General features: G+C 38.0%; 1 protein-coding gene and 1 pseudogene across 2 annotated transcripts; both read left to right on the forward strand.

Annotated features, from left to right (window-relative positions):
• The first annotated feature begins 1702 nt into the window (after window positions 1–1702).
• AKR1D1 (aldo-keto reductase family 1 member D1) lies at window positions 1703–46149 on the forward strand. Of its 2 annotated transcripts, XM_036905513.2 has the most exons (9): window positions 1703–1873; window positions 9826–9993; window positions 13017–13133; window positions 17847–17924; window positions 23079–23201; window positions 38094–38203; window positions 38918–39083; window positions 42828–42910; window positions 44810–46149. In XM_036905513.2, the coding sequence occupies exons 1-9, from the start codon at window positions 1781–1783 to the stop codon at window positions 44850–44852; spliced, it is 981 nt and encodes a 326-aa protein (XP_036761408.2). In that variant the 5' UTR covers window positions 1703–1780; the 3' UTR covers window positions 44853–46149. The 2 variants fall into 2 exon arrangements, with proteins under 2 accessions (XP_036761408.2, XP_036761410.2); XM_036905515.2 differs by lacking the exon at window positions 42828–42910.
• LOC118922599 (matrin-3-like) lies at window positions 18059–23072 on the forward strand (annotated as a pseudogene).
• Window positions 46150–72089: the final 25940 nt, after the last annotated feature.

The following is a 72089-nucleotide window of genomic DNA, read 5'->3' on the forward strand; positions in this document are numbered from 1 at the left end:
AGGCACCATGACAAACCTATCAGAATGACTAAAATAAAAATAATGAACAAGCCAACTGCTGTCAAGGACATGGGACAACTGCAGCTCACATGCATCACTAGTGGGGATTATGTTATGACCATTCTGAAAATCAGTTTGGCTGCTTCTTACAAAGTTAAACACACTAGCCACTTGACCCAGCAATCCATTACTAGAGAAATGAAAACTAATGTCCATACAAAAACCCATATACATATGTTAACAATTCTATTCACAATTACCAAAAACTGGAAGCAACCCAAATGTTCTTCAAATAGGGAAACACTACAGTACATATATACATACATATATATATCGGAATTCCAATATATATATTGGAATACTACTCAGCAGTAAAAATGAATAAGCTATTGGTACAAGCAGCAAGGTAAATGAATCTCAAAGGCATTATGCTGAGTGAAGGAAGCCAATATCAAAAACTACATACTATATGATTCAATTCATAAGATATTCTCAAAAGATAAAACTTGAGCAATGGACAACAGATAGTGATATCCAGGGGTTAGGACGTAGAGGAATGATTGTAAAGAAATAACATGAAGGAGTTCTCTGGGTTATAGAACTTTCCAGTATCCCAATTGTGATGGTATTTATACAAGTGTGTATATGTGCTAAATTTACTGGATCAATTGTCAAATGATGTTGAAGACCACTACCGCCCATGTTCCACACTGCTCCAACCTGCTTGAAATTACTGTGTCCCCTGGCTAATCATATGTATGTAAGCAAGAAAGACTGCCCTAGAAAGAGGGCGAGTGAATTATAGACACACTTAGGAACATTTTCTCCCTCGTGACACAGTTACTTTTGGGGGTCACCAGGTCCAAATCTCTCATTTTATACACAGCACAAGCCTTAAAAGAAAACGTATAATATTTGTTAATTGTTTCTCTAACTGCTACCTTTTTCCATTTTTCTTAATCTTCAGAATCTTCCCAAGCGAGATTAATCCCAACTCCTATTTTAACCATCTTAAGGCAATCAATCTTATACTTCCTTGACCACCATGATTGACTTTGTGGAGGATCCATGAACAAAGAAAGGCACTCAAGGCAAAAAAACTCCATTTCTCATTACCATAGAATCTCTGTTTTGCTGGTTTTGCATCTAGAACCATGTCACTCCATGACTGGTTCCCACTGTCCAACGATAAGGGGAGAGTCGGTTGACAGGGCGAGAGGCAGAGAGATGACCTGCAGAGTGAGAAGTTGGTTCCTGGCCATATCATTTGTTTCTCTAGCCGGTGTTTCCCAACCTAACTAGGTGATAAAAATCCCAGGCCCCTTCCCAGTCCTGCCACATTAGAATCTCCAGAAAAGTCCTAGAAAACTGCTCTAGTCTCACCTGAAGCTAGCCCTGATACTAAAGTTTTCAGGAATATGAACTATAAGTTTCCTTATAGGTTAAGAGAATTTGAGATCAGCCTATTACCTGTCAACAAAAACTAACTGATAGAAGTCAGCTAGATTTGTTCCCTTTTGTTTTCCCATCTTTTCTTTGCAGAAAAGTAAGCGTAAGCTCTCAACGGGTTGTTATTTACATGCCTCTGATGAAGTCCAAAGGACAATCTCAGGACAACCTGAAAAAACAGGTTGGGAAATAGATTTGTTAATCTCTCTTCCCTCCTACAGCTCCTACCACTGGCCCTCTTCTCTCTCTCTCATTAAGTAGACTTTTTCAAAAAGATTCCTGCAGTATTCTGAGGCACTCCCAGAAGGTGAAACCCCAGACGCTTCCCAAGATGTACCTCAGTGCTGCAAATCACCGCTTACCTCTGCATGATGGAAATAGCATTCCTATCATTGGACTTGGAACTTACTCAGAACCTAAACTGGTAAGCTTATCCCTCTGTTCTGTGTGTGGGGGGGTGGGGGGGGATGTTTTGGAAACTTCCCTAAATCACGAGGTGTAATTCATTTTGAATGGATCTCATGGTCTGCTTTTTGTGTAATAAAATAACCCCTAAGAACTATTCTTTGGCTGAATGACTATTGAGCCAAAGATTAAACTAAATCAGTTTATGATTTTAAATTATCCCAGATTGCCAAATGGGACCTTTCTGCCTCCCTTACTAAAATGTAACTGAATGCTAATTACTAGATTGAACTGAGGTACATGAAATTTCTGAGTTTATGGCTTATGAATTTTTTCAAGTCTATACTTGAGAACTTTGAGTTCAGTCTAACAAAAATTTAGTGCAAGTCTACCATATTTGAAGCACTGGGCTATAGAAGCTTCAAGTAAGAGGAGTGCACTGTCTCTGCTGCCATGGAATTAAAGAATCTCTTAGACGTGGCAGACTCTTTAATAACTGATTGTAGAGTGATGAAGGTAAGAATAAACGTTATCCTAGAACTTTAAGCAGTATCTCTCCAAAAACAAAGGAAAAGGAACTAATTTGACCACGAAGATTGAGTGGGTTTTCATTAAAACATGGTAAAATCTCTGCTTATAAGATAAACATTTTTCTGCTTTCCTCATTGCAAGTCCACATTTAATGCTGATTACCAGAAAAAAACAGTGCTATGTGTAGAAATACTACTGAAATTTGAGTGATTATATGTGGATGAACTCTGTAAAGCGAAGTATGAGTTAGGCGGAGAAGCAGAGCTGAGGCAGCACATTTTAGGCAGAAGGAGAAGTAGAGAGGCACGTGGATACACCTGTCCAGGAAAGGCCAACCTCACAGAGCCTGGCACATGGAATTAGTGGTGGAGGGAATAGCAGCTGGATCTGGAGGGAGAAGATGAGAATGGATTATACAGGACCTTAAATACCAGGGTAAGGAGTTGGAACTTTATTCTATAGAAAAGGAGGAATTATCTAAAGTTTAGGAACAGATGAATAGCATCACTGGATCAGTGTTGAAAGAAAACTTGGGGACAGCATGGAGAATGGACAGCAGAGGAGAAATGAACTACGGATACCAAGAGTACTTCACATTTGTATCCCACCCACATCCCACTTCAGCTGCCCAATTCCCTTATTTTAGGTCATGCAAAGGAAAATGACTGTTGGAACAGTTATAAGGGTCCAGGTCTTTGGCTTTATCTTCTTACTTTGCCCACTGTCTCTATATGGCCTCAATCATAATCTTGACTTCAACTACATCAGAGACTCCCAAATCTGTACTTCCTGTTTGGTTGTTTATATCTCCATATACAACTGGACTGCCTACATCAGAACCACCTGGGGCAATTTGTAAAAATACAGATCCTTAGGCCTCACATCTGGCCTACTGAATCTGGCTCTCTAGGGGTGGAGCCTCAGAATATGCATTTAACAAGCTCTTTGGACAATTAAGTATGTCCTCCATCTTCCACAGGCGCTGCGAACTCAACATGATGAAACTACAATAACCATCTCCCTTTCCCCACCAAGGAACACTAGCAAAAGCACTCCTCTTAACAAGTAACACTACCACTCCCAGCCACTCAAGCCAGAAATATGAGTATGTTCCTTCATTCTGCCCTCTTCTTCCTTTTATTCCTTTTCTGCATAATATCCAAATGATTACTAAATCACTGTTGAATTTATCTCAGAAAAATTTCCCCAGTTCACACCTTCCTTTTTGTCTGCACTGTTGCTGTCTTAACTCACCTTTAGAATATTCTTCTAATTAATGATCCAAACTGAGGCTATCAGGATCTTCCTCAGACCTGAAGATGATTTGTCTTATCTATGCATAATTACTCCAGTGGCTACCTGTCAGTTATAGGGTAGACTCCCCACTCCTTACCTTGAACATTGGGCCTTTATGGTTCAGTCAAGCCCTGTCCATCCAGCAGTATCTTCCACCCATCTCTATGTGTAAAACAGATCTACCTAAATTCCTTGAAAAACTCTCCCATCCCCATGCCTTTGAACATCCAGCCCTCTACCTGTAATTCCCTGCATTCTGCTTTGTTCAATTGGCTAACTTCTAAACCTTCAAGACTCAGCCTGAGGATACCTCTCCCTAGAACCCCATCTTGCAGCTGTCACAATTGCTCCTCCTGTGTGTTCACATAGCCCCGTGTGCTCAACTCCACTGTAGCACTTATCACACTATGTTGTAATCATTGTTCCTCTGCAATCTTCCCCATGAGACTGTAAAACCTATAAGGAAGGAGACCATGTCCATTTCAGTTCTATATTCCCTGTATAGTGTCTGGCATGTAATGGGTGTTCAGCTGATGCTTGTCAAATGAATGAATGAGTTTGTGAAAGTGGATATATATATATATGTGCATGGGAGCATCAGAGGATATGGAGATGTAAATAGATACAGTAACAACAGAGAAAATATTCTGGACACTTAACCATGTGCCAGGAACTCTTTTAAGTGCCTCACATTATGTACATTTTCTAATTCAATCCTCACAACAAAAGAGATACCATATAACCTCCCTTTACAGATGAGATAGCTGAAGCATAGGGAGTTAAAATAAATTGCCCTAAACTTATAATGCTGAAGAACAGAGCTGGGATTTGAACCAATGGAGACTGGGTCCTGTGCTCTAATCTCTCTACTGTATCACCTGTTCTGAATATATCTGATGTTAATGAAGCTGCACATTTCTAACTATGACCGTCTATGTGTATTTTTGTATATGAAAGTATCTAGGAATATATATCCTGAAATCTAGGTGATAGATATATATCTCGATCGTGAAACTCACTGGGCACAAAGTGCTGTGTCGACCCATAAGTATTATTAAGTACCTACTGTGTGTCTAATACTATTAAATACTCGGGTTAGAGACAGTCACAAGCAGTCACATCTCTTTTCCCAAAAAAGAGTTGTAACTCACCTCAGAAATAAGACATACGCCAATTAGAGAACATGACATAAGAATTCTATTTGAAATGAAGATCATGCATATGCACCAACCACATTTGTAATCAGAACTATTACCAGCTGTAAAGTAATATATGGAGTTAATGATATGTCTCACAAAATCAAAGCCTCTGATGTGGAGAAAAATATACTACATGCATCTGGCAGATATGGGATAGAGGAAGGAGTGGAGTTGGGGTTCGGTGGGGAGATGGGAACAGGGAGAATTGAGTGTCCCTGGTAGAGCACTCATGGATTTCTGTGCCAAGCCCCACAGCTGACAAGTCCTTAATCACCTACCCAGAGCTGATGAGGCAGAAGCTGGGGTTACCTATGTCCCAGTCAGTCACCCTGAAATAAAAGCACTAATTTAGACTTAACCTCAGCATCAGTCTTAGTCCTAGAGGTGGAGTCTGATGCCAAAAATTTCTCTTCTCCATTTGGCACGCCCAAGATTCTTTTCAAAACTTTCATTCCACAACGAGAGATAGAAGGTGAATGCAGGCTGAGATAACTCTCTAACTATAATTCATGTTTCATCAGGTCAGTCAGGATTTGTCCTAGGATTCTGTTCAGTTTTGATACAGAAGTTAGCAAGCAGCAGGGCTCCAGAGGGAAGATTAGGCATGTCTCCAAGGGGAAATGGGAGCAGAGATGTCTAAAGACTAACACCGTCTCCAACTCCTGCCCTGTTTAGATTCCACTAGACCCTGTGGAGATGGGAATGGTGGGAAAGGAGCCTGGAAGAACAGTGATTGTGGAGCTGTGTGAGGCTGACCAGCCAGATTCTCCTGACTCTCTAAATAGGCCCAACTTTCTCATAGTTTTATGCCCGTGGATTCAGGGAATTAATTGAAGGTGGACTTTGGAGCAAACATTTAGTGTCACCAAGCACCTGGCACATTACCTCACTTGGTGAAATACACAAATATCCCTGTTACTTTCTCTGTGAAACCTTCCCAGAATGCTTTCACCAAGGGCTGAGATAGTCCATTATAATAACCGACTAGCAGATCTCCCTTCCTTCTGTCCCTCCCTATAGCTCCAACTGAGAAAGTCCACAAGACTTTTGAGTCTTCTGCCTTTTTACTGCTTTGATAGAAATTTATTCAGTTTTTGTGAATATCATGTCATAAAATTAGTAGCCAATATTTATTTAATATTTATCAAATTTCAAGTAAAACTCAAGAATGTCAGGTGTTCAAATGACTCAAATACAGGACCATTGTAAATATTTTGGAAAATGGGCAATAGTTCAGTTCAATAAATATTGTTTGCCTACCATATGTGAGGCTTTGTTCTAGGTAACATGGGATGGAAACAATGGGCTGGAAACAAGGGATTTAAAATCTGCAAGCAGTGTATCTGAAGGCAGAAAAAATAAATACAAATATAACCAAAACATAAGGAAAAGCTAAAGTGCTTTGAGAAAGAGAACACTTGTTCAAAGACGAAAATGACAATGAATAAATCTAGTTATGGGGTAAATCAAGAAATGGCAAATTATAGGAAAGGAGTGGCCTAGGAAGGTAGGCTGGGGACATGACTGACCTAATATTCCTACCTGGGTGGCCTCGGTTGAGATTTCTGTAGCTGCAAGCAGTTGACATAACGTAGAGAATCAGCCAAAGGTTTTGCGAATAGGGCAAAGGAGAAGTGAAGTCCAAGCCCTTGATAAGCACCAAGAAAGACCCTGAAACCTCAAGTCCGTTCTGTCCCTGAGCTGGAGGGAATAGGGGGCATGGGCTCAGGATCTCTTCTCAGGAGAGCCATCCTTTAAACATGCCTGGATTTCTCTTCCATGTCCATCTAATGCTCCTCCTCTTCTCAATCCAGGCAACCTTGTTTCACCTTGAAAGGCAAATCCTTGTTCTTATACCAGGTTGATTTTTTTTTTATACTAAGGACAAGATGTTAAAGGGAAATAATTATTTGATGACACGTATTAAAACATGGTAAGGAAGATTTTATTCAGGGAGTGAGAACTGTCGGGATAGGTAGGGAGACCACTGTGATGGAATTTTGCAATGGGGTTACCTATGTCCCAGTCAGTCACCCTGAAATAAAAGCACTAATTTAGACTTAACCTCAGCATCAGTCTTAGTCCTAGAGGTGGAGTCTGATGCCAAAAATTTCTCTTCTCCATTTGGCACGCCCAAGATTCTTTTCAAAACTTTCATTCCACAACAAGAGATAGAAGGTGAATGCAGGCCGAGATAACTCTCTAACTATAATTCTAGTTATGGGGTAAATCAAGATTAGGCTCAACTCTGAACACAATGTCAGTAAGTGGAAATGTATAGCCAAGGAGCGGGGTCTGAGTAGGTGGACAGAAAATTACTAAGAGGAAACACCAGGGATATGGGAGGATTCTGGCTAAAATGGCCTATCAGGATTCGTGCTGAAGATAAGACTAGGCAATTAGGCATCACCTGGGCAACAGTGGAGGGTGAAGAGCCTGATTAAATACCAAGGGTGATGAGATATGGAGAGTGGGGTATTGTTGCTAAACTGGATTAGCAGGATTCTTCTTGCTAATATTGGACAACGCAGAGATGAACATGACAGTCAATGTTGGAGAAGAGTTCAAGCAAGCCTGATTAGAGTTTGGACAATGAAAGAATCTTTCAAGGGTGAGGGTTGTCTGACAACCTCCACCTAAAGGGACCAGGGACTAGGCAGGAAACATATATAAGTGATCCTGGGGAGCTTAATCTATTTCTCAGTTTTGCTTTACTTTCCCATTTTGGTAGTAGACATGAGTGCAAGAAATGTCTTTTCTTCTTTGCTATAAGCGAAAGAAAACACATGCAACTAACACTCAGGAGACTATTGTCAGTCAAAGATGTAATAAGTAGAGTACTGAAAATTCCACTCACCATTGTAAAAGAGGGTGGTGATTTCCCCACTATGGCCAATTTTCATGCATAAACAAGGGTCCAGTGTGCCTGATCTTCCAACATTTTTCAGAGTATTCTAAAGTAATTTTTAATTTTTAAGTAATAGCAACTCCTTTATATTTCTGTAAAATGCAAAACTAATATTTAAGAGTTAGGAACAAAGAAAAATCTAGTTGGTGTTTGTTTGTACTTTAAGTGTAGCATGTATCCTACCACAGAAGTCATTCCAGGAAACAGAATTCTTTATTTTACTGATGTTGTCCTCAATTGGTGAATCAAGTTTTTTGCATTTTAGATTCTCCTATCATTGACTTGAGTCTCCAAATATAGTATTCTATTTGATCTTTCTGATTTTTCCCTAAAATAGATTTTCCTAAGGAATCTGCCAGACTTACACAGAACTCTCTTCTGTTACACTTAAGAATTACAAAGAAGTATTTTTCTCACATCCACATTTCCAACTAGTTCCTCCCTAGTGATGAGAATTAAGTCCAAATTAGTAAATCACCTCATTGCTGCTTCTGCCATGTAAGGGAGAATATTTTTAGCAAGAAAAGAGTGTCCTAGATATTCAACTTTTAGAAAAGGCTCTTTAATGATAGCTGAATAATTCAAGACTTTCACTACCATTACTTGCTTCTGTGCCATAACCTTTATTCAATAAAGCATCATCCATATATGACTTCAAGCTAACAGTCAAGACCACACTCTGACCTTAGCCCCTCTCCTTCTCCTTTTCTTTACCCTAAATGCTCTCCTGGTGCTCTTTTCTTGGGTCCATCTTTGACGTTACAAGCAGCTACTCCCAAATATATTGCTTTGGGTTCTTCCGAAAATTAAACCTATTTTATATTAAATCTACTTTCCTCTGTGTTAAATGCATCAGTTCCAGCGCACAGAATGTCAGTACTGTTGCTCAGATTACATTTACCATCTCATATTAAGCTTTACTCTTTTCATTAATACTATGTACACATCTGCGAATGAAGTCATATTTTTATTTTTTCTCTTAAATTCCTGGATCCTACCCCATGCTTCCTCTTCCCACTGCATTTCCGTTGTCTAATTTATGTCATTCATAACATCTCCTTTTACAGGGTTTCCCCCCCATAATTTGTATTTAAGCCCTAGTCATCATGTTGTCAGTTAGCTGAGGAGTTATTTCTGACATTCCTAGAATGTGGGTCTCTTTTCCCAGCTAGCTGGTATTTGTAACTATGAATTCCATTTTCTATTACCATCTGTGTAGCCAATTTGTTCATTTTTCATAACCCCTTATCTTCTCAGAAGTGAAGGCTTTCAACAGGGAAAGAAAACACAATTTATGTTCCCAAGGCTTTGTATTTCCAGCTCAGGACTATTAAGTCGCTAGAAATACAAGGGATTTCTTGTCTCACTCATTCTACAATAAATCAATAGCTGTGGACCAGAATTCACAGGTCTAATATGATTTGTCAAGCATTTGGTGAAAACACAGAAAACACAGAAGCAAGCACAAGTAGTTCTCAACATTTGTGAACAAGATCAGAATGATTGCCATCTGAATATGACGTCAATTAAAACCTATAAATAGGATTAGACTGTTTACAAATAAAAAGATTTGAAATTTTTGTCTGATGATATTAGGTGTTGGTCTTGATGGAAATATCCATCAACGTTTCCGTTTTTTATTATGAAAAAATGTAGATGGACTCTTGTATATTTAAAACGTCATGTAACTAAAGAACAGTGATTTATGTGCAATCTAAAAAGTGGGTAACATACATCATGGTTAAAAATTTTTGCAGTTTTGGGTCCTGTCAACGCTCAGGGGTGAGGATTTTCTCATTCTTATGCTTCATGCTGGCTAATAAAATGAACAAAGCTTTGGCTACCAAATTTGATAAAAACATATCTTGAAAAATCTAACATGCCCCCCACAACAATTATTTTTCCCCAGCTTTACTGAGGTATAATGGACATAGAACAAACTGTACTGGTGACATATAACACCTATGAAGCCACTGAGATGTTGAACATCCTATCACCACCAGAAGTTTCCCTAACCCAACACCCTTGTCATTTCAGACCCCTAAGGGGACCTGTAAGAAGTCAGTGAAGGCTGCCATCGACATAGGGTACCGGCACATTGACGGGGCCTACCTTTACCAAAACGAGCATGAAGTTGGCGAGGCCATCAGGGAGAAGATTGCGGAAGGAAAGTTGCAGAGAAAGGATATTTTCTACTGTGGAAAGGTGAGATCTTCCTTCACCCTCCACCTCCTTATATTAACGATGGATCTGGTGTCACTTTTCTCTGCTGAAGAATGTTAGACCCTTACCAGAAGTACTGAGTTCTCCAATACCAAATTCTTCACTCTTGCCAAGAATTCAGGATTTAATTAGCTCCTTGAAGTTTAGGGCAAACCTCCTTCTTCATCCATGGGCATTGATTTAATATGAAAAGAGTCAATCTACAAAGCAGGAAAATTAAGGATTGGAGGGAAGCAGGAGGTGATTCATACTATATAAGGTTTTGACAAAACTCTTTAAAGGGGCTGCCTTCTTTTTCTTTTGGGTACACCTATTTGTCCTCACATCACTCATTTTTCTATTGAGCTGTAATTCACATGCCATAAAGTTCATCGTTTTAAATCCATGGTTTTAGTGTATTCACAGAGTTGTACATTACCACTACCTAATTCCAGAATACTTTTATCACTCCAAAAAGAAACCCCATACCTACTAGCAGTCCCTTCCCATTCATCTTCTACCTCCATCACTGGCAACCACTGATCCACCATCTCTCTAATTTTCTTATTCTGGACATTTCATATAAATGGAATCATAAAATTTGTGGCCCTTTGTGCCGAGCTTCTTTCACTTAGTATGATACTTTCTAGTTTCATCCATGTTGTAGCATATATGAGAATTTCATCTCTTTTCACAATATTCTATTGTATGAATATATGACACTTTGTTTAGATCACTACCTTTTGAGCAACTGAAATCTCCAGTATTAGAAGTCACCGTCCATTGAAAAGCCATCAGAAAGGTAAAACATCATGATTAAAATTAAAGCCAGTGGAAATAGATGTTATATATTTACAGGCAGCTTTGTAGGGATAAAGCTGTACAACTTTAGAGAATTTGTAACACAGTTCTCCTGAGTATTCTAAGGAGAACAAGCTGCTGCTTCTAACTTCACCCCCCTCCCCAGACCTTCCTTCCTCCCACACCCCACTTGGTCTCCTTCCCAAGCTCTCTGGGGAGTTTGCTGTACTCCAAGTCACCAACCCCTTGTGGGTGATGATTCCAAGAGGCCACATAGAGCCACTGTCCCAAAATATTAAGCTGAAGCTCTTCCTTTATTATAGCTTTTCAACTTTGACTCCTAAAGATTTTACTATTACATAGTCTCTCATTAGGATGAAAGACCAAACCTTAAACCCGTGCTCCCAAAACGTTTCCAGGGAAGAGTAAGTTGAATTCATATGCTGAGGATCTACGACCTAGCAGCCTACTCAAAGCCAGAAAGATTTTTGATGACTTCTGCCTTATCCTAATTTTTTTCAAACTTTTGCATTTCCCCCCATATATTCTTCTTTGTTTCCTTTTGTTTCAATGTAAAAATGAGGCTTAAGCGACCACCAAGAAAAATAAAAAAACCTTCTCATCTCATATCCTTGGTAAACAGTTAAAGCTGCTGCACTATTTATCACGTTGGAAAAATTGAACCAAATTAAATCAACTCTTTCATAAATTTGCTCTGAGTTAACATTTACAAAGCACTTAAACAGTATCTGGTACAAAACTAGGACTATATGTGTATTTTGAACAAAAATAAATTAAAATATTTAAAACAGAATTTTAGGCTACACAGGTGACAGCAATAACATCAAAGAAACAACAAACACATTTGCCACTACTCTTTCCACATTGTTTTCTCTTCTCCAGGCTTTCAAGGCAAGAGATAAAAATTATTGTCCAATGTATGGAAAAACAATCAAATTTTACCAATTTTGCTTGTTCTTGTGACCAAAGAGGTACAGGAATTCAAAACTTTTTTTCCCCAAAAAAATCTTTGAGAAAATTTGATGCTCTGAGAAGATACACTCATTGATCCTGAGGCTTGGAGGACTTCTTAGCATCCCGTGTTTGACAGACCCCAAGGGTACACACACACCAGTTCGACAACCCAAGCCTTAGTCTTTCATTACCTAACATTTTAGAGACTAATTTCTTTTGTTGTTGTTCTTAAGCTGAATTTCTTGTACTTACTTTGTTTTTTCCCAGCTTTACTGAGATATAATTGACCTGTAACATGGTGTAAGTTAAAGGTGTACAACACATTGATGATAGACGTCTATGTTGTTAAATCGATTACCACCATAGCGTTAACTAACACCTCCAGCACATAATTACCATTTCTTTTTATGGTGAGAACATTGAAGATCTACCCTCTTAGCAACTTTTAAGCATATAATACGGTATTATTAATTATAATCACCATGTTTTACATTAGATCCCCAGAACTCAGTTATTTTATAACTGGAAGTTTGAACACTTTGACCAGTATTTCCCCACTTTCATTAGTGGACAGCTGTCTGATTATCAGTCTTTGTTGGGAGACAAAGCTGGAGTCTCTTTTGCTGACACTTTGGTGGCATCACTGGTTCAGCCGGAGACCGACTGATTTCTTAGCAGGAGTTGGCAGAATTTCCCTGGGTCTGAGTCGGACCAAATGAAAACAAAGGGGCAGTAAAAGGGAATCTAAACCTGTGCAGTATTTTAAAAGTTCGCCAGCTTCTGCACCTCCCATCACAATGAGAAGGACCCAGGAAGTGACACACACAACCATGTTTCTTGCTCAGGTGAAGCACAACTTCTACCAGAGTAACACGAAAATAAAGTGCCAGGCCAGGTCAGAATAGCTTGTCAGATACCTATTTCTAGTTACACAATGAGGAAAAGCGAAAGCATTGAGGGCTGATTAGGAAATAAGGTAAGGGCCAGGGAAGACTTTTCACTGACTTAGAAATCTGTGGTTCAGGTGGATCTTGAAATCTCTGGTACTATATTCAAATAAATTTATGCTTTGGGTGTCAAGAGTTGTGTCTGTTTATCCAATACTCAGATGACACTGCAGCATAAACATATTTCTTGTGATATGAAATGAGTGAATAAAATGTATAATAATGCTTTGTAAAGAATAAAGGGCTAAATTCGTGTAAAAAAAATAGCGTGGATTTTAGTAACTATCTCCTTTTTTCTTTCAGCTGTGGGCTACAAATCATGACCCAGAGATGGTCCGCCCAACCCTGGAAAGGACACTCAAGGTCCTCCAGCTAGATTATATAGATCTTTACATCATTGAAATACCCATGGCTTTTAAGGTGAGTTGAGATGTCTAAAGGTTAGGCCTCTGCTCTTTTGCAACCATGACCCAGCAGCTATGTGCACGAAGCTGGTTCATAACTTAGCAACACAGAATGTTATCTTATTACCATAGATCAGATAGTACTGACCTAGTCCAACAAATGCCCACAAAGATTACATGCAACAGGCTGAGACCTGGATCCCAAGTTTCTTGACTCATAATCCAGTGCACCTTCTATTACACCATGTCTTTACAACTGTAGCTTAAACTGTCAGACCAACAGGTAGTACTCTGTCTGATAGCTTTTTGTCTAGTTCAAATATGCTCCTTCCTTGAACCTTCTGAATCTATGGCCTCATTGTTAACTCAATCACCAGCAACACACCCAAGACACTGCTGAAGAGCAATTAACTGCTTTAAAATTTCATCAAGGGAAGGAGCCATTGAAAAACAAAATAGGCCACTTGTCCACGAGATAAGTCAGATACTGCTGGTCAGGAAGAACAAGGACCCTCTGCCACTGCAGTGGCAAAAAGTCCTTTATGCAGCCAACCTGGCTGCTTCTGTTCTCTGGAAGCACTTTCCTTGTTGACTCTCCTCTAGAGTCACACCCAAAGAGGACCTTGAAGAAGATTCCCCTTTTGCATCTTACTTTGCATAGATATGGGTTTGGAGGCTTCACAGTGATCTTGGTAATCACAGGCTTTTGTTAGGTTGGAATTTCATGAAAAAGGCAACATCCCCTAAAAGCTTGATAAGTTTTCAGTAAATTCACATTCAGTCAGCTACATGAATGACTAATTAAAAATAGAAACTTAATAGGATTATATTTCTTGTATCTAATCCTTGGTCTGTGGTTTCTGCCTCTTGGTAAAGAACTCCTTGTTCTGCTCATTTGCTCAGTCCTCAGCTCAGTGGTCTCCATCTGGCTTAAAATAATGTAAGTAAGACAGGGAGGCACAGATAACATGTTCCTTGCACCCAGCCTGCATCTCATTGGATGGTATACCTTTGTCAGGTAGGGCATCTTTGTACTAAGGTCTTGCTTTCAGAGGGACACTGAGAACGAGAATGTTCCCAAAGTACAATTTTTTTTCTCTTTTGAAGTCTTACCTTCCTTCCTTGCTGGCACTGGCTTTTCTCTCTCTGGAAGGCTCACATTTGAACCTCTGCCATCTTGGATACCTGTTTTAGCAAAATATCATCTTACATCTCATCTTATAACCCCGGTAGCAACAGACACATTTAACTTTCTTCAGGACCTAACTGAAGACTGAAAAAATGGTCAACCTACTCTAATGCCCAGTGTTTTTCTATTAAGTCCATAAAGCTCCAGTCTTAGTAGGCCCATTTGTCTGAGTCTCAAGAGACGACACGGCAATAATTTAAACTGATGCTGTGTGATTGCATAGTAAGAATTGCCAGTTCTCAGCTGGAGGTAGGAGAATCCTCACTGTTCGCAGTCGCATACTGACCTAGCCAATTGCACACTTTTAGTCTGCTATGTTCCCTGCACCTTGGTATTAGTCAGGACTCTGATTGTAAATGGCAGAAATCCAACTCAAGTCGGTGTTAGCAGAAAAAGGGGAACTAAAGATTCCAAAAGATATCTAATACAGGCACAGCTAGATCCAAAAGTTCAAACTATATAGCTGTACGCCCTTTCTTTATCTCTGTATTCTGGTTGACTTCATTCTCAAAAATCTCTCTCTCTGCATGATGGTAAAATGGCTATTGATAGGCAAAGCCTTCATCAACAACTTGAGAAATCAGAGAAAGAGAAACACATTAACCCTCGTGGAGAAATAATGTTTAACCTTACTTGGATTATTACCTATTACTGACTAACCTTTGATCTAAGGGCCCAAGTGGATAACTGACTGACATCTATGGCCAAGAGTGGGTGCTGGGTCAGGCCACCTATGTTACATGGAATGAGCCCCTCCAGAGAAGATAGACACAGTGGTGGTAGAAAGCAAAATAACAGATTTGCACTGTACTCATTAATTAGAGATCACTCAGCATGGTGGTACAGAGCTGGACTCCAGGGCCAGCATACCTGTTTTGAATCCCAGTTCTGTCACATATAAGCCAGATGATTTGGTCAATTCATTATGTGATCTCTTTCCATAGCACCTAAACAGGGTGCACTGAAAAGAGTATGCATGGGCTTTGGAGTCACATGAAAGAGGGACTAACTTTCAGCTTTATTATTTACTAGCATAGTCACTTTAATCTTTATGAACTTCAATTCCATTATCAGTAAAATGGAGACAGTAATAACTAACTTGACAAGTGTTGTGAGGCATCATTAAAATGATACATGTGAAGTCACTGGCATTTTATAGATAATAAATGAAAAAATGTTCAAGTGGAAAGGAACCTTAGCAATTATATATCCCAAAGCCTCATTTCACAGAAGAGAAAGTTGAGGCCCCAGGCAATAAAATAGCTAACTCAGGTTTAAAGTCCATCAGAATTGGGACCAGATCTACATGGGCCCCCTGATGCCAACCCCTACTTGTTCCCTTACACTGCACTGCCCTCTCTGCCTTATCCTCACAAGCCTAATAATTCCAATACCTTGTGGTCTACAGGGCTTTTTTAAAATTCAGGCTCTCGGGAGTTATGACCTTGGCACTCCTCCTCATTCAGCTAACTTCAGCTCTTTTTTAAGGGCAGATTCCTACGCTGAGTCTTAAAGATCTGGAAAGAACCTGTTTCTAAATGTGAGAAAATGAAATTTACTTCTCTGTGGCTAACTAATAACTTGTAAAATCTTTTTAGGGAATGATTAATAAAGATTTTCTATTTGTATTCTTAGATGGTATCAAGGCTCAAGGATACAGAGAAGGTAAAAAACTTAACAACGAGAAATTATCCAATATGACAGTAACTCCCAACCGAACATGTAATTCCTGCAATTGAGAAATCAATCCTTGATGCCAAAATAGTGCACACTTTTTGAATCTTATTATTTCTTAAACAAAAAAACCTTTCTTGATAGAATATTAGCACTATATTATTTTTTAGATGTCAAGTAGTACATGCGGCAGACAAAATTGCAGAAGAGCAAAATACAAAATACAAGAAATCATGATAGATATTTTTAAAAGATGAAGTTACTGCTGAATAGGAATGAGAGTCAAATGGGAGACAAATACTTCCATGCTGTCAGACAAATCCAATAGACATATTTTGTCCTCATGTTACTTGCTCTCTTTCATCACAATTAACTATTAACCCCTTCTTTAAACATTTTCATCTCATGGCTTCTGTGATATCACTCTCTCATGAGGCTTTGTTGGCTCTTTCTCTACCAACCTCCAAATATTGCTATGGCCAGTATTCTATCTTCAATAATCTTATCTTTCTGAGTCACATTCCCTGTGGGTGATCTCATCCAGTCTCACAGATTGAATACTATTTTATATGCTGAGGGCTCCCAAATTTTGTCTGCAGCCGTGATTTCTCTCTGAGCCTCTCTCTGCCACTCCTCTGTTCAATTGCTTTCTCAAATATCCACTTGAATGTCTAATGATTATTTTTAATTCAAAATATCCAAAACTAAGCTCTCAATTCCTAGCCCAGACTCAGGAAGCGATCACTAGCATCCATCCAAGAAGCCTAGAAATTATCTTTCATTTCCAAGCTCATAACAGATGCGCCCAATTTTTGGATATAGCAACAGAGGGGAAATCTGGAAAACAGTATTCCACACCATAGTCAGTCTTAGTTGGAAGGGATCGGCCAAACACTAGAGGAGCAGGTTTGATACTCAGATAATGTGTGAGGTAGAAAAAAAGATGCTGAACTCATGGGGGGAAGAAAAGAATGACTGGGCAAGTTTGCCAGAACTGAGAAGTAACACACTGTGTTCACTTTTTAGAATACATTCCATTCTCTTAGTTGAAGAATTTCTGTAGTTGAAGAGTTTCTTAGTTGAAGAAATCACTGGAAGAATTTCTTCTCAGCCTTAGTGATGATCTTTGATTTCTTATGAGAATAAGAAATTGTTGTCCTCAACTTTGGCAAGGACAGTCAAAACACTGAGTTCAAAAGTCCTAATTCTCAACTTCAGTTTTTTTAATGAGTAAGTTTCTAATTAAGAGAGAACTTTGTAACTTAAGAACAACAACAATCCGTTAATTAATAAAGAAAAAGTGAATGGTAGGATGAGATAATGAGACTAATGGGTCACATATGTTGGACAAATGAAAGAATTTCTGGATAGGTCCGCAAAGGGAAGAATATACACTTATATAATAACTATTATATAATCATATAAATAATTAAACTTGAATTGTTTTGCCAAGGCCAGGGTATATTGGTATATTTGTTATGGAAAATACTGGAAAACCTGGATTGAATCGCTGACGGAAGAACCAAGCGGCACTCGGAGGTCTTGGAGTGTTGAGGTTTTATTTTACACCGGCGGGCTCAGAGGGGAGTCATCTCCCAAGGTCTGAGCCCTGAGTATAAGCAAGGAGAGCAATTTATATTATTTTGATATATGGCATTTCTGCATGTGCAGAGCAAAAGAGGAGCTTGGAGGAGGGGAGGAGGGAGCTGGGGGTGCTTTGCCAACTGGAGGGAAAAAGCAGTTTGCTGACCTTGACGGCTGTGTTGAATATTTTCCTTATCATGTTGACAACTCAAGTTCCATAATTTTAATACCCAGATATAAATAAAATGAATTACACTTGCTCTTTTTTTTTTTTTTTTGCAGCCTGGAGATGAACCATATCCTAAAGATGAGAATGGCAAATGGATATATCACAAGTCAAATCTATGTGCCACTTGGGAGGTAAGTTCAAGTGGGCCTCTTATCTTTAAAGACTACATTTTTTTACTGTGACCTGAATAGTCCTGTGTGATTTATGGAGAGATGTGGCCTTTACACCCAAAGGGAAGTCACAGTCTAAACAGGTGTTTCTAACCATGAGTAAAGATGTATGAAATCTCCACTTTTGGATGCTAAAAATTTCCTGATCTGGTTTTGATGGAAAAGAACACCAAAGATAAAGAAGAGAGAAGGGTGGGAGGAAAAAGAAAGTAAAGGTATAAGCTCTAATGTAACAATAAAATGTTACATTTTTTTTGTTGTAAAATGTTCAGGCAAAGTTGTGAAAATGAGATAAACACAAATTTTAAATTTCTCAAATTGAATTTTTAAAAATCAGTAACGTGAGAGTGGGGTTGTTCTTGGGCTGCAGCCGCTGCTCCCACCTCGTACCAGCGCCGGCGCGGGGGATTGTGGGAGCCTCCGCGTCCCACTCTCTGGGGGAGAGGTGCCTCTCCTTTTCCCTCTCCTTTTCTTTACGGAGTGGAGTCAACACATCAGTGGGGCAAGTCACAGTCATCGGAGCCAGCTTCTTCTTGAAATCTACCCAGAATGGAATCCTGACAATGATATAGGACACACAAGGGGTGATCCATGCATGTTGCAACGGTCTACAAACCCAGCACCGGGAATTCTGGGACCTTCACCTCCCTCATTTCATCGTGGGGGACCAGCAGTTGGACCAAGAGGAAATTTGGGTGCTGGAAATGGAAACCTGCAAGGACCAAGACACATGCAGAAAGGCAGAGTGGAAACTAGTCGAGTTGTTCACATCATGGCTTTTCAGCGAGGGAAAAACTTGAGATATCAACTGTTACAGCTGGTGGAACCATTTGGGGTCATTTCAAATCATCTGATTGTAAATAAAGTTAATGAAGCATTTATTGAAATGGCAACCACAGAAGATACTCAGGCTGCAGTGGATTAGTGTACAACCACACCAGCCTTAGTGTTCGGCAAGCCACTGAGAGTTCATTTATCCCAGAAGTATAAAAGAAGAAAGAAACCTGAAGGGAAGCCAGACCAGAAGTTTGAGCAAATGCAAGAGCTTGGACGTGTGATACATCTCAGCAATTTACCTCATTCTGGCTATTCTGACAGTGCTGTCCTCAAGCTTGCTGAGCCTTGTGGGAAAATAAAGAATTATATACTGATGAGGATGAAAAGTCAGGCCTTTACTGAGATGGAGACCAGAGAAGATGCCATGGCAATGGTTGACCTCTGTTTGAAAAAGGCCCTTTGGTTTCAGGGGAGATGTGTGAAAGTTGACCTCTCTGAAAAATATAAAAAATTGGTACTGAGGATCCCCAACAGAGGCATTGACTTACTGAAGAAAGATAAATCCCGAAAAGACCTCATTCTCCAGATGACAAAGAATCTCCAAGTGATAAGAAATCCAAAATTGATGGTCTCCAGAAAACTGAAAATACAACTGAAGGTAAAGAACAAGAAGAGATTCAGGTGAAGGTGGTGAAAAAGATACAGAGACTGACCAGGTGGAGCAAGAACCTAACATGCTTCTTGAATCTGAAGATGAGCTACTTGTAGATGAAGAGGAAGCAGCAGCACTGCTAGAAAGTGGCAGTTCAGTGGGAGATGAGACAGATCTTGCCAATTTAGGTGATGTGGCTTCTGATGGGAAGAAGGAACCTTCAGGCAAAGCTGTGAAAAAGGATGCGAATGCCAGTGCTTCAGCAGCTGCAAAGGAGAGGCTTAAAAAGGTGGACAAGATCAAGGAACTTGGTCAAGAAAACGAAGCTGTGCTGTAAAATGGAATTAAAAATGATGAAAATACAGAACCAGATGCTGAATCTGCTGAGAATGCTGATGATCCCAACAAAGATACAAGTGAAAATGCAGATGGCCAAAGTGATGAAAAGAAGGACTATGCAATCCTGGATGAGTATAGAATTGGACCATATCAGCCCAGTGTTCCTTTTGGTGTAGACGATGTGATTCCTAAAACAGGATTTTCCTGTAAGCTGTGTTCACTCTTTTATACAAATGAAGAAGTTGCAAAGAATACTCATTGCAGCAGGCTTCCTCATTATCGGAAATTAAAGAAATTTCTGAATAAATTGGCAGAACACAGGCAGAAGAAAGAAGCTTGAGATGTGCAAGTAGCTTAATGATTTCAAAGAAAACAATGGTTGTTTTTAATATTAACCTTTTTTAAATACAATACTGACAGAAGAAAACTATTGAATTCTTGTTTCAGTGAAAAACTAATGTCTGTTCATGTGTTAAGCGTTGTAACAAAAATACACCTACGGTTAAGTTAATAAAGAATTGTTCTTGTTTTATCAGAATGGTAACAGACAGGAAGTACTTTGTAGAGACCGACTTTGTAACCTACTGAAGACAACTTGCACCACTAAGAAATGTAGAATCATTCAGAGAAATGAAATTTAGTAGTTCCGAGCTTCAAAGAAATGTCAAAACTTTTTATTCCATTCAATAAAGAACAAGACCAATTGTATTTTTATTACTTTCATCTGAAACATTCCACATTTTAATCTGAGCTTTGCAGACATTTTGTTTGGCGTTTGAAGCTTTTTTTGGCTGAGTTTCATTTTTGGAGAACTTCATTAATGTGAGATTGGTGATTAAAATGCAGATGCAGTTTTCTTTTAATGTCATGCTGTTGTTTAGGTGATAAGAAATACTAAGTAACTGGCTTTAGATTTTGTAACTTCGTTTTCTAGTAGTCAAATGTATTTTCAGTGAAATGTAAAAATATTCCCATTCTCTTTGACCAGTATTAATTTCTTGAGATTTTACTGCTTGTCACTTGAATTCTGTAGTTGTCATACATCTGGTATAAGCAACTGTTGATTTTTGAAGTGTGTGGACCATCTCTTCCTATTTTCAAGATGTAATTTTACATTTCTGCATTTTAAAAAGTTTGGCCATAATCTAGACTCACACTTCTAATTCATATACCTGCACACATGACCTTTGTGAACACAAATTTGCATGTATAATCTGTTCTTACTTGTAACTTTCTGGTTATGATGCCTGGGTTCTCAGAGTCAAAGAATGAACTTCTCAAACACTCAAGGTAGGAGAGAGCAAGTGAGAGGCTTTTATTTAGAGACAAAGCAAGAGGAAAGAGCTTCTGGCTCATGCCAGGAGGGGACAAGAGAGTTCCCCGGTGGTGCACTGTCTAAGGGTTTTATAGGTGGTTGAGAGACAAAGGGCTAAGGATGTATACCTGCTAAGTGGTCCCAAAATGTTTCCAAAGGGGAAAGAGAAGGAAACCCATACCTAAATGCATTATAATGAAATTTCAGAATATCAAACATAAACAAAAAATGTTGAAACTTCCAGAGAATGGCAAACAAGTCAATAAAGGAGACAAAATGGAGTAATAAAAAATAATCCATCCAGGAAAGGGCAGGAAAAGAAGAAAAGAGGGAAAATGCATAAAAGGAAAAATAGCAAAGCAAGACTGGAGATTTAAACTCAGTGTTTCGGTAATTGCCATTATGTAAATGGTCTAAACAACCCACTTAAAAGGCAGAGATTGTCAGAATGGATAAAATGTAAAACCACTATATACTATATACAAGAAACCCACTTTAAATAAAAAGACACAAGCAGGTTAAAAGTAAAAGGTTCTTTTAGAAAAATTAAAGGATAGCAAAAGATATATTAGGCTGACAGTATACAAAGCTGGAGTAACTATTTTAATATCAACACAGATCTCAGAGCAAAGAGGATTACCAGGGATAAAGAAGTTTGTTTTAATAATACGGGAATCAATCCTAAATATCTATGCACCTAACAACAAAACTCTGAAATACAAGAAACACAAACTAAGAGAACTGAAAAGAGAAAGAGAATAATCCACAATTATAGTCAGAGTTTTCAACTTCCCTCAATAACTGAGGTAATATATAGACAGAAAATCTATAGAATGGAGATTTAAATATTATCAACCAACTTGACCTAATTGATATTTACAGACTACTTCACCAAAATAAAACACATGTTTTTCAAGCACATAGAACATTTAACAAAATAGTCCATTTTCTGAGATATGAAACAAATAAACTCAACACACTTAAAAATATTCTTTATGCAAATTAGGCTTCTGATAAAACTAAAATTAAATTTGAAATCAATAATAAAAACACATCAGGAAATCATCTAATTTTTGGAAACTAATAAGCATGCATGTATGTAAATAACCCATTAGGCAAAGAAGAAATAACAAAATATATATATAATCTATGTGATATATGCAACACAATTGAAAATTAAATTTTTAAAAAACAATATTAAATATTTAGAGATTAACAAAATCTGTTCAAGACTTGTAGAGTAAAAACTATTATGTCTTCATGACAAGAGAAATTTTTAAAAATCTAAATAGTTGGGGAGATATTCCATGTTCTTTGATGAAAAGAGTAAATACAGTTGTTAATTCTCCCCAAATTGATCAATAGATTTAATGCAATCCAAATCAAAATCCCAAAGAAATTGAAAAGCCAATTCTAAAATGTACAGGGAACTGCAAATAACATATGATAAAGGATTTAATTTACCAAGAAGATATACCAATTTTAAACACATGTAGCAAATAAAATATCTTCAAAATACATAAAGCAAAGATTGATAGGCTACAGGAAGACATTGAAAAAATTCACTAATGGAGTGGGAGATTTCTGACATATTCATTATTACTGGAAAGCCAGGAACAGCTAGACCTAATTTTATGTATTATGTGTGTGTATGTATCTAAGAGACACACAGACAGGAGAAAGAGATTTGCATCCCAAAATAGAATATACATTTTTCACACACACTATACACTTATAAAACTTGATCAGGTACCATGCCATAAAGAAAATCTCAACAGATTTCAAGAAGTAAGATCATAATTAATGTGCTGGTATACATTGTGAAAATACAAGGGGAAGGTAGTATTAAATATTTCCCAAACTTATTTAATTACAGAATGCTTGCCTGTCTTCCCAGCTTTTTCTTCACAGAATGCCTATTAACATACCCAGGGACTTTCTTTTTTAAAGAATTCATGGTCACCCTTGTTTTAAACATTACTCTTGATTGTTTCAAAGCTTCTTTCCTGACCCATTGGCATTTACTCCACAGGCTTTGGAAGCTTGCAAAGATGCTGGCTTGGTGAAATCCCTTGGAGTATCCAATTTTAACCGCAGGCAGTTGGAGCTCATCCTGAACAAACCAGGACTCAAACATAAGCCAGTCAGCAACCAGGTAGGGCTTGAAAGGGGGTGGAGAGGTCTGGATGTGGGTGGGGAAAAAATCCAATATTTAACAGAAAGAACCCTGGATTAGGAGTCAGAACGTCTGACCCTGTGTAAGTCTTTTGACTTCTCTCAGTTTATGTGTCTTAAGAAAAAACTTTTGAATGTTCAAATTCAGGTAAAGGTAACCAAAAAAAATAATTTTGAAGAAAAATAATGAGGTGGAACAAGACCTGATAGATATTAAGATATTCAGAGTATTTAAAATAATGTAAGATTGGTGCAAGAACCAACACACAAATAAGTAGAAAATGAATACCTTTAAAACAGGTCCAAGAATAATAAGAACTTAATGCAAAATAAAATAGCACAAAATAATAGCAAAGAGGTGGCTTTTTCAGCAAATACTGTGGAAAATGGCTAGTTCTATAGAAATAAGTACAGATCGTTACCTCATGCCATACTCCAAAGTCTAACCTTTGGTCAGGAGTTAAGGTAAAAAAAGTAACTCATTCATTAATATTACAAAAGAATCTGGAGCTATGGATAGAAAAGGAAGCTATGGGGAAATTAAAAAAGAAACAGATACACTTAATAATATTTAAGAACATTAACTCGAAAGATGGCGGCGTGAGAGGTGAGACAGAGACCTCCTCCTAAAACCACATATAATACGAACATATAATTAACACAACTAACCCTGAAAGAGCAACAGGAAAGAAGGCTTCACCAGACTGAATACACCTGGAGAAAAGAGCAGACCTCACAGAACAGGGTAACGTACCAAAGCTGTGACCTCATGGAACCGAAGCCCTTCCCCTACCCCAGCTCACTGGTGGGAGGAAGAGAAACAGAGCAGGGAGGGAGTGGAGGCCTGGGACTGCTGAACACCTAGCCCTGGAGATCTGCTCTGGGACCACAAATCTACATTGCATGGTGCTCTGGCAATTTAGTGGGGTTGGAAAGCTAAGACAGGCAGGATACCTGGAGAGATGGAGACTCCAGCTGCTTGTGGAAAACAGGGATTCATATGCAGCTGATCTAGGTGGGCAATCTGAGAGACTTCCTAAAAGTGAGAGGGCTGCTAAAGGGGCAGGGATTGCACAGAGCTTACTGCTCAGGAGAAAGGACAGGTAGACAAAATTGTCCGGGTGCACTCTGCCCAGCAGGATGGGAGCTTAAACGATCTTCAGGCACTCAATCCCTCTGGCTGCCTACACAGCTCCAAGGCCTCCCACCATGATAAGAAGCCTGCTATGTCTTCCTCCCAGCTAGCCTACACCGGGCTCAGGCTCGCAAACCAGCAGCCCCTGCCCTGGAGTCAGGCAAGGCAGAGGGAAGCGCCGCCTATGGTGGCTACAAACACAAACTATAGTGGCTTACACCTGTGTGTTCGACCCACTGTTTCTGGCAGTGGAGGCAGACATACCAGCCAGGAAGCAGGGAACAGCTCTTTCCTCCCCACATGCACAAACACAGCTCCCCTGTGACCCCTGACATTGCTCCAGGGGCTGACCAGATCCAGAGAGTAGAGCTCCTGGGCACTAGAAGGCACCACAGACAAATTATGAAATGTCAAAGGAACCTGGTTCAAAGCAAAATTATGAATACACCTGAGAAAGATTCAAATGAAATCAACCTAATGAATCTTCCTGAAAGAGATTACAAAATAAAAATTATTAACATACTCACGAAGGTACAGAAAAATATTCAAGAACTCAGGAACGAATTGAGGACAGAGATACAATCATTGAAGAACACAATGGAGGGTATTAAAAGCAGATTAGATATGGTGGAGGAGAAGATAAATGAAACAGAAATTAGGGAAGAGGAAGACAAAGAAGCTGAGGCACAGAGAGAAAAAAGGATCTCTAAGAATGAAAGAATGCTCAGAAAACTGCGTGACCAATCCAAACTGAACTATATTCATATTATAGGGGTACCAGAAGAAGAAGAGAGAGAAAAAGAGATAGAAAGTGTCTTTGAGAAAGTAACTGCTGAAAACTTCCCCAATCTGGTGAAGGAGATAGTCTCTCAGGCCATGGAGGTACACAGATCTCCCAACACAAGGGACCCAAGGAGTACAACACCAAGACATGTAATAATTAAAAAGGCAAAGATCAAGAATAAGGACAGACTATTAAACGCAGCCAGAGAGAGAAATAAGATAACATACAAAGGAAAGCCCATCAGGATAACATCAGACTTCTTAGCAGAAACCTTACAGGCCAGAAGGGAGTGGCATGATGTATTTAATGCAATGAAGCAGAAGGGCCTCAAACCAAGAATACTTTATCTGGCAAGATTATCGTTTAAATTTGAAGGAGGGATTAAACAATTTCCAGATAAGCAAAAGTTGAGAGAATTTAGCTTCCACAAACCATCTCTACAGTGTATTTTGGAGGGACTGCTATAGATGGAAGTGTTCCTAAGGTTAAAAGCTGTCAGAAGAGGTAATAAACAGGGATAGATAAAGAATACAGAATATGTTGCCTAATACATAAAGAATAAAGGAGGAAAAAAAGGAAGGGGAAAAAAACAACCTTTAGACTGTGTTTGTAATAGCATACTGAGTTAAGTTAGACTCTTAGATAGTAAGGAAGTTAACCTTGAACCTTTGGTAACCACAAATCTAAAGCCTGCAATGGCAATAGGTACATACCTATAGATAATCACCCTAAATGTAAACGGACTGAATGCACCAATCAAAAGACATAGAGTCACTAAATGGATAAAGAAACAAGACCCAACTATATGCTGCCTACAAGAGACTCACTTCAAACCCAAAGACATACACAGACTAAAAGTGAAGGGATGGAAAAAGATATTTCATGCAAACAATAGGGAGAAAAAAGCAGGGGTTGCAGTACTTGTATCAGACAAAATAGACTTCAAAACAAAGAAAGTCACAAGAGACAAAGAAGGACATTACACAATGATAAAAGAGCCAATCCAACAAGAAGATATAACCATTATAAATATCTATGCACCCAACACAGGAGCACCTACATATGTGAAACAAATACAGAATTAAAAGGGGAAATAGAACGCAATGCATCCATTCTAGGAGATGTCAACACTCCACTCACTCCAAAGGACAGATCAACCAGACAGAAAATAAGTAAGGAGACAGAGGCACTGAACAGCACACTAGAACAGATGGACCTAATAGACATCTACAGAACTCTCACCCAAAAGCAGCAGGATACACATTCTTCTCAAGTGCACATGGAACATTTTCAAGAATAGACCATATACTAGGCCACAAAAAGAGCCTCAGTAAATTAAAAAAGATTGAAACTGTACCAACTTCTCAGACCACAAGGGGATGAAACTAGAAATAAATTACACAAAGAAACTGAAAAAGCCCACAAACACATGGAGGCTTAACAACATGCTCCTAAATAATCAATGTATCAATGACCAAATAAAAACAGGGATGAAGCAATATATGGAGACAAATGACAATAATTGAGTAACACAAAATCTGTGGGATGCAGTGAAGGCGGTGCTAAGAGGAAAGTATATAGCAATCCAGGCCTATTTAAAGAAGGAAGAACAATCCCAAAAGAATAGTCTAAAGTCACAATTATTGAAACTTGAAAAAGAACAACAAATGAAGCCCAAAGTCAACAGAAGGAGGGATATAATAAAGCTTAGAGCAGAAATAAATAAATTTGAGAAGGATAAAACAATAGAAAAAATTAATGAAACCAAGAGCTGTTTCTTTGAGAAAATAAACAAAATGGATAAACACCTAGCACACTTATTAAGAAAAAAAGACAATCTACACCCATAAACAGAATCAAAAATGAGAAAGGAAAAATCACAATGGACACCACAGAAATACAAGGAATTATTAGAGAATACTATGACAATCTATATGCTAATAAACTGGCTAACCTAACCTAGAAGAAATAGACAACTTTCTAGAAAAATATAACCTTCCAAGACTAACCCAGGAAGAAAAAGAAAATCTGAACAGACCAATTACCAGCAATGAAATTGAATCAGTAATCAAAAAACGACCTAAGAACAAAATCCCCATACCAGATGGATTTACCATGGAATTTTATCAGACATTTAGAGAAGACATAATACCCATTCTCCTTAAAGTTTTACAAAAAATAGAAGAGGAAGGAATACTTCCAAACTCATTCTATGAAGCCAGATTCACTCTAATACCAAAACCAGGCAAAGACACCACAAAAAAAGAAAATTTCAGACCAATATCCCTGATGAGCATAGATGCAAAAATACTCAACAAAATATTATCAAACCGAATTCAAAAATACATCAAGAGGATCATACACCATGATCAAGTGGGATTCATCACAGGGATACAAGAATGGTACAACATTCAAAAATCCATCAACATCATCCACCAACCACATTAACAAAAAGAAGGACAAAAATCACATGATCATCTCCATAGATGCTGAAAAAGCATTCGACAAAATTCAACATTCATTCATGATAAAAACTCTCAACAAAATGGGTATAGAGGGCAAGTACCTCAACATAATAAAGGCCTTATGTGACAAGCCCACAACCAACATCATACTTAACAGTGAGAAGCTGAAAGCTTTTCCTCTAAGATCAGGAACAAGACAAGGATGCCCATTCTCCCCACTTTTATTCAACATAGTACTGGAGGTCCTAGCCACAGCAATCAGACAACACAAAGAAATACAAGGAATACAGATTGGTAAGGAAGAAGTCAAACTGTCCCTGTTTGCAGATGACATGATATTGTACATAAAAACCCTAAAGAATCCACTCCAAAACTACTAGAACTAATATCTGAATTCAGCAAAGTTGCAGAATACAAAATCAACACACAGAAATTTGTTGCATTCCTATACACTAACAATGAACTAGCAGAAAGAGAAATCAGGAAAACAATCCCATCAAAAAGAATAAAATACCTAGTAATAAACCTAACCAAGGAAGTGAAAGACCTATACTCTGAAAACTACAAGACACTCCTAAGAGAAATTAAAGAGAATACTAATAAATGGAAATTCATCCCATGCTCTTGGGTAGGAAGAATTAATATTGTTAAAATGGCCATCCTACCTAAAGCAATCTACAGATTCAATGCAATCCCTATCAAAGTACCAACAGCATTCTTCAATGAACTGGAACAAATAGTTTAAAAATTCATATGGAACCCCAAAAGACCCCGAATAGCCAAAGCTATCCTGAGAAGGGAGAATAAAGTAGGGGGCATTTCACTTCCCAACTTCAAGCTCTACTACAAAGCAACAGTAATCAAGACAATTTGGTACTGGCACAAGAACAGACCCACAAACCAGTGGAACAGAATAGTGTGTCCAGATATTAACCCAAACATATATGGTCAATTAATATACAATAAAGGAGCCATGGATATACAATGGGGAAGTGACAGCCTCTTCAACAGCTGGTGTTGGCAAAACTGGACAGCTACATGTAAGAGAATGAAACTGGATTACTGTCTAACTCCATACACAAAAGTAAACTCGAAATGAATCAAAGACCTGAATGTAAGTCATGAAACCATAAAACTCTTAGAAGAAAATATAGGCAAAACTCTCTTGAATATAAACATGAGCAACTTCTTCATGAACATATCTCCCCAGGCAAGGGAAACAAAAGCAAAAATGAACAAGTGGGACTCTATCAATCTAAAAATCTTCTGTACAGCAAAGGACACCATCAATAGAACAAAAAGGCATCCTACAGTATGGGAGAATATATTCATAAGTGACATATCCAATAAAGAGTTGACATCCAAAATGTACAAAGAGCTCATGCACCTTAACAAACAAAAAGCAAATAACCCAATTAAAAAATGGGCAGAGGATCTGAACAGACACTTCTCCAAAGAAGAAATTCAGATGGCCAACAAGCATATGAAAAAATGCTCCACATCGCTATTCATCAGGCAAATGCAAATTAAAAGCACAATGAGATATCACCTCACACCAGTTAGGATGGCCAACATTCAAAAGACAAACAACAACAAATGTTGGCGAGGTTGTGGAGAAAGGGGTACCCTCCCACACTGCTGGTAGGGATGTAAATTAGTTCAACCATTGTGGAAAGCAGTATGGAGGTTCCTCAAAAAACTCAAAATAGAAGCACCATTTGACCCAAGAATTCCACTCCTAGGAATTTACCCTAAGAATGCAGGATCCCAGTTTCAAAAAGACATATGCACCCATATGTTTATCGCAGCTCTATTTACAATAGCCAAGAAATGGAAGCAACCTAAGCATCCATCAGTAGATGAATGGATAAGGAAGATGTGGTACATACACACCATGGAATATTATTCAGCCATAAGAAGAAAACAAATCATACCATTTGCAACAACATGGATGGAGCTAGAGGGTATTATGCTCGGTGAAATAAGCCAGGCAGAGAAAGACAAGTATCAAATGATTTCACTCATCTGTGGAGTATAAGAACAAAGAAAAAAACTGAAGAAACAAAACAGCAACAGACTCACAGAACCCAAGAATGGACTAATAGTTACCAAAGGGAAACAGACTGGGGAGGATGGGTGGGAAGGGAGGGATAATGGAAAAAGGGGGCATTATGATTAGCACACATAATGTAGGGGGAAGGCAGTATAGCACAGAGAAGACAAGTAGTGATTCTATAGTATCTTACTATGCTGATGGACAGTGACTGTATTGGGGTATGTGGTGGGGACTTGATAATGGGGGTGATCTAGTAACCACAATGTTGTTCATGTATCTGTATATTAATGATACCAAAAAATAAAAATAAAATAAAAAATAAGAAGTTAACTCTAAAAGTATTAGAAACAAGGAGCAAATAGAAATAGACATTTATATTTTAGAAGACATAATAGAAAAGGGGAATCATATCCCTACAAATTAAAAGCCCATTAAAAATCAATGAAACAATCAGAGAGAAAAAATACTAAAGCTCAACAGAAAAATGGGGAGAAGAACCCAATAGAAATTTGCAGAAGACAAACTGCAAGACTCGTAAATATGAAATATGTTCAACTGCACTAGTAATTATAGAAATTTAAATTTTAGTATGCTTTTGTATTATATATCAAGTTAGCAAAGCTTTTGCTTTATTTTTTTCATATAATGCCCCATATAAGCAAGTGATGAAGTGCTGGCACATGCAAGTTGGTTTACTGGAAACCTGTTGTTCAAGGGCCTTTAAAAATGTTTACAGTCTTCTATTTCTGAGAATTTACCCTTGTGGAAAAAAGTCAGAATGTGCCCAAATGCTTGTTCATCACAGCACTTGATGGGTGTTTGTCACTGCACCATTTATAACGGTAAAAAAAACAACATAAATATGAAAAATTAGGGGAATGTTTAATAAATTATAAAACATTCATATTATGTGAAATCTTAACAAAAGATGTTCTGGAATCATTTTTGAGGAAAAGAGAAATGGCCGTGATATTAAGGGCAAAAACCAGAATACAAAAGATTACACAATACAGAGATGATTATATTATTTTTGTTAAAGATGTGTGTAGAAGAAAAACTAGAAAGAAATATATCAAAATACTAACTATGGTTAGTAAATTTTACAAGTGAACTTTGTCTTCTTTATGCTTTTTTATATTTTCCATGTCTTCTGTACTGAGCATATAGTACTTTTATCACAGCAAAATACTATAATGCATCTTGTTAAATGGGAATAATGATTTCTTCTTCACCCTACTTCACAAAACATTCAGAAACTACACCAAAAATTGTTCTTAGGTTGAGTAAATAGGTATTCATCTATTGGGGTCACAGGTGACTTGTTTGTTTGATCCTTCATTTTTAGTAACTCAAAAGAGTCTGGTATGAGTTTCTAACAGAAAGAATGCCTTTATCATGACAATAGCCCACAGCTAAAATAGTGTTGCTATATTTAGAAGTACCACTTTCAAACTGACTCCGATGGTATCATTTCCATATGCTCCAGGAACAGAGAGCAACCACCTTTGACTTCTGAACTGATCTCAATATATCCTTTTATTCCTACCCTTCCCTCTACCAGCACATCTTCCTGCAGCCCCCAAACCAATGTTGAAGTCACAAATGGGTTTTTAAAAATATACGGATAATGTTGGGACTTTTGACCTCAGAATGAAAAACAGTGAAGTATTTGACAGTATCTCCTTGTGCCAAGGAGGAAATATCCTGATCTGTGACCCAAGAATATTGATCAGTTTCACAAATACAGCCCACAAGAGAAACGGGACATTTTGGAAGAGCAGAGCTTGAGCACATTCATGTGTTCCATGGTGTCTGAAAGCAGAGTGTATTAATACTTTAGAGATGGCATAGATCAAAGTGCAAGTCTACTGGCTACCACTCAGTGCCTTGTGCATGGGGTAGGACCACCTCTACCCCAAAGATACACAATAAGCAGTTTTCAGTACACAAACAAAATCAGCTTTCAGTGTAGAACACGATGAGCATATTGTGGGCATTATACAGAGTGGTTACATTTTATGTGTGAGGGACATATTCCGGACCATGCATAATTTAAAATTGACATATTTCAAAGCTAATTTTCCTATTCAAATCTGGAGTAAAATTTCAAATTTTTGTACTTTTTCTAGACTTCATGAACAAAGTCCCATAGAATCTGACCTCACTCTACATTTATTCTCAGAGCCTGGGCATTCCAAGCTTCCTTAGCACTGCCCATGATACCCACTGAAAGAGACGTGTCTCCAGGCCCCGCCCCTGGGTTAGTCTATCTGACACCCTTCTTAGGGAGCAACTTGTCATGCAGCATTTTCCCAGCCTAATTCAAGGGAGACTGTGGATCTACTGCAGGCCATTCAATCTCACACAAAGTCTCAACATCTAACTTTACTATCAAAGGAAGGGAGGGAGGGAGCAAGAAAGGAAAGATCTCCAAATTCCTCAGTTTCTCCTGACCCTATGCACCATGCCTGAGTCACAGGTATCCTAATTTAAAAGTCAATAAATATTTGTTGAGAGGTTTAATTAATGAAATGAAAATTCAACACTTTTTTACAGAAAGACAGAAGAGGATAGGGTTCATTAATGAAAGGGCTTTTGCTGTTTTCCTTCATGCATTCTGTCAAGACTCATCTTGTGAGATTCTTTTTTTTTAAAAGAAAACCAGATTTTATTGTGTGGTTTTACTGCGTAAGAAAAGGAAAAGTTTTCTTGAGGTGGATATTTTTTCACATAAATTTTACATTCATTTTCAGTGGTAGTAAAGTTCTAAATGGTCTTACTAAGGTCTATTTGTAATTCTAGTGATATCACATCTAACATCAGTTAGTTGTATATCAAAGTGTAAATGTGCTGCAGGGTTGGGTGCCCAAAACCACTTACAATAGGACATTGTCATTCTTGGTGTGACCCTGTATTTCGTCTCTTCACAATGGGACTATTTGGATTTTTTTTTTTTCCTTTTCTCATCTTTCATACTACAACTATTCATTAATATTTCTTTCTTCTTGTTTTCTTTATAGTTTATTTTCTCCTTTCTTTTTCTTTCTTATTTTCCCTCTTTTTTTTTCTTGGCCTGTATTATAGTTTTTACAGTTTGGCATATTTCCACCTAACTTATTTGCATTTAGACCAATTTGCCTTCTGATACTTCCAGAACTCTTTAAATGAGTTGTCCCATCAGATATTTGTAGAGAGCATCTGTTTTCAGGGTGAGAAGGTCACCTCTGTTTTTCTTTCAAAGGTGAGGGCAAGATAGTTAATATAACTTGTTGAGGAAAACCGAGGTTGCCTAGAAAATTTGCAAAATTACATTATAGCAATACTGTTTCAATGGATGCCAAACGAAGTAGATAATGAGAATTATCTGAGTTTTACAACTGGTTTCACTGGTACATTCTAGCACTTTTTTATAAATGTGTATGTTGTGTGGTACAGAGCCAGGCCTTGCTCTCAGTGTCGGTCTGCCCTTCCTCACTAGATGGAAGGCCTTAGCAGCCATTCACCGCTCCAAGCTTCAGTTGACTCAGTTACAGACTTGCAGGTTTCAGCTGGATCTTTAAGGTCACTCAGTTTGATAATTCTGTCATTCTTCCTTGATATAACTTATTTGTTATTTTATTCCTCTACGGGGTTGTGTGTCCGTGGCATTGCTTCCAACCCATTATAATGATGGTTTGCATAGGTCTTCCTAAAGAAAATACTCAGTTGAAAGTCTCTTAATAATTCAATGGTCCTCTGTGATCGTGCATTTTCAGTTGTGCTCATTCATGCTTTAGCATAGTACTGTGATAATCTACTATATTATAAAACCCAAGAGCAAAAAGATGAATATCACTGAAATTTTTTTAAAAGGCATCATCTTGTGAGATTTTTATATCTAAAGTGTGGCATTACTAAACAGTGTTATAAATGACAGAGACATGTCAAGACATTGACAAATTACATCAGTTTCACATAGCAAACAAGAAAAAGTTAAGACTGCATCTCTACTGGCTCAGTCAGAGGACTATAACCTGTCTCCACCAAAGAAGGAAGGCAAGTGTGTATAGATACACTTCAACTTGGTATTGAGAAAACTCTAGGGTGATGGTGACATCAAGGCCCTGTGACATCAGAAACTATCATCACCCTTACCTTAAACTGAGCATCTGGGCCCAGCCTGCTCCACAAGATCATTCCCTGGCCTGCAATGACTCCACCATGCTGCAGCCCTTCCAAAGCCCAGACAGCAGCAGTATGCAGCAGCAAGAGTGATGTTTCCAAAGATCCTGGCTTTGTCCTCTTTGTGCAGTTATTACTTGCATTCATTCAACAAATAGTCACTGAGCACGTGCCATATGCCAGGCATTTTTCTAGGTTCTAGGCATGCAAAAGTGACCAAAGACAGACATAGTCCTAGCTCTTGTGGGGTGAGCTGTCAAGTGGGGAGCAGATATTAATCAAACAATCGCAAGTTATTTATAATTAGAAACTGAAATAAATGCTATGAAAAGAAGGAATGTAGTTCTCTGAGCTCATATGAACTCAGATTATATTAGCTTATCCATGCCCACCCCCACCCCCAGAATTTCTCTGAGTGTCCCTTTAATGATATGCCCTAGAATTTTTATCTAAGAACTACATATGCAAAGGTTTATACTAGAGTATAGTATATTATGTATGAGTTGATAATATATTTAAGTTTATAGTATATCTGAATTTATATTATAAATAAGTTTATAGAATATTTGAGTTTATATTATATTAACTCAAAATTGCTGTTGATGGTTCAACTGTTGTGGAAAGCAATATGGAGTTTCCTCAGAAAACTCCAAATAGAAATACTATTTGACCCAGTAATTCCACTCCTAGGAATTTGCCTGAAGAAAACAAGATCCCTGATCCAAAAAGACATATGCACCCTTATGTTTATCGCTGCAGTAATTACAATAGCCAAAATAGGGAAGCAACCTAAGTGTCCTTCAATAGATAAATAGATAAAGAAGATATGGTGCATGTACACAATGGAATATTATTCAGTCATAAAAGGAAAAGAAATTCTGCCATTTGCAACAAAATGGATGGATCTAGAGGGTATTATGCTCAGTTAAATAAGCCAAGTAGAGAAAGACAAATATGAATGATTTCACTCATTTATGGAGTATAAAAAACAAACCAAAACAGAAGGAACAAAACAGCAGTAGACTCATAGACACCAAGAGGGACTAGTGGTTACCAAAGGGGAGGGGATGAGGAGGGTTGGTGGGGAAGGAGAAGGAGATTAAGGGGCACTATAATTCACAATCACAATAAGAGTAGGTCACAGGGACAGCAGTATAGCACAGAAAATACAATTAATGACTCTATAGCATCTCACTACATTGACTGACAGTGACCACAATAGAGGGGTGAGGACTTGATAATATGGGTGAATGTTGAACAACTGTGTTGTGTATTTGAAACCATTATAAGATTCTATATCAATGATGCTTTAATAAAAAAGGAAGTTTTTGCTGTTGCATGCCTACATACTACAAACTAGCAGTAAGAGAAACCAAGAAAACAATTCCATTTACATCAAAAAGAATCAGTACCTAGGAATAAACCTAACCAAGGCAGTGAAAGACCAGTACTCTGAAAACTATAAAACACTGATGAAAGAAATTGGAGAAGACACAAATAAATAAAAAACTATCCTATGCTCATGGATAGGAAGAATTAGTATTGTCAAAAAGGCCATTCTGTCCAAAGCAATCTGCAGATTCAATGAAAACCCCATCAAAATACCAATGGCATTTTTCTGTGAACTAGAGCAAAGAATTCTAAAATGTCATGGAACTATAAAAGACCCTTAATAGTAAAAGTAATCTTGAACAAAAACAACAAAGTTGGGGGTATCATGCTCCCTGATTTCAAGCTATACAACAAAGCTACAATTATTAAAACACTACAGCACTGACACAAGAACAGATAGATACACCAACAGAATAGAATGGAGAACCCAGAAATAAATCTATGATTATATGGTCACTTAATATATGACAAAGGAGGCAAGAATATACAATAGGGAAAAGGCAATCTCTTCAATAAATGGTGTTGGGAGAACTGGACAGCTACATTTAAGAGAATGAAACCAGATCATACACAAAAATGACCACTACACCATACACAAAAATAAACTCTCAATGGATTAAAGACCTAAATGTAAGACAGGAAAGCATAAAACTCTTAGGAGAAAACATAGGCAAGAATCTCATGAACATCAACATGAAAAATTTCTTTCTGGACACATCTCTCTGGCAAGGGAAACAAAAACAAAAATAAACAATTGGTATTGCATCAAACTAAAATGCTTCTGTACAGCAAAGGAAACTCTCATCAAAACAAAAAGGCAACCTACTGCTTGGGAGACTACATTTTCAAATGGTATGTCCTATAATGGGCTAATATCCAAAATATATAAAGAATTCATACAACTCAACACCAAAAAACTCAATTAATCCAATTAAAAAATGGCCAGAGGACCTGAACATTTTTCCAAAGAAGACATACAGATGGCCAATAGACACATGAAAAGATGCTCCACATTGCAAATCATCAGAGAAATGCAAATCAAAACCACAGTGAAATATCATCTCACACCAGTTAGAATGGCCACTATCCAACAGACAAGAAATAGTTGGTGGTAAGGATGTGGAGAAAAGGGAACCCTCTTACACTGTTGGTGGGAATACATTGGTCTAGCCACTGTAGAAAACAATGTGGAAGTTCCTCAAAAAAACTAAAAATAGAAATACCATACAACACAGCAATTCCACTTCTGGGTATTTGTCCAAAGGAAACAAAATCACTAATTCAAAAAGATATATGCACACCTACATTCATTGCGGCAGTATTTACAACAGCAAAGTTATGGAAGCAACCTAAGTGCCCATCAATAGATGAATGGATAAAGATGTGGTACACACACACACACACACACACACACACAGATGAAATATTGCTCAGCCATAAAAAAGAAGGAAATTTTGCCATTTGCAACAACATGGATGACCCTAGAGGTTAACATGCTAAGTGAAATAAGCTAGGAAGAGAAAGACAAATACCATGTGATCTCACTTACATATGGAGTCTAAAAAACAAACAAAAAAGAAATAGACCCACAAATGTAGACAATAGACTGCTTCCCTACCACAGGGAAGGGGGTGGGAGGGGGTGGGTGAAATAGGTGAAGGGGATAAAGAGGTACGAACTGCAAATTGTAAAATAAGTTAGACATAGGAATAGAAGTACAAAGTAGAGATAAGTAGTGGACTGACATGATAAAACACATATGTTTTTTGGAAATTTTAGTCTATTTAGTCTATTACTGTATATCTGATAATGAACAAGATAGAAATTAAGAAGCGACTGAAAGTGGGGCATGATGTTGGGAGTGGGAGCGGGTGAAGGAAAGAAACACTGCGGACATAATGCCTCCTAACTTATTTTAGTCTAGCTGCCACTTTTTAGAATTGTTTAAGGTACCCCCCCGAAAAGGGAAAAACCCTCAAGTGTTTCTTAGGGTAAGGGAGCAAGATCATGACAGGGTGAGAGGGGAGAGAAGAAATAGGAGAAACTGACATTTTAAAAAAGTATATCACGTTAGTTAAAAGCCAGAAGACGCACCACCACGAGCCCCAGCTTCTCCTTCTACTTTGTCAATAGAATTTCCTTGTGTCATCTAGAAATGTGACTTGTCAAATATTCAATATCCAGACAATAAAAGTAATGATTATGTACTTAAGATATTTTAATTAAGGCTTGGTTGGTTTTAATGAAAAAGAGAAGAAAGGCATAAGTCAAAACCAGCGTAGTGTTTTAAGAAGAAACTGAGAAATTTGTTGTCGTATTTTTAGCGCAGGAATCTTGTCAATAAGATACGGAACATGAAAGTAGGCTTACACTGAGTGGCATAAAGAACTCTTGGCCAGGAGAACAAAATTCACCCTTCAATTTAATTACACATGCTGTGCTTCTTGTGAAAAGATGCTTAGATGTTTGATAACTGGGGTCAGAAGGCTTTTGCAAAATGTGTTTTCTACTCATCAGACTATAATCTGAATGCTGAGATATTTTTGTTATGGAAAATTGTATTTTTTAGCATGTTCACTATAAATAAATGACTCTGTTCACTTAAAGTTTTCAACAATGATAGCTATACAAAATTGAATTTGTGCCGCAATAATTTTAGAATTAACCCACAGATGGTGACCTCACTAACACTGTCTTAATTAATTCCAGCTGTATGTAAACAATGGAAGCTTCCTTGTTACGAAAAATATTTAGGAATTGACTTACTATCTATAATACTTTCAAATGGATTTTATTTAAGTACTTTTTTAAAACAATGTAAAATTGCATTCCTCTACCAGGCCTTAGTTTTGTGCTTTGCTTCCCAATGCAACACATAGGTTGAGTGCCATCCATACTTTTCACAGCCAAAACTCCTGAAATTTTGCCAACAACATGACATTATCATGATTGCACATAGTCCTTTGGGGACCTGTAGGAATCCAGCCTGGTAAGTAATGCTCTGTGTCTCTTCAGGAAGTGTTTCCTTTGGTGTAGGTTATGAGGCTAATGTGAATTACTCTATTCAGAAGTGTGCCCTTAAGGAAGTAATTTAACCACTTCAAATCATCCTCCGTATATCCAATTTAGAACTAATAAAACCTTCCTCACTGAGGTGTTGCAAGAACTGATTATATTGTATGTATGAAATTACCTAACAGCGGCTGAAACATAGGAAATGATCAATAAATGTTAGTTTCGACAGTATCTACAAAGAGTCTCTAGAGTCTCTATGGACACATTCTGAAATTTTAGACTTTTAAAAATCTCTGTGATGTGTTCCACAGACTTAAGTAGAAATTTCCCTCCTCTAAGATGATTCCAAGAGTTAGAGGCTCTAATTTATCCACTTGAGTAATTCTGCCTTCCCCTAGATGCCTACTTCCAACTGAGTTCTCTCTGTAAGATCCATCAGAGAAGTATTAACCCGTTGAAAGAGGAAGCTCTATAAATTTACCTCTCCTGATCTTCCCATTCTAAGAACAGCTCTTCATTGAATGCTCTTAGGAATATTAATTAGTTAATTTAACTTGGTTGACCTGACATGATGTGTCCTGGTAAATTCCCAGGTGAATGGGGAGACAGAGCAGGAGGGTGATTGATAAAACACTGGTTCTCATGACTTGAGCTAAATCTGATGCATGTTTTGATTTTTCTTTTTAAGGGTGAATGTATCTTCCCCACCTTTGTTAAAGGATGAACTTCTAAATTCACTGGGAGAAAAGTACAAGAAGACAGCCGCTCAAGTTGCTTTGCGTTTCAACATACAGCGAGGAGTAGTTGTCATTCCTAAAAGCTTTGACCCTGAACGGATCAAAGAAAACTTTCAGGTAAGAGAACTGCTTCTAGAAATGTAAAGAACAGGGAATTTTTTTTAGAGAATTTTCTGTTCAGATTAATAAGAAACTTGTAATGCCTTCATATTTTATTTTATGCCAGCTCCTCAACCCTTTCTGCCCACATCTGGATTTAATTTTAGCTAAATTTGAGACAATTCCTAGGGCTTCAGGAATTGCTGTGCTGTTTATGCAGTACCTAGCTCCCTTTTTTCTTGTTTCCTTTCTTTCTGACTCTTGACACTACCTACTCATCTCCACCAACAAGCAGGAATAGAAGGCATACAATTTGAAATTCTTAATAACCCACTTTCTACCTCCTTAATGACTCTGGTATAAGCTGGAGACAAATTTGGAAATCATTTAGACTTCATGAATGCTAATTGTCTCTATTTTCCTCTGTAAGTTTTCTGCAATCAGCATTGTAACTTACAGGTGAGAAAAGAAGCCACTAGACAAAGGGGTGATTAGTTTGCTCTCTACTACTGAGGATTAAACTGTTAGGTACATATACAGCCATAGAAAGGTGCCATGTAAAGTTCACCAATTATGAATCAGTTAATTTAACGTTTGAAAGTAAGTTGTTTTTGTCTAGTCAATGAGATAGTATTTATTCCTTCAGGAAAATAATCAGAATGTTAATAATATGTGGGAAAACAAATACTTACATATACAGCTGTTAGAAATATTAATTGGTATACAATTTGGAGGAGGATGGATCACTTTTCCAGGTGCATCAAAATTCCAATGCCATATTCATTGACCCAACAATCTTATCTTACAGATGTATCTGCACATAAATGCATGCTACGTGGATGGTTGCCTCAGAACTATTTATCATTTTCAAAAACTGGAAACAATCTTCAATAGGATCTTATAAAACAAACTGTGATATATTTGTGCAATGAAATATTATATAGCCATTTTTAAGTAATAAAGTGAAAAATGTAAACAGACACAGAAAGATATCCATGATATTAGACTATTTATCTTCAGAGTTTTTTTGCTACCACATGACAGAATGCAACTCAAATTTACCAAAGAAAAAAAGACATTGATTTATTGGCTCATATAACTTGAAAGTCCATGGACAGATGACACATGACTGGACACAGGTATTCAAATGACTTACGGAAGGATTAAGTTCTCTCTCTCAATTTAAAAACTAGCAAAAAAATTGAAGGCCAAAATGAAGAACACTAATAAAAAGGTAGAATATTTTTGAAGTTAAAACAACAAAGAAAAAAATATCAAATTATACCACCCACTATGCAGCCTTGTTGCTGTCATCTGCTGACCCCCCATCGCCTGAAGATTTTATCTGTTGACTCCCTTTCCCTCTCTCCAACACTCCTACCACAGTCCTCCCTGAGCTCATATCCATAAGGATGGTCCTTCCAGTGACCTGGCCTGACAGTTCTTTGACATCTTCTCTTACAGTTATCTTGTCCTATATATTTCAGCCACTAATTCTCATGGTTATTCCTTGGAAATTGCAATTACTAATACCTAATAACCCCTCCATAATCCACAAACATCACCCTCTCTCTAGGACATTATCAATTGTTATTCTCTCTTGCAAAACCCCCATCAACATGCAAATGTGCCATAACCTCCAATCTTAAGAAGTAAAATCCAACCTAAACTCTTTCCTTTCCAGCTGGTATCCATTTCTCTCTGTTTACAGCTGACCTCTTAGGAGAGTATTCTGTCCTCACTGCCTCCAAGTCTCTTTCCCCCACTCTCTCGTAAGCCCACTGAAACCAAGCTTTCCCCCTGGTCATCCCTATGAGACAGCGCTTAACAAAATCACCAATAACCTCCACAATGCTAGATCCAATAACCAGTTCTCAGTCCTGTCTAGATCTTTCAACAGCATTTAATACAGTTAACATTCTCTCCTTCTTGAACATTTACTATAAGGGAAGCAGGTTGGGGGTGGGGAGAGGGGAATATCAGGTGCTCAGTTTTGTAATATAAAATCCTCATTCACTTAGGTTAATTCATGCCATGAACAAAAAAAAACAGACCACTGAAAATCAATGCACATAAAGTAAGGAAAAACATTGCATAGAAATAATGGAGGGAAGGGGAATTTGGAAGTTTATCTTGAAATTGAAACCAAAAATTACGAAAGTAATTTTAGTTATTTTACACTCATCAAAATTTAGTTACAGTTGCATACATACACTAAATCTTAGAAGAAACAGAGTGACTTAGTATTGATTTCTTTTTAATACACTTGACAAGATTACATGATAACACAACATGACAAGCTCTACAAAGGTTTTGTAAAGATCTTAAAAAGAATCATTGTGGTAAAATTTCAGAAGGCTTCCTCTGGAGAGTCTTAATCCTTTGACTTTTTTTTCAAATCATACTCTTTCGATACATCTACCAAAGTGCATTCTAACTGGCACCAGATTCTTCTCTGAAAAAGATTGGGCCTATAATTAGAGTAAATCCAAGATCACTCATGAAATCCTACATCTTTGACAAGATTTGCAACTTAACTTTGTCGTTAGGTTACATTATATATTCACTGGCATCAGGGACTGACTCACTAACACTAAACAGGCAGGCCTCGTGTTAACCAGGAAGGAAGTTTGAGTAAAGATTGATTTTGTAAGTGATTGGTTCATTCATGACTGTTTTTATGCTATACAAACTTTTGATTCCTTACACAATCTCATAAACTCCAATAGTTAGATAATTATTAATAAAAGAAAAGCATTCCTAAAAAGAGCGCCTGGAAACCATCCATTGCAGGATAATTAAGTAAATCATGCTACATCTATACTATGGATGTAGTGGTTAAATAAATAAAGTGAGTCTCTAAATTTTGACAGAAAAGATGACCAATGTAAATGAAAGAAAGTTGCAATTAATAAAGTTATGATACAATATTGCATTTTACGCTTAGAGTGTTGAATGTTTGGAAGGAAAACCTGGGAAAAGGAAGGACTGGGTGGTAGATAACATGAGGAGCCCCCATTTTTTTAGTCCAGTCATGTCTGTGTACCTCTGTAGTGTTCCATTTCTTTACAAAGAGTATATATTTAGGTATTACTTATATACTTAAAATTTGTAAATGTAAATTACTAAAATAAGAGACAGATAAATTACAAAAAGATAAACCAAATGTTAAAAATATAAATAAGCTAAAATTCAATATAAAAATGTTAATAAATGACAATCACAAAACCATAGTATAAACTGTACAAGCTAAGAAAAAAAATGAAACAATGAAAATGTAATTAGAATTAAAAGGCAGAAGAGATTAAAAATCATGAGGGAAATGATTAAGAGGATAAAGCAAATGGAAAGTTAAAAATATATATAAACAAATTTAAACACTAGGGATTATATATTTTTAAGTGTATGGGCCGTAGTCCAGAATCAAAAGTTCAGCAATTTATCCAGAAATAAAAAGAAATAAAATTTCAGGAGATATCCTGAAAATTCATTGTTTCAAGCATTTGGAATTCCTGGCACGGTGTGCCAGCAGGATTGTCTCACAGACAAAGGTCAGGACAGAATTCCAGCTCTACACGGGTCAGGTGGCAATCCAGCACTAGCCCAATGCCTCCTTCCTGAGCTCAGAGTCCACAAGGATGGTCATAAATCTTTGCAGATGTTCATAACTCTTTGAAGGGTTCTCACTGTTGGCTCCTTCCCTCATCCCAAGCTTGATCCAGCTTGTACCTTCAGAAAGGTCTTTTATTTCTGTTATTTCAGATCTTTGACTTTTTTCTCACTGAAGAGGAAATGAAGGATATTGAAGTCTTGAATAAAAATGTCCGCTTTGTGGAACTACTCATGTGAGTTCTGGGGGAACAGGGCTCTTAGGAATCCAGACCTGTGGCCCTAGACAGCACAAGGGAAAAAGCCAGTGGGCAGCAGGTTCTGAATATAAAACAGGTCTAAGTGAATGACGTCCATTCCAGGAACTTCCTACAGATCTACATTATTATTTAAAAGAAGATTTCTGTCATTTATGACATCCCGTGACTTAGGATAAGGCCTGGCAGGCTAAACACCTTGGGGAGAATTAAGTTATGGTGTACATGCATTAATACAACCATGGCACAAATATGCAAACACCTTTATTTCTTCCTAAAAATCAAAGTGATACATAAATTAGAGCAAGGTTATCAACAGGGAGACGCATGAGAGTGTAGGTAGGAAGAGGACCAGGTTAAGAGCCAAGAACCTAGAGTTTTAGACAAATGTCTAAATATACTTATATACTTAAATTTTTTATAATTTATAAGATTTGAAGCTGCTAACCCCACCTATTGGCTGACTTCCCTCAAGCAGAATTCCTTAGACTTCTTCAAAATGTTGCCTTCAAAAAATCCAGCTAATCAGCTAAAGTAGCCATTTGTTCTCTAAATATCATGGGAACTTGAAAATATAAAAAGAATATAGTCTCTCTCTGTGTGTACCCCCCACACACACATACATACATACATACATACATATCATATACACACATTATTTTCTTCTTAATCATTCATTTGTATTTCCAGTTCTTGAAATCACCTAGACAGTAATCTTCCTTTTGCAGTTCTCTATTTAAGCGAACATTTAGAAAATGCTCATTATCTTATTAGTCCTACTATTTTTTATGAATCAGAAAGTGCTCTGCCTATGCAAATACTGAATTTCTGAATTCATTACTAATAAATAAAACAGCTTCCTAATGTGAATTCTCCCAGGGAAAAAAAGTATTCAACATCAAAAGTACTGCCTCCCCTCAAGAACAAAAAAGTAAAGACACACAGAACTAACAAACACTTGTAGGTTAACTAATAGCTCTTGAATAAACTATTTGTATTGAAAAAATACCATTAAATCAAGAAAAGACAATAAGAAATAGTCAATCCACCTATGTACTGCTTTTTTTTACAGTTAGTTGGTGACATTATTTGGTTTGACATTTGACATATTTAATACCTAATGCTAGCAACATTGGGAATATGACTCATCACACCAGGTTAAAACAGAAAAATCAGCAAGCAGAAACAAAGATTAGGCCCCCCTGTTCAAAAAAATGTACCACTTAGGGATGCTTGGCCATGATTCTTGTGTTTTTCATCCAGTTGATCTTTGGCATTTGAGAGTCTTTTTGTTTGTCTTTTATAATTTTAATTTAAAGCTCATAGTACTTGCAGAGAACCAAATCTTAGACATGACCCCTGATGGGCACACACACAGTCCAGTGACTCTACAGACTATTTCACCATTGTTATTAGATAAGTTAATCACCATCATCACCATCAGCAGCATCATGGAAACTCGCTTTGCCAATCACTTTTCTAGATCCCAAACTTTCAACTCTCAAGAGGCCTGTGAGAAGGTCAAGCAGAAACTCTTGAGGAGAGTTGAGTTTGGGAGAGAAATGCTTGTGTGGTTCATTGAAATGGGAGGCAGGCATCATTCATCTCCTATGCTTTTGTTCTGAGCAAAATGTTGATGTGGAGGCAACCAGCCTTCTATTCCTCATACACACACACTTACACCAAGGGTGCTGTGCAGGGCTTCGGTAAAAGGGGCCGGCTTGTGGGAAAACAGTGGGGGAGAGTGGGTAAGAAACAGAGGGGATGAGTAAGAGGGAGAGGAGATGGTCAGAGAAATTGTCAAAGGATGCTAGGAATACATACAGCTGGGCAACCTTGGGCGTAAACTTTTTCCCTTCTGGTAATTTGTTTTGGCAGGTGGAGTGATCATCCAGAATACCCATTTCATGATGAGTATTGACCTTGGAGTGCTCCTGAACCGACCCTTTCACCCCATGTGTGCCAAGGCCTTGGGTTGGGTGGATCCCCCAGATTTAGAATCGGGACAGGTTTCACTATCCTCACATGAAGTGGTAATAGAAACACACTTGAATAACTTTTGTGTAATGTACTGACTGAGCACAGTTGATGAAAAAAATGTTTAAATCTGTTGAAATAATTGTAAATTATCAGCTAATATCTTTAAATCAATGTCTCCTGGGTTCTAAAAAAAATTAGGCTCTAGTGAAGACTTCACAGGCAACACTTGAAGACAAATAACTCGCGAATCTAGGTACAACCATTAGCAGTCTGAGTTCTTTACCAGGTAGCAGGGCAACAGAGAGTGAAGGGCCGACACGTGCCAGGGTGCTGTAGGTAATGGCCAGGAGGTTTAGACCATTGACTGTAACACAGACACAGCCAAGGTAAGATCCATACATGCATTACTAACAAGAAAGTGATTCCTACACCTTGAGTAGAGAGAGGGCTAAATGTGGAAAAGTCTTTAAATAGAGCTAACTAAACCACAGTGGTCAGCAAAGCCAGAATGGTTTGTCTGTTGTTTGTTTTCATCCAGTGTTTGTTTAGCTTTCACCCAGCTTGAGGGATGGTAATTGCTAGTTTCCTCCAGTGTGCTTTAAGGACCCTGAGCTTCAGCATAACTGGTAGTCCACACATACACTGCCATTCACTGCTGCCCCCATTCATCATACAACCATCATTAGGCAAACGGCCTCAAGACAACCAACATACACCAATAAAATCCTGTATCATAAAATAGTCCAATGATGACTATTTTAAAGAAGGCATTTCAAAAAGAGGTTTTAGGAAACATTGAAAAAAGAGACTTTACATAATTATTATGCTTAAGACTTTGTGTTACTGGGATACTATGTGAATTTTGAGAAAGTAGCCTGTTCAAAAGAACCCTGGCAATTTTACTATATGTAAATATTTTAAGTGAATAGGAAAATTATTAGAATTCTGCAATAGCAATGCACTTGTTTTCAGTTACACTAGAGCAATTTATTTCAGTCATTCGTATCAGGTCACACTCATGGGGCAAAAGGGCTCTTCAAAAATTGTCTTTCCAAGATCAATTGCTTACAGATACTCTTCAATGATCTGAACACACGCATTTCTGATAAACTGTTACTTTAAAAAATGTTGATCTCTACTTATTGTTTCTACTGATTCCAATATTAATACACATAATGCTGTCCTCTGAAAATGTTGTTTGCAAGAAATAATAAAATGTGATGATCTGTTCCACCATACACACTGCTATTTTGTTGCTAAAGGCAGGGGGGGTGGGGAAGAATCATCTGAATTCAATTCAATTAAAAGACCTTTGAGTTCTTACTGTTCATTTAGCACTGGAAAGAGAGGGAAGAAAAAGGGTACCATAATCAAAGAACAGAAACTTGAGACCTGGTTCCTATTGTCAAATCCTTTAAAAATATTTCAGGGGGCTGGTGTGGAGGAGAGAACATGTCTATCAAACCATATTTAAAAAACAGGCATTGGTCGATGGGCGGAGTCTAGTAAACATAATGTTCCTCATTTAACAATAGATTAATTACACAAAAAAATAAAAAATTTATCTAAAAAAATGATAAACATAGCAAATATAGTGCTAATGAGGGTACAATTATCCTCAAACATAGAGATACAAATTGGCAGTTTCCTTGAAGACAATTTAGCGATAAATATCTTTAAAAAATAAAAAAGCAGGCATTGGAAGAGTCCCACCATTTGTCAGGGAAAATATATATATATTATCTCTCTAAAGATAGGAAGAGAGGGATCATCTTTTAGTCATAACAGAAATGGAGGGAAGTGTTAGGGACAGAAAATGGGAAGGAGTGACAGTCTGATATAAGCTTCTGCATTTCTCCTCATGCTCTGGCCCTTCTCAAGCTTCCCATCTACTTTGGGATGAATTGTGTTTCCCCCTAAATTCCTATGTTGAGTCCTAGTCCCTAGTATCTCAGAAGTGACCATATTTGGAAATAAGGTCATGGCAGATGTCATTAGCTTAGATGAGATGCAGATGCAATTCGTTTAGATGAGATCCCAAAGGAGTAGGGTGGCCATTAATCCAATATGGTTGGTGTACTTATAAAAAGGGGAAATTTAACCACAGACAACACAAAACTGGAGAACACCATGTGCAGACAGAGGCAGACGTCAGGATGACACTTTTACAAGTGAAAGAACCCTAAAGATTTCCGGAAAACTACCAGCAGCAAGCGGGGTGGGGGGGTAAGGGGGAAAGAGGCGCATAGATCAGATTCTCACTCATCACCATCAGAAGAAACCATCCCTGACAACGATTTGATCTGGATTTCTGGCCTCCAGAACTGTGAAATGATCAATTTCTGTTGGTTAAATTGTTTAGTTTGTGGCACTTTGTTATAGCAGCCCCAGCAAACTGATGCACCATGCCTCGGTCAAGATTTCTAGTGTCTCCAGCTGACATCAGCAGTAAAAATGCCTTCCCTAATCAATGCTTTGCTGAGCTCAGGTATTGATGACCAACAGTTTTGACCCTCTTGGGGACTTTCATAGCCCCAGAAATATTTGCTAACCCAAATCAATGTCCTTTCTAATCAGAGGCTTCTACTCAGCTATGAAGACATATCAATAGTGACGTGAAATTACCTCCCTGGAAAAAGAGAGGAGGCCAACATCAGACAGGCTCACTGGTCCATAAAAATACAGGGACAGGAGCAGCAAGGACGCCCTACCCCAGCCTGCAGAATGCTTCTTGATCTGCCTGTGCCTGACTGTTCTGCTGGAGAGCCTCCCTCAGGCACAGTCTTCTATAGACAACAGACACTCAGGGCCATCAAAAGAGGCTGTGAAATTCAGATGGCCAACAGGAACATGAAAAGATGCTCCACATGCAATTAAATGTGGAAATGCAATTAAAACCACAGTGAGATATCACCTCACACCAATTAGGATGGCCAACATAGAAAAGACTAGGAACAACAAATGCTGGCGAGGATGCGGAGAAAGGGGAACCCTCCTACACTGCTGGTGGGAATGTCAGCTAGTTCAACTGTGGAAAGCAGTATGGAGTTTCCTCAAAAAACTAAAAATAGAAATACCATTTGACCCAGAAATTCAACTCCTAGGAATTTACCCTAAGAATGCAGCAGCCCAGTTTGAAAAAGACAGATGCACCCCTATGTTTATCGCAGCACTATTTACAATACTAAGAAATGGAAGCAACCTAAGTGTCCATCAGTAGATGAATGGATAAAGATGTGGTACATATACACAACGGAATATTTTTCAGCCATAAGAAGAAAACAAACCCTACCATTTGCAACAACATGGATGGAGCTAGAGGGTATTATGCTCAGTGAAATAAGCCAGGCAGAGAAAGACAAGTACCAAATCATTTCACTCATCTGTGGAGCTTAAGAACAAAGCAAAAACTGAAGGAACAAAACAGCAGCGGAATCACAGAACCCAAGGACGGACAAACAGTTGCCAAAGGGAAAGGGACTGAGGAGGATGGGTGGGAAAGGAGGGAGAAGGAGAATAAGGGGCATTACAATTAGCACACATAACGTAGGAGGAAGGCACGGGGAAGGCAGTATAGCACAGAAAAGACAAGTAGTGACTCTATAGCATCTCACTACGCTGATGGACAGTGACTGTAATGGGGTATGTGGTGGGGACTTGATAATGGGAGAAATCTAGTAACCACAATGTTGCTCATGTGACTGTATATTAATGATACCAAAATTTAAAAAAAAGAGGTTGTAAGGGGCGCATAGGCAAGGATCCCATGTCTGCAGCCTCAACACTTTAAGATGTGCACATTTTATGATCACCGTTATGGGAATCAACAAAAGTCGAACAAAATTATATTCCCCAGACTTGGTATGTCTCTGGAACTCCCTTAAAAATCCAGGCTTCCACTGGGGACTTCAGTTTCTGATAATCACAGACTAGGAGCTAAATCTAGGTATCTCATGGCACTCTGGTCCTTGAATGTGAACTGCCCCTGAATTTGAACTATAGCCTTCAGGTTTCTACCTCCGGATACCAAATACCCAAGTTCTCACATGTCTTGGCTGGGGAAGGGGTAGGGAGGGATAAATAATCACTTTTAATCATGATCTCCTTCCAGGGGCACTGGTATTTTATCCAGTTTGACAGCTGAGAGACTGAGTATGGTTGGGGGAGTAGCAGTGGTCTTGACAAAAGTACATGGACCTCTGTAGGGCCCCCCTTAAATCTGGCCATTTGTAAATACCCCTACAAAGTCCATGTGGCATCCTTAGGAAAATGGGGACCTCCTTACTCCCGGTCTTAGGGTTGTCAGGAAGGGATGAAGTTACCAAAGCACTTGGAGCTGGGGAGCCTTCACTTGAAGTCCTGTGAGGATTGCATCTCCATGTGCAGCCTCATCACGAGCAGGTGGAAATGATTGAACATAGTTTTTTAACTGAGTTGCTATTTGATGATGTACTATTGAGCATTTCTTATTGATATTTAAATATGATCTGTAGTTTTCTTTATGTATACCCTTTAATCACTTTCTGTTATCAATTTGTGTTCATTTCAGTATTAAAAAGAGACAAGATTTTCTTTCACACTCTACTTCAGAACAAATTAAACTTAAATTATTTGGTCTTTAAAGTGGTGGTGGAATTCACCCAGGAATTTCATCTCTGTCAACAGCAAGCATGTACATTTTCTATTTCATCTAGGATCAAGTTTGCAAATTTACCTTCTCAAAATTCACCAATGTCATATAGCAAATTTAAATGTATTTGTTCATTGAGTCAACAAATTTTTCGTGCGCCACTCTGCTAGGCTCTTTCCTAGGCAGCTGAGATATATCACTAAACAATACAAAAATTCCTGAGTTCTCCTTTGTGCTTATACTTTTCTGATTTCTTTAATTTTCCTAAACCTGTGGCTACTTCTCCCTTCTCATTCCTATTTTGTATGTCTATATTTTGGGTTTCTTTCCTATTAGTATTATCAAGTTATTTTTACTTTTTCTGGATTTAGAGAAAATTTCTCAAAGGAAAAGAAAATTCATTGATTTGTTCTTGCTGTTTTTTTGTTTCCTAATTTATTCATATCTCATTTTCTTCTAGTGATCGCTTGTCCATTTTTCTTAGGTTGTCCATAGACTTTTGGTTCTTAGGTCAGATGACTATTCCATTGATTTTTGTTTGTTTTTCTTTTTCTGTTTGGTAATATAAACACCAAATGTACTGATTTTCCTCTGAGTACTGTTTTAGTTCAGATTTCGTAAATCAATTTTGTTAATTTTCTAGATATTCTTAACTTGGGTTTTGCTTTCTTCTTCGATTAACAGCTGTTTACAACAGTTCCTATCTTGTTTTAATTTCTGCCATTAGAGCTTTTTTTCCTTGCTTTTATATTCTACTTTTAATCATGCTGAGCTCAGATATTATCAATCTGTGTTTTGAATATTTCATGGGACTATGACAAGATACATTCTGTTTTCAAGTACTGAGTTGGATATAATGGCCGTGTAATCCTATGTCATACATTTTTATCATCTAGTATTAGAAAAGCTATTTTAAGTGAGTGGTTCTTTCTATTAACACAGTGGTTCTTAAGTGTACCCCCCTCTCCCAGCGGACACTTGGCAATGTCTGGAGACATTCTTAGTTGTCACAACTAGTGGGATGTAGGGGAAGGTGACCCTGACAGATTAGAAGAAGAGGCCAAGAAATGCAGCTAAATATCCTACAACCCATAACAAACCCCCAACAACAGAATTATCTGGGCCAAGGTGTGAGGTTGAGACACCCTACTAACACAAGAATCTTTCTTGATGGATGATAAAATGTGCTTATTCCTTATGCATTAATTTCAGCTCATTGCATATAAGTGAAAAATAATCCACTTAGAATCATTTTTATAGTGCTCAAAGTAAACCACCCAACTTTTATAATTCATCTATTTGTTTCGTGTGCATTTTATCTTCTCTCAGATTGTTAAATTTATAATGGGCTTCATGCTCTTACTATTTAAGTTTAAGACTCAGGGGAAAATGAGTTCCAGTGAAAAAGAGTTAATTCAGTGAACAGAAATTATAAATTGTTTCCTCAGTATGAGTCAAGGGAAAATTGCTCTGATAAAAAACTATTCAAAATTAGAAGTAATGTAAGAGATTAGGTTCATCTCATAATCTGCTTTCCTTCTGCCCCAAATTTCTGGAAATAACTAAGCAGAGAGCCAGTAAAACAGACCAAATCCATAGCACCTCTAGAATTTAAAAAAAAGAGGTGGGGAGGAAGGTACCATCAGTGAACCAAAAATCTTTAAGGATAGAAAGCAAAAGTAATTGGACTGACAAAGGAATAAGAGTAAAAAACTGTAGCCCAAAGTACTTGCAGGAAATGACTGCAGCAAAGAAAATGGCAATTTTAGACATTCTAAACTTAGAGTCAATTTTTTAAAAAGTGGAAGTGCCAATGACCCCCCATTCCACTGGGCTATTATTCTCTGCATACACAGTTCTGAGGGTCTGCCCACAGCCCCGTTTTTTCAGACTAAAACCCACTGCTTTCTAATCAAAGGGAATACATTCCAGAAAAGGGCAGGTAACACAGTACTGAGACTGGAAAGAAAAACAGATCACAGCCTGGGATAACTTCAAAGAGCAATACAAAAGGCAGGATGAAACAAGAAAAACAGACAGGCGATTCTGGCATTTTCCTTCCAGGGTGAATCTATGGAGCACGGAAGGGGGAGAAAAAGTGACCATAGAAGAAAGCAACAGGGTGTATCGGTATTAAAGGGGTCCCTTGGCTGGGTAAGAGCCAGTGTACTACAACAGAATTTACCACCCCAAATTATGCCACTTTGGCATAAGAACTATTTTGAGTTAAAGACACTAGAGAAGAACCAGATATAAGAAAAGCCCTCTGCCCTCCCACTGTTTGCCTAAAAGGAGGACATAAATTTACAAAGGTATCTGTCCCGCCTCCCTCTCTAAAAGGAAGGATGAAAGCTAATCACTGGGGATACCTGTAGACCCTCACCAGTCTGGAGCTGGCACCAGAGGAATCTATATAACAGACTTCATTAACTAGTCCTTATCTTCTGTGAGTCTCCCATGTGTCTCCACCCCACAGTTTGCCCCTAGAGACTCAAGGTCCTTTCCCTGTGTCTTGTCACTTCTCTAAAAATGTAATGATCCTTTACTAAGAAACCATATAAGCTCAAGTTCTAAAGAAAACTTTAAGTTACTCATCTCTGGGTGTTTCCCTGCCTTACATGCTTCATACACATGGTAATAAGCTTCTATTTGGTTTTCTCTTGTTAATCTGTCCTTAGTCAGTCCAATTCACTGAGTCCTGGCCAGAGGACCTAGAATGGGCAGAGAAAGAGATTTTCCTCTCCTACATGCCTGTGTCATGGATAAATTCACATTCCCTTCCTAACAACCCCCTTGTGGAGGCAAAGAAGCCAACAACATGAGCAGTCATCATGGCAATCATGAGACCTGCTACCTCCTCTTGCCAGTTCGACCTGCCTTCTGGGAAAAGAGCCCCTGAGAGGAAATGTAAACAACAGAGCCCACTGTAGAAGGTCAGGGCACCAGAGGAGCACATAGGTTCACCAACCAACTGTAAGCAAGGAAGAGAGCAACAGGGTTTTGGCTACAATGGCCTTGAGTGACTGGCAGTCTAGGAGGCAGAACCAGAAGCCTAGAGGCTCCACTGCACTGCTGACATCCAGAGTTCTAGGAGCATTCTTCCAAAGTGGGTGGAAAAGCCATGAAAGGACTACCCTTCAGTGTCATCGGTCACCGCTGCATCTGTTGGTGCCGTCAACTTCCACCTCCATCCCTGGGCTCTTTGGACAGGATACTGCATTCCAGTCTGGAGGTAGACCCCTTTGGAATGCCTCATAATATCCATTAAGGTAAGTACCCCACAGGGATCACAGGGAGAACAGTGTAGCACAGAGAAGGCACATCGTGTGAATCTGTGGCATCTTGCTGCACTGATGGACAGTGACTGCATTGGGGTGGTGGGGGAGGGACTTGATAATATGGGTAAATCTAGTAACCACATTGTTTTTTCATGTGAAACCTTCATAAGAGTGTATGTATATCAATAATACCTTAATAAAAAAATTTTTTAAAAAGATAAGTATCCCACAACAGATTGTTACTGTGTAATGTAAAAGAGCAGCTCTATGCTGATACTGTATGACCTTACATGTATCCATATAGGCCACACAGGCAAAGCTTGAACTACAGCATCGCTGAGTTTTGGCCAAACATCAGCCTCAAAATCTGAGTGCACAGGAGGCTTGTGAGGAGCCGCTGCAAGGCCACGCCTCACTTCCCGAACTGCCAAGGAGACTGAAATGAGGCAGGTTCTCATCTCCTCCCAGGGTCTCTGTCCCACCCCTAGGGTTCAGCTGCAGGCTGCAAAGTGGCTACAATATGAGCAGCCGCAGAGGGATGGTCCCTCAGCCCCAGGAAAGGCCACCTCGCATCTGGATGCTATTGTTTTGGTATAGCCCTACCTAGGAGACCAAAGAAAGGAGACTGTCATTATTATAAGGGATATGGAGACTGAGAAAAAGAGAGCTTATGCTGGTAAATTCAGAAGGAAAGTATACAATTACTTATATTTCAATAATGCTTTTCCTCTGAGGGTTCCTGCTGGTACGTAATTATATGCCTTTTAACTGATCAATATTCTTTTCTTTAACTGATCAATATTTGCAATACTGACATCACTGCTTCCATGTTAAGATTCTGCTACTTTATCACCATTACAACTCCAGCTTGCACAAGAGTTGGTTAAATTTGCCATTATTATAAATATTATTTTTTGAGCAAACATGTATCTTATCCACCTCTAGGAGGAATTATTAAACCAGATTATAAGATTTATTAAAATCTAATGGAGTAAGTTCTTATTCCAAACAGAAACAATATTAATGTATCAAATTCCAATATAAATGTGAAGAGGAGCACAGACTTCTAGGAATTTCTTTTTCTTTTTTATGCTTTTAATGTAACTGTAAGGAAAAAAATGCATTGATAAAATAATAACAGCAAAAAAGATTTTTAAAGCTTAGCTATGAATTTAATCAACAATTAGTTGGTTACTTGGTTATTTTTTAACATATCCAGAGCAAAAATTGTTTTTAAGCAGCTTAAACATTTTAATATCTGGTAAATAATTATATAGGGAAAAGTTTTATGTAATTCACGATGGTTCCTTGGAAAAATTAGACTAGTTTAATACTTTTGGTTTAGAAATAGCTATCTTTTCTCTGATTTCACCAGTATAAAATTATTTACCATATTTTCTTCAGTTTATTTTCTAATAAAAAGACTAATTAGAGTTCTCTAAATTTCCTCCACTGATTTTAATGGTCAAATAAGCTAATTCATGTAAGATTATAAAATAATAAAATTATGTGTCAAACTAATTAAATTATAACAGATATTTATAAAAGGGATTCTGACAATTTCTAGCAGTTTGAGCTCTCCCAAAATGGAATCTTAAGCCAGTCGATCAGGAATCTCTGTTCAGCCCTAGGTAAGTAACCTGCCTCATAAACCCCTACCATCTCCCAAAGGAAGAAAACCTTGCCATACCAGCCTGCTTTTTTGCCTAATACAACTTCCTCCTCCCTTTTACCTACAGAAGTTTCCCATTTTGTGCAGCTTCTCAGAGTTCATTTATATCTGCTACATTGGATGCCACCTGATTTATGAATACTTGAATAAAGTCACTGAGATCTTTTAAATTTACTCAGTTGAATTTTGTTTATTAACATAAGATAAAGATACAAAACACTGGTTACTAAACATCATTTTAATATAAATTTCTCTCTTATTTTTATAAAAACTACAGAATGGCCTTCAATTAGCAGATGAAAAAATGAAAATGCCTTTAAATGACTATGTACGTGCATAGTTTGGTCCACTTAAAATTTTTTGATAAGCTGATAGCTAATTAGCACTTGTGGACAAACATAACCAGATAGCTCTTACTTCTCTGCCTTTTCATTATCTCTATCAGGATACTAAAAGTGGTTGCTACCATTTAAGATTCTGAAAAACTTAAAGATTTGTGACAAAAATTCCCTTGAGGCTTGGGTTGAGTTCTCTATTGACAGACATGCCTTTGAAACATTCTGATCCTAAGTAGTATTATTTAACTAAATCATGCACTTAGCTATATGCAGAGCAGGTGCCCGCCACACATCCAAAGGAGACACCAACAATATACCTCTCCAGACTGACTGGTCGGGAAGTACCACCACATGGATGAACCTTAAGGACATCCTGCTAAGTGAAATAAGCCAGTCACAGAAGGACAGATATTGTATGATTCTACTTGTGGGAGGTGCCTAGAATAGTCAAATTCACACAAACAGAAAATAGAATGGTGGTTGCCAGGGGCTGGGGTAGGAGGAGTGGGGAAATGGGGAGTGAGTATTTAATGCATATGGTGTCTCAGTTTGGGAATATGAAAAAGCTCTGGAAATGAACAGTGGTGATGGTTGCACAGCAATGTGAATGTACTTAATGCCACTGAACTGTAGACTTAAAAATGGTTAAAATGATGAATTTCATGTTAAGTATACCACAAGTTGAAGGAGAAGGAGAAAGAAGTTAAGGTTCTCCAAACTGGCCATACAAACTGGCTAGAGACCTGACCTTCAGGCCCACTAAAAGGCCCCAGAGACAGACCACTACCAAAGCAGACAGCTCTCTGCAAACTCTGTAATTCAAGATTACGTGACTCGAGAGGACAGTGGTGTAGAGCATCCTGCCAAGCACTTCAAATCTTCATTCCTGATCAGAATATATGATTCACATTTGAGCTTAGGTTTTTTTCATTATCTCAAATCCTTTTCTTTCTTTCCTTTCCTTTTAAACATCACCAATTTCCAAATGTTGAACTTGTTTTCCAGCCTTCCAAAGAAAGTATTTAAAACAAAACCTGATATCAAAACTTATCAGGGAGGATCTAAGACACTGGATGTCGCTGGTTTCTATGAGGATTCTACTCTGCTGAGCAGTTGCAAACACTAGATCCATAATTCAGCTCTGATGATGAGCCAAATAAAAGTTAAACTATTCCATTAAGAACCACAAAGAACAGCCCATTTAAACTTAATGAAGTTACTTTTCTTGCTAGGCGTTAGGTTCCCAATTTTCTCTTAGTATTTATGGTTGTCCTCATTCTTTTGTGCCCTCCTCCACTGCATGATAACCAGGTACTAAAATGTTGCCATATAGCCAGTTTTCCCAAGCTGACTTCCAACTGGTAAGACTGTGTCAAGAAGAGACTAACCCCTTACGGCTAAACTTGCTCCATTTGGAACGTGTTTGACCAAAAGTGGGGAGTTAAGAAATTCCTTTGAGGGAAGTGGTACAGCTCTTCAGTGCTGGAAGGGTGGTGTTAACAGGAGACATTACACAAAGACACCTACGGTGTATATTCCAGGACTGAACTCCCCGATTCTTCTGGAGAATCAATAAACCAGCGAAGCTCTCAGATACCTGCTGTTAGCTCTCTCACGTGCAAAATGCCCAGACTGGCTGCTATACTAGCAGCCAACTAGTTATCCAGTTGAGAAGTAGAAGGCTATTGTAATAAGGAATTTCCATTTGAATATGAAGTTATTTGATGGTAGCCTGGTTTAAGTTAAACACTCATCACAGAAACTCTAGAGCAACATTAAAGAAAGAGAGAGAGCTAAAAAATCAAGAGTGGAGATAAATGGAATCATAAAAATACTCAGTTAATCCAAAATAAAACAGAAAAAGAAGCAAAAGGGATCAAAGAACAGATGGAACAAATAGAAATCTTGTAGCAAGTTAGGAGATGCAAACCCAAATTCATAATTACATCTACTGTAATTTGTTTGAGAATTCAAAGTAAAAGGCAGAGATTGTCAGACTAAATAAAAATGTAAGACCCAACTATATGCTGTCTACAAGAAACTCACTTAAATATAAATCAGAAAACACAATAATGAGTTCACTTTATACCTGTTAAATTAGAAAAATTGGGGGATATTGGCCTTTATGACCTGCTGATAGAAGTGTACTTTACTAGTACAGTCATTCCTGAGAGCAATCTGGCACTGGATCAAATTAAGACTGTGCATACTCTATGGTCCCTTTCTTCAACATCTGAGTTATTTATCCCAAAGAAATTCCCACCCATGTCCACAAGGTGGCATGTACAAGGACACTCTTGCAAGCATTGTTTGTTGAAGTTGGTTATTAGAAGCAATCTGGGTGCCCAAGGCAGGGGAGAAGATGAGTAAAACATGGTAAATACACACCATGGAGTATAAGGCAGCCAGAAGAAGCAACAGGCTAATTGTAAACATAAGCAATGTGGACCTTTAAAACATAGTGCTAAGTGAGAAAAAGAATAAGAAACAGGATGATTTCTATAACATGAAAAGTTTGCAAAATTAGAGACATGCACACTAAACAACATTAGCCATTTGGGAGCAATAGAAACAAAAGAATATGTATTTAAAATATTAGAATGGTTGCTTATGAATGCAAAGGAGGCAGAAAATAAAAAGAGATAAATGACAATACCTAAGTACATATGTGCAAATATAAAAACAGAAGAGGATCCTCACCCAAGCTAATAATAACAATGTGTCATAAACTAAGGCATAGGATTAACTCTATCCCCTGTACATGAAGTCCAACTAAGAAAAATATAGAGAGAATAAAATGTTATATAGTCAAATCCATCAGTATTTTCCTTTAAACACTCTTTTTTTAACCCTACCCTAAATTATATATATCACCTCTATTTTTCTAATCATTTCTAGTTGGTTTTGTTTTTAATTTAAATCTTTAATTCATCTGGAAATATTTTTGTGTTTGTTATGCAGTACAGTCATAACTTCTTTTTAAGTACGATTGTCCCAATACCATTTGTTCAAGGGGCCAGCCATTCCTCACTAATTTTGATGTCCCATGTCTCATACACCTAACTCCCATATGTACATGAGTCTATTTCTGGGTTCTTTTTTCATTCTTCTGCTCATTTGTTTGTTCCTCTACCAGAACTACTAATTAGTGTTGCTTTATCATATGTCTTAGTATCTGTGAGGTCCTCCCTCACTTTTACTATTTTTCAACATTTCTTGGTGATTATTCTGTTAGGAATTACAGTAAAATGTATATCAAGCAATATATGGAGACAAATGAAAACAACAGCACAACGCCCCAACTTCTGTGGGATGCAGCGAAGGCAGTTCTAAGAGGAAAGTATATAGCAATCCAAGCCTATTTAAAGAAGGAAGAACAATCCCAAATGAACAGTCTTAATTCACAATCATTGAAACTGGAAAAAGAAGAACAAATGAGGCCCAAAGTTAGTAGAAGGAGGGACATAATAAAGAACAGTAAAATGTACATATTATTTTGAGAAACATTGTCAGCTTTGTATACTAAAACTTCCCACCCAGAAACATGGTCTGACTCTGTGTTCAGCTCTTGTTTTATCTGTCTCAGTAAAATTGTATCATTTTTCAAATGTAAATATTCCCTTTCTTGTTTAATTTATTCTTGAGTAATTTATAGATTTGTTGCTACTAAATTATTTTTTAGATTTCCATTTCTAACTGGGATGTTATTATAGAGAAAAGCTATTGATTTTTTACTATTTACTTTATATCCAGAGATCATTCTAAATTATCTTTTTCTATGTAACAGTAGTTTTTTTTTTTAATTGAGTATCTTGAATTTTCAAGTTTTCAGAAAGTGTTGGAAATGGTAATTGTTTTCCTTCCAAAGTGAACACACAAAAAAAGAATTTACATTCAAACCATTTCTATTTTGGACACAATTCAGCATTAAAATAAAGTCATACAGCTATTATTTGTCATGTAGAACTTTTGGATGGAGAAAAGATTCTGGATGCCTGAGAATCGGTATAACTGAATGCTCTGCAAGCATAGCACACAACATTTTGAGTCTGTTGCTATTGCCAGGTTGTATGACCTAGCAGTTTTGGGTAGCAAATTTGCCCTGAAAAGAGGGCAAGGATTGATCTTTGAGAATGAATGTTCACATAGCTGCGTTTCCATGAGAAAATAAGAGATTTTTAAAAGCGGGTGGGGCATTTCCTTTCCCCAGCCTTCCCCTGCCTTAAATGATGAGTCTGCAGCCCCCAAGTCTGTAAATGAATAAAACAGTACAAACACTGCTTCACACCCAAGGCCAGGACTGCTTCTCCAGGAACTATGGTCTTAGCTCTATCTCCAAACTGGGACACCACAGACCTGCTTTTTCAGGCTGAGAACACCAGGTGGCATATGGTGGCTGAATCAGAACCTTCGTAACCATAGCAACCAGCTACCATTCCAGCTCTGCAGCTGCCATCTTTTATCCAAAGCAGTGTTTTGTGCACACTGGGGGTTTTGCTTTGAAATGGTTGTACTATAAGCTTTTCATTCCTCATACAGTTAGGGACCCCACTTCTAGAAAGGGAATTCTGTTGCCAGAGGTAGATAAATACCTTGGGTCAACTGCATTTTTATTTTCTTCACATTATTCGTTTGGTCTACATAAAGCAGTCTATGCACTGATATTTGAGAAGGCCACGCCTTCCACAGCAGGCTTTCTCTAAGGAGGCTAGACTTCAGTGAAGGGAAATGCATAATGGAGTGAGTGACTCCTCTCTAGACCAAGGTTAAGAACAACTGTAAATACCCAGCTCAGCTCTTGAATCATGGTAGGTCCAGTGAGCCTGAAAGCTGCCTGTACCTAGGGGATGTCTGCTGTAACTACCACTGATCTGTAGGCAGATGTCTGTTCACCAGCCTACTGGAAGAATGTATTTGACATGAATACTATCTTCCCACAAAATGTGTTTTGTGTCTGTCATACAATAACAAACTGAATATTTATAAATAGAAAACTATCCTTTTCCTTTTCCATGAGTCAAAAATGATGAGATTTTCTGTTAATTGTCAGGCATTGCCTCTGGTGCTTGGCAGTGTATTACAAGCTGAGCCGCCAAAAGCCATTCTCTTTGCCATTGGGAAGAGCACTGGAGAGATTAATGTTATCCAAATATCTTCCCTAAATTCCAAAAAGGTTCTTCTGTACTGATCAGGGACTCATTTTTAAGCACATTTATGTAAGCAGTGCTGTTTCTGGCTGTCTATTAGATAGGGAGCCATATCTTAAATACACATTCTTTGGATGAAAGAACCTTCTCATTGAATTAATATTCTGTTAAAAATGTATTATTTATGTCACATGAGAAATGAAGAGTTCACATCGTATATGTAATGTGCTAATAATCATGAAGGATAGAGGAGAGGAAACTTGCCTTTGCAAATGACTAAAAAGAAATACAGTAAGTGCTAACTGTTGTGTGACTTCTAATTTCTTTCTTCTTTCTATATTTATGCATGTTCTACCTTTTAATTAGGAGAATTTATTACTATGTCTCATAATCAGGAGAATTTAATCAGAATATATTACTATGCCTTTACAGTATGAAATATATTTTACAATGCATTCTAATTTCATTAAAGCAATCTCATTTTCATTTAACATATTACATGTTAAATGTAAATGTTACATGTTGAATGTGACATGTTAAATGTAAAACTTAACACTTCGAAGAAATCATTTGAGATTGTGAATTTTCCAAACAAAATCATTTTAATTCATTTTAATTGTTAAATAATTTGTAATATGTTTGCTCTAACAGAAAACAAACTTCATAATCTAGAAATAAGAAACTACTCTTAAGACAATTCCTATCTGGTATTCTCTGTGAATGAAAGTATTATTTAAGGATATAAGAAGAGGGGAGTTACTACATTTGGTTATATGTGAAACTCAGTTCCTGTTATTTTATGAAAATATCTATTGACAAGATGAATGATGTGTGTGTGTGTGTGTGTGTGTGTGTGTAAGTAAAATGGAAGTTCTATGGCCAGGATCCTCACCTGAAACCCAATGTGTACATGCAATGAAGTAATACTTAGCCTACTGAGCAGGCTCATGCTTGCCTACCCATTGGCAACAGGCTATTATGTCCAGTATTGCTTTAAGAAGAGTTCTGCCTGGTACTAAAAGCAGAGGGAAGCAAGAGAGCAGAGCCTAGAGAAAACAGCAAGAGAGCAGGAGAGAGGAGAGCAGAGTCTGGGGCAGAGGCTGAGCAGGGGCCAGAGATGGAAGCAGATGGGATTGTAGGGCTCAACCCACTGCCGTGAGAATAAAGCTTGGTATGAGTCCCTTTTTACTCTCAACATTCTGTTGCCATTATTTGGTCTCATTGAATCCATAGTGAACTTGCCCAGAGCAGGGGACCTCCTCTGGTCCTGAACTACAATATATTCATTGAGAAAGCTGCTTGTAATTTGAAGAAATTCGTTATGGGGTTTTCACACATTACATGCTTTTCCACTTCTGCTTTAAAAGAAGGATTTCATGAAGCTGGACCTTGACAGGTAGGCAGTAATGAATCAGGAAGCAAGTACACCAGGCAGGCTAATAATCTGGTACAACTTCGTAAATATTTGCCCAATATTTAAAGGAGTCTATAACACTGACTGGGCGAGGACAGAAGAGGATCCCTGACAAAAGTGTTCGTTTCTACCCCTCCAGAGCAATGCCAATGCAGTAACCACAACTTGTACAACACACTTAGCACAGTGGAATTCTGTAGGGCCATTAACAGCTACATTCTAGAAACATACTTAATAATACGGAAATATATTCAAAGTATGCCATTAAGTGAGAAAAAATTATGATAGTGAGATAGATGACAGACAGACATACTCACCAAGTGATTAAGAACCATCATCTCTGTCATCATTAAATTAGTGCAATTGCGAGTAATTATTTTCTGATTTTTTTTACATGCTGCAAATATTTTCTGCCAGAGATTTTAACCATGCTTTTTAACATTTTTTTCCAATATCTTCTGTCCTACCTCAGCATTTTGCTTTTGTCTAATTATCTCAATCTTTTCCTTTACTGGTTCTGGGTTTTGTGTCATATTTCAGAAAGCTTCGCTATCCCCAAGATTATTAAAATATTATCAGTTTCTTCTATAGTTTTTAAAGTATGTCTATTTCTTTATAATAGACATACTTTGAGATATTGCAGTTTTGTTCCAGACCACTGCAATTAAGTGAATATAGCAATGAAGTCAAATGAAGTTGGCAAATCAGTTTCTCAATGGATATAAAAATTATATGTACACTATACTGTAGTCTACTAAGCATGCAATAACATTTGTCATTAAAACAATCAATGTACATGCTTTAATCAAAAATACTTGAAGTCTCAGGCACCTTACCATCTTTTTCTTAGTTCAGGATGACATATATACCTCATTTTGCCTGACTGTTCTTTGGAATTTCATGTTTATGCAGATTCCCTGTATGTATGAAATTTAATTTTCTCCTGTTAATCTGTCTCACATCAATTTAATTCTTAAACCAGTTAGAACCTTGATGTATAGAGGAAAAATTTTCCTACCTAAAAGAGTCAATCCTCTCAAACGCTGTCATTGCTTTATCAACTAAGTTTATGTAATATTCTACATCCTCATTGTCATTTTAAGAATCTTCTCATCTTCATCAGGAGTAGATTCTATCTCAAGAAGCCACTTTCTTTGCTCATCCATAATAAGCAACTCCTCATCTGTTCAAATCTCAAAATGAGATTGCAGAAATTCAGTTCTATCTTCAGGATCCCCTTCTATTCTAGGTCTCTTCCTTCTTCCACCACATCTGCAGTTATGTCATCCTTGGAAGACTTAAATCCCTCAAAAATGTATGTGAGAGTTGGAATCAACTTCTTCCTAATTTCTGTTAATGTTGATATTTTGGCCTCTTTTCATGAATCACGAAAGTTCTTAATGACATCTAGAATGTGAATCCTTTCCAAAAGATTTTCAGTTTACTTTGTCTAGATCCATCAGTGGAATCACCACATATGGCAGCTACAGCCTTACTAAATGTCTTTCTTAAATAATAAGACTTGAAAGTTAAAATCATTCCTTGATCCATGGGCTGCAGAATGGATGTTGTGTGTAGCAGCATGAAAACATTAAGCTCATTGTAATTGCCATCAGAGCTCTTGGGTGACCACACGCATTGTGAATGAGCAGTAATACTTTGAAAGGCATCTTCTTTCTGAGCAGTAGATCTCAACAGTGGGCTTAAAATATTCAGTAAACTGTGTTGTAAACAGATGTGCTGTCATCATGTTGTTGTTGCATCTATAAAGCATAGTCAGGGTAGATTTAATATAATTCTTAAGGGCCCTAGGATTTTCAGAATGGTAAATGAACATTGGCTTCAGCTTAATGTCACCAGCTGCTTTAGCCAGTTGGGGAAGGAGAAATTTCATCTACCCCTCGAGGTTCTTCTAGGTGGTCTAAGAATCGAACTGACATGAGACAGATTAACAGGAGAAAAAAAGTTTAATTATGTACATAAGGGGAAGCTACAGACAGGTATCTCAAGATAGTCAGGGAGAATGAGGTACATGTGTCATCCTGATTCAAGGAGAAGGGGATAGAGGTCTGAGACTTCAAAGGAAAAGGGAAATAATTCACAGGAATATGAAGAGTGTTTGGTGAACAAAATACTTGATGGGTCCCACAGAAGCACTGGGCCTCGGAGAGAAATTTTAACAGACTTTGTCACATTCCTTCCTATCACCCCTAGTTTACATTATAATATAGCCATCTACGGTGATAACTCTCCTCCTTTAGTAGTTCCTCCACCTGAATTCTTTTTATGTTGTTGATGGGGGTGGGGAAGTCAAGTATCTTCCTGATTTTTTGGAGCCTTGATGGTTTTTTAACTCAAAATAATTTGCATATCACAATGACACACCTTGGGGCAGACTTCCCTCGGTCCCTACAAGCCCCTAACAAAAGAGTCAGCCTGTCCTTTGAAGATTTGAAGCCAAGCATTGACTTCCCCTCTCTAGCTATGAAAGTCCTAGATGCCATCTTCTTCCAATAGAAGGCTATTTCATCTCTCTTGAAAATCAGTTGCTTAGTGTAGCCACCTTCATTATCTTAACTAGATCTTCTGGATAACTAGCTGTAGCTTCTACATCACCACTTGCTGCTTCACGTTGCACTTGATGTTAGGGAGATAGCTTCTCCCCTTAAGCTTTATGATGCAAACTCTGCTACCTTCAAAGTTTCCTTCTGCAGTTCCTCACCCCTCTAACCATTCATAGAATTGAAGATAGAGAGTGCTTTATTCTGGATTAGGCTTTGATTTAAGGAAATGTTGAAGCTGATTAGATCCGTCCAAGACACTAAAACTCTCTCCATATCAGCAATAAGGCTGTTTTCTTATCATTCATGTGTTCACTGGAGTAGTACTTTTAATTTCCTTCAAGAACTTTTCCTTTATATTCACAACTTGGCTGTTTGTTGCAAGAGGCCAAGCTTTTGGCTTATCTCAGCTTTTGACATGATTTCCTCACTAAGCTTAGTCATTTCTAGCTTTTGATTTAACATGAGAGCCACGTGGCTCTTCCTTTCACTTGAACACTTAGTGGCCATTGTAGGGTTATTAATTGGCCTAGTTTCAATATTGCTGTTTCTCAGAGAACTGGGAGGACTGAAGAGAGGGAGAGAGACAGGGGAATAGCCCATCAGTGGCACAGTCAGAACACATACATTTATTAAGTTCACCATCTTATGTAGGCACTGTTAGTGGGGCCCCAAAACAAATACTAACATCAAAGATGATTGATCACAGATCACCATAACAAATAAAACTATAACGACAATGTTTCAAATAGTCTGATAATTATCAAAACTTAATGTGGAGACATGAAATGAGCCAATGCTGTTGAGAATGGCACCAGTAGACTTGCTTGAACCAGGACTGCTTCAATTTGAAAAAAACACAGTATCTGCAAAGTGCAATAAAGCAAAGCACAGGGTATGCCTGTGCATAGAGGTTGTATGTTTGTATATACTGGGGGTAGAGTTAATTTTGCAATAAGAAAAAATCTATTATTACTGTTAAAGGGATTCAAAACATACCACCCAAAATATGCCACATTGGCAGATAGATTATTTCAAGCTAAAGACAATCAAGATCCAGCAACCTGAGGAAATGCTCTTAATAACCCCTTAATTGCCTAAGAGAAAGTATAAATTTCCCCCATTTGTGGATGAAATTTATATTAGTAAGGGAAATTTCCATTGGAAAGACTACCTCTACTTGGAAAACAGCTAGCACCAGAGGTAACTTTTTCTCCTCTGAGAGGCTTATCTGCATGATCAGGCAACCTTTGTTTATCATACATTTCCTCTTCTCACCTTCCCAGTGGTATTTCCTGCCCCCTTCCCAGAAGCCCTAAACCCTTACCTTGTATGTATCTGATTCCTTAGCTCAGGATGGCAAATAATTTCCAATCTTCAGGCTACCTTTGCATTCTCGTGTCTTTGTGAGGCTCCCATCCATCCATGCATAATTAAATGTGTTTTCTTATATCAGCCATTGAACCCCTCTCCTACCCTATCATTACAATAATAATTTTATTAGATCTTCTCTGGATTCTGTTCTTTCTCTCCTATTTTGCCAGATTCCCTGAATCAGATACATCTATTTAAATTTTAGTTGGTGCTATAAATGAATAATCTGAGAAGGAAGAAATGATTTTTAAAACAAATGCAAATATTACAAATATTCATCAGGTTACTAACATGCACTTGTGGCCAAATACCCTGAACTATGTAACAAAGGAGGTTCAGTGCTCTGATATGTTCCTAAGCCAGTTTGGTCACACAGTTATTTTTGGTAGATACCCATGGCTTCAAATAATTATAGGCTGTTCACAACTACAGGGACCTCACTTCCAGATGGTATGTTATAATGAAAGCAAGTTTCTCACCTCATTCTACCACATGCATAAATATTTAGCAATCAAGCCCTCAAAAAGTCAAACAACCTGTTTAGTGAGCTTGATGAAGTCTTAGCTCTCTGGCCTTAAGGGGTTCCAACAGCTCCTCACAGGAATTAGAAGCAGGGAGAACAATGTTCTAGTTTTGGGGTGGGATTGAATGAACTTTCAAGTCAGACTCAGGTGTCAAAATCTTCCCATTACAGCCCTAGACACATTTTAGCATCCCAAGCATGGAGAAACAATCCAAAAAGTATAAACAGGCTGGCTAGATTGGTTTTTTTCCCCATTTATGTAAAGGCAAGAGGAGCCCTAAAACATTTCTAGTCAATCCACATAAACTGAAACTCATTTCACCAATGAGATATCATTTCAAACCTCATCATGCTAATTAACAAAGCCCCTGGGATAGATAAAAGATAAAGATGGCTAAAGCCATAACCTAGCCCCTCTGGAGTGTGGCTTCTGAATTGAGGATTTCAAGTGTTAAACTACATCCCCTGGAATGTGTTGTTTTTCCAATTAGGCTTCTTCAAATGGATTTTTAAAAAATTCCTAAGAAGACAGTAAAACTTCCTAGGACACATCATACTGTATGATGCTATAGCAATCGATGTGATAGCATTTTAAAGTAAATATAAAGATATTTGAATCACAAACACTTTCATTTTTCTTGTGGTAATTTCTCAGGGATAAAGTTTTATATTTCCCAGTCTGACTTAAAGCAACACTGGCATTTGTGTCATTACAGAATAAGAGGCTCAACCTCAGTTTTTACGCAGGACATCTGGTTAAGACCAGAGGTAAGCCCAAGTCCTCCTTTGTCTTAGAAGTCTTAGAATAACAATCTCCTCTCAAAATAGTCTGAGATTCGGCGGAGCCAAGATGGCGGCTAGGTAGAGTAGCGGAAATCTCCTCCCAAAACCACATATATTTTTGAAAATACAACAAAGACAACTCTTCCTAAAAGAGAGACCAGAAGACACAGGACAACATCCAGACCACATCCACACCTGCGAGAACCCAGCGCCTCGCAAAGGGGGTAAGATACAAGCCCCGGCCCAGTGGGACCCGAGCGCCCCACACCCCAGCTCCGGGCAGGAGGAGAGGAGTCTGAGCACGGAGGGAAAGGGAGCCCAGGACTGCTAAATAGCCAGCCCTAGCCATCCGCACCAGAGTGCAGACACAGTGCATGCATGGGGTCCTGGATAATAGGGAAACAGGACAGTAAGACCTGTGAGTGGGTCCCCACAGCTGGTGCCTGGGGACAAAGAAAAGCAAGTGCTTCTTGGAAGTCTTGAAGGGACAGGGACCTCACAGCCAGACGGAAGTTTCCTGGGACACTTAGCCCAGAAGCAGGGAATCTAGGGAACTCTGGGCACTGTAACCCCCTGGGCAGCAGGGAGCACAGAGGCCCGTCACGGAGATACATAGCCTCCCGGCCGTTCCCCCTCCAACACAGCTCCACCATATCAGAGTAGCAGCCCAAGGCAGGCCACGCCCACAGCAACAGCGGAGATAAACTCCATAGCAGCCGGGCAAGAATCAGAAGCCACACCTGTGCGCAGCTGCCCAGCACAAGCCACTTAGAGGTCGCTGTTCTCCTAGGAGAGGAAGGCCACAAACCAACAAGAAGGGAAGTTCTTCCAGCCATCACTCATGCCAGCTCCGCAAACTAACTCTATCACCATGAAAAGGCAAAGTTTCAGGCAGACAAAGATAACAGAGACAACATCTGAGAAGGAGACAGACCAAACCACTCTTCCTGAAAAAGAATTCAAAATAAAAATCATAAACATGCTGACGGAGATGCAGAGAAATATACAAGAGCTAAGGGACGAAGTCCGGAGGGCAATTACAGATGTCCGGAAGGAGACTACAGAAGTGAAACAAACTCTAGAAGGATTTATAAGCAGAATGGATAAGATGCAAGAGGCCATTGATGGAATAGAAACCAGAGAACAGGAACACATAGAAGCTGACACACAGAGAGAAAAAGGGATCTCCAGGAATGAAACAATATTAAAAGAACTGTGTGACCAATCCAAAAGGAATAATATCTGTATTCTAAGGGTACCAGAAGAAGAAGAGAGAGAAAAAGGGATAGAAAGTGTCATTGAAGAAATAATTGCTGAAAACTTCCCCAAACTGGGGGAGGAAATAATCGAACAGACCACGGAAATACACAGAACCCCCAACAGAAAGGATCCAAGGAGGACAACACCAAGACACACAATAATTAAAATGGCAAAGATCAAGGACAAGGAAAGAGTTTTAAAGGCAGCTAGAGAGAAAAAGGTCACCTATAAAGGAAAACCCATCAGGCTATCATCAGACTTCTCAACAGAAACCCTACAGGCCAGAAGAGAATGGCATGATATATTTAATGCAATGAAACAGAAGGGCCTTGAACCAAGGATACTGTATCCAGCATGATTATCATTTAAATATAAAGGAGGGATTAAACAATTCCCAGACAAGCAAAAGTTGAGGGAATTTGCCTCCCACAAACCACCTCTGCAGGGTATTTTAGTGGGACTGTTCTAGACGGGAGCACTCCTAAGACTAAACAGATGTCACCAGAGAAAACAAAATCACAGCAAAGAAAGCAGACCAACCAAATACTAACTAAAGGCAAAAAATAAAATCAACTACCCACTAAAAGCAGTTAAATGAAACAAGAAAGAGCACAGAATAAAACAACCAACATATAAAGAATGGAGGAGGAGGAATAAGAAGGGAGAGAAGAAAATAATCTCCAGACAGTGTATATAACAGCTCAATAAGCAAGCTAAGTTAGGCAGTAAGATACTAAAGAGGCTAACCTTGAACCTTTGGTAACCACGAATCTAAAGCCTGCAATGGCAATAAGTACATATCTTTCAATAGTCACCCTAAATGTAAATGGACTTAATGCACCAATCAAAAGACACAGAGTAACAGAATGGATAAAAAAGCAAAACCCATCTATATGCTGCTTACTAGAAACTCACCTCAAACCCAAAGACATGTACAGACTAAAAGTCAAGGGATGGAAAAACATATTTCAGGCAAACAACAGAGAGAAGAAAGCAGGGGTTGCAGTACTAATATCAGACAAAATAGACTTCAAAACAAAGAAAGTAACAAGAGATAAAGAAGAACACTACATAATGATAAAGGGCTCAGTCCAACAAGAGGATATAACCATTATAAACATATATGCACCCAATACAGGAGCACCAGCATATGTGAAACAAATACTAACAGAACTAAAGGGGGAAATAGACTGCAATGCATTCATTCTAGGAGACTTCAACACACCACTCACCCCAAAGGATAGATCCACCGGGCAGAAAATAAGTAAGGACACGGAGGCACTGAACAACACTAGGACAGATGGACCTAATAGACATCTATAGAACTCTACATCCAAAAGCAACAGGATACACATTCTTCTCAAGTGCACATGGAACATGCTCCAGAATAGACCACATACTAGGACACAAAAAGAGCCTCAGTAAATTCCAAAAGATTGAAGTTCTACCAACCAACTTTTCAGACCACAAAGGTATAAAACTAGAAATAAATTCTACAAAGAAAACAAAAAGGCTCACGAACACATGGAGGCTTAACAACATGCTCCTAAATAATCAATGGATCAATGAACAAATTAAAATAGAGATCAAGGAATATATGGAAACAAATGACAACAACAATACAAAGCCCCAACTTCTGTGGGACACAGCGAAAGCAGTCTTAAGAGGAAAATATATAGCAATCCAGCGACACTTAAAGAAGGAAGAACAATCCCAAATGAATAGTCTAACATCACAATTATCAAAACTGGAAAAAGAAGAACAAATGAGGCCTAAAGTCAGCAGAAGGAGGGACATAATAAGGATCAGAGAAGAAATAAACAAAATTGAGAAGAATAAAACAATAGAAAAAAATCAATGAAACCAAGAGCTGGTTCTTTGAGAAGATAAACAAAATAGATAAGACTCTAGCCAAACTTATTAAGAAAAAAAGAAAATCAACACACATCAACAGAATCAGAAATGAGAATGGAAAAATCACAACAGACTCCACAGAAATACAAAGAATTATTAAGGACTACTATGAAAACCTATATGCTAACAATCTGGAAAACCTAGAAGAAATGCACAACTTCCTAGAAAAATACAACCTTCCAAGACTGACCAAGGAAGAAACACAAAAGTTAAACAAACCAATTACGAGCAAAGAAATTGAAACGGTAATCAAAAAACTACCCAAGAACGAAACCCCCGGGCCAGACGGATTTACCTTGGAATTTTATCAAACATACAGAGAAGACACAATACCCATTCTCCTTAAAGTTTTCCAAAAAATAGAAGAAGAGGGATTACTCCCAAACTCATTCTATGAAGCCAACATCACCCTAATACCAAAACCAGGCAAAGACCCCACCAAAAAAGAAAATTACAGACCAATATCCCTGATGAACGTAGATGCAAAAATACTCAATAAAATATTAGCAAACAGAATTCAAAAATATATAAAAAGGATCATACACCATGGCCAAGTGGGACTCATCCCAGGGATGCAAGGATGGTACAACATTCGAAAATCCATCAACATTATCTACCACATCAACAAAAAGAAGGACAAAAACGACATGATCATCTCCATAGATGCTGAAAAAGCATTTGACAAAATTCAACATCCATTCATGATAAAAACTCTCAGCAAAATGGGTATAGAGGGCAAGTACCTCAACATAATAAAGGCCATATATGATAAACCCACAGCCAACATCATACTGAACAACGAGAAGCTGAAAGTTTTTCCTCTGAGATAGGGAACAAGACAGGGATGCCCACTCTCCCCACTGTTATTTAACATAGTACTGGAAGTCCTAGACACGGCAATCAGACAAAACAAAGAAATACAAGGAATCCAGATTGGTAAAGAAGACATTAAACTGTCACTATTTGCAGATGACATGATATTGTACATAAAAAACCCTAAAGACTCCACCCCAAAACTACTAGAACTGATATCAGAATACAGCAAAGATGCAGGATACAAAATTAGCACACAGAAATCTGTGGCTTTCCTATACAGAAGATTGGAGACTGTTGAGAATCAGGCTTGGGGTTGATTAATGATTCTGCATTGAGTCCCCTATACAGAATTTTATTGTTGTTAACAGCAATAAATATGAGAGATCCCCTCTGAATAAATAAATAAATAAATAATAAAAAAAATAGTCTGAGATTCTCAAGAGGATGGGATATTGGGAAAGGATTCCGTTCCAAGTTTGGCTTATCAGAATCTCCTAAAGGAAAGAACTCTCCATTTTGTTAATCTCCCCAGGAGGGAACTTTGCTATTCATCTTCCCAACCCCAGCACTCTTAACCTGCCTTCCCATAGGATTCCTCTCTGTATTCTTAATTTTACCATCCCACTGACCTTCATCAGTAATAAAGGCCTTTGCAGTACTACCCTGGATCAAGTTTAGAAACTCCATAGCTCCCCTGCCTCGGGGCAGGTCTGTCTTGCATCTCACAAAAGAACAAGAAAGAAAGAGTCAGGAAAGAATGTCTAGCCCTAAGCTCTCTTTTGCATCTGTATGATTGCTGGCCTCTGAATCCCTGAAGCAGTGAAAGGTAAATAAGCCTCTGGTCTATTCTTCCTTTGTTCTCTGAAGGGGACTTTGCTCCTGAGGAGATTTTCTTCTCAGATAGATTTTGAGGGGTCTTTTTTCTTTGCTTAGATGATGTGAACTGATAATTTGCATCCACAAAGGAAAGTAAAAAAGACTTGAAAGGCTACTACATCCACAGAAGATGTGGAGGTGCTCCATACAATAATCTCACCTTCCCTCTCAGGGAGAGAAGACCTCCAAAGTGAATGGAAACCCAAAAGAAAAATTTTCAACGCCAAGTTATTCTAATATTGTCTCTGGATAATTGTATGCTCGAACAGGTTTTAAGTCATCAGCCTTAAAACCAGCTCTCCCTCTCACCCAGAAAAAACAAAAACAAAAAACCCTAGGTAATTTCAACAAAAACAAATTAATTAAAACATAAGATTAAAAAAAAGCCTAATATTGCAAACAAAAATAATCCAGTGTTACAAACAATAGAAGAACAAGATAGCAAAGGCTCATGAGAAAATCTCACACCATCTCACCTCCAATAGAGTTGCATCATAAAGCATAAGATTTTTTAATAAAATGTATGCAGCTTATTCTCGGGGAGGTAAAGGAACACATTGTTTTCCTTTATTAAATCAGAAAAGAATTTCAT

The sequence above is a fragment of the Manis pentadactyla genome, chromosome 7, assembly GCF_030020395.1.
Source record: "Manis pentadactyla isolate mManPen7 chromosome 7, mManPen7.hap1, whole genome shotgun sequence".
Lineage (NCBI taxonomy): Eukaryota > Metazoa > Chordata > Mammalia > Pholidota > Manidae > Manis > Manis pentadactyla.

Coding starts and splice junctions, on each gene's coding strand:
- AKR1D1 (XM_036905513.2), top strand. CDS start 1,781: ATGTACCTCAGTGCTGCAAATCACCGCTTACCTCTGCATGATGGAAAT. Junction 1,874..9,825: donor CTTACTCAGAACCTAAACTG/GTAAGCTTATCC, acceptor TTGTCATTTCAG/ACCCCTAAGGGGACCTGTAA. Junction 13,134..17,846: donor AAATACCCATGGCTTTTAAG/GTGAGTTGAGAT, acceptor TTTTTTTTGCAG/CCTGGAGATGAACCATATCC.